At 40.8% G+C, this 72089-nt stretch overlaps 2 pseudogenes; one reads left to right on the top strand and one right to left on the bottom strand.

The window, feature by feature from the left end:
- Positions 1 to 19434: 19434 nt before the first annotated feature.
- On the bottom strand, positions 19435 to 20090 carry LOC142433673 (vesicle transport through interaction with t-SNAREs homolog 1B pseudogene; annotated as a pseudogene).
- Positions 20091 to 20341: 251 nt separating this feature from the next.
- LOC142433672 (mannose-P-dolichol utilization defect 1 protein pseudogene) lies at positions 20342 to 53876 on the top strand (annotated as a pseudogene).
- Positions 53877 to 72089: the final 18213 nt, after the last annotated feature.

Raw genomic sequence — 72089 nt, 5'->3', positions numbered from 1 at the left:
AAGAGGAGCCTTGGTGTTGTATTGGCTATGAGTTAGGTTGCTAACCAAAAGGGCAACAATCAAAAACCACCAGATGCTCCCTTAAGAGTTACAGTCTCAAAAACCCGCAAGGCAGTTAGACCCTGTCCTGTAGGGTGTCTATGAGTCAGCATTGACTCAATGGCAGTGAGTTTGGTTTGGGGTTTGGTCTCTATCATTTGAATGAACTCCTTGAGGCCAGAGAATACATAGAAATTCTTGAAAACTTCAGTCGTTTCCCCATTTATCATGCTGCATCTTAGTCCAGTTTAGAGGAATTTCGTGTTTTTTACATTAGAAAGGAATCCTGGTGATGTGATGCTTATACATTGGGCTGCTAACTGCAAGGTTGGCAGTCTGAAACCATCAGCTGCACCATAGGAGAAAGATGAGGCTTTCTATTACACAATATACAAGGGTAAGCAAAATTATTGCTTCAAAATCAATTCAATTTTTACTTTAAAACAAACAAAAAGGAGTTACAGTCTTGGAAAACCACAGAAGCAGTTCTACCTTGTCCTATAGGGTTGCTATGGGTGGACACTCAATGGCAGTGGGGTTTGTTGGTTTGTATTTTGGTGTTCTGAGATGGAGTAACAAAGCGATAGTCATGGTCCTTGGATTCCACCAGCCGCCAATCGGCAGCATTACTTAAGACAGCAGAAACTAGGATTTATAGTTGCCCTGTTTGTGGTTCCCAGCAGATCAGCCAAGATAAGGATGAACACCTAATTTTTTGTCGGTTAATTCTACCTTCCACCTGAATATGCTTGTCATAGGCATGTGCCATAATCTCTCAGCTAGGATGCAGTGTCTGTGTGTGACGGTGTTCATGTATGTATGTATGTGTGTGTATATGTTGGAGGAAGAGGGTAGGAAGGAATTGGGTCACAAATTAGGACAATAAACATGCCAATAGAAATACTGAGTGGAAGAACAAAGTGATGCATTTGGAAACCCTAGCTTACATTTTCCTTTCAGTTTCTTAGAAAGATTTCCAGGGAGCTTTGAGAAATTCATTCCATACCAGTAGTCTGTCATGAATTCTGGTTCTGCTGTGTCCCTGGCTGGTTGTGTGATTTAGGCAAGTCATTTCTACTCTCTGGGACTCATGGGTGACACAAAGATATCAGATCCTGCCCAAATCCCTGCTTATGTCTCATCGTGAATTCTTCCTTTGCCTTTCCCTCACTGCCATCGAGTCAATTCTGACTTGTTGTGACCCTATAGGATAGGACAGAACTAGCCCTCTGGGTTTCTGACACAGTAACTCTTTATGGGAATAGAAAGCCTCATTTTTCTCCCACAGAGCCCCTGATGGTTTTAAACTGCTGACTCTCTGGTTAGCAGGCCAACTCATAACTACCTTGCACAGGGCTTGGGCAGTTTCATTGGCCACCAGTATCTAAGGGTCACATCTATAATGAATAACAAACCAAACAAAAGGAACATGCAAATGTCCCTTGACCCAGTGAACTGGATAGTCTCCTTATGCCAAACATTTATATTTTTAAAATCATCTCAGTTGAGCATGGTGTCCGTGTTTGTGCAAGAGACTACAGCAGAGTCATTCAGGAATTATCCTTGCTAGTGGAATGGCTAAGCTGGTCTCACCTGTAACAAGAACAAAGAGCTTGGAAAGCTCATCCACAGAAGGAAAGTACCTTGAGACTTAGAAAGATGCCACTGTAAGGATCTCAGCTACTCTACTCTGGCTTGCCCGAGGGTGGTCCTGATATGGGAATGATTACGTGCACATGATTTCTTTTTTATCGTGGGTTTTGAGAGGAACAAAGGGTTGGCTGGCAGCTGTTGGTATCTGCCTTAATTCCTTTTAAAAATTAGCATATTTTTGGAGAGGTCTGGGAGGCTGGCCCCAGCACCAAAAATTAAGTGGACTCCTGCCCCTCCCCCGAAAAGAATTTGTTTCAAAGGACGACATTGATTCTGCAGCTAAGGGGGATGGACATATCTGATCAGAGCACATGGGAGCAGATGAAGGGGCAGGAGGAGAGAGTGGAACACAGCCTGGCCCACCAGGCTGTGAGGATGATGTTCCTGAGTAGAGCAGCCAGTCCACAGAGAGAACAACATGGCTGGCCCCACTATGAGAAATGATGCCCCTCAGTGACTAAGAGCGATACAGGGGACAGCACTGGAGACACAGTGTGGGAATTGCACCTGACCTAATTCCACCACACCGAGGCAAAGCACTGAGGGAGTACAGCGGAACAGCAAGGGAATGGAGAGGCAACGTTCCCAGGGAATGCTGAAAGTGGACTTTGGGGCCAGGGCGTGGTGCCCCAACAGACTGGACTGGAAAACGCTCCTAAGGGCCAACAAACGATCCTTGAACTAACTACAAGCTTTTCTTTTGTGAAGTGTTTTATTTTGTTCTTTGTCAGTGGTTTGTTTTTGTTGTCTGGTTGTATACTGTTGCTTTGTTTTCCTCTGTCTTGTTTTCGTGCATGTTAGTGTCTCCACAAGTCTGTCTGAATAGGACAGGCTGGATGAACTATCTGGAGGAAAAACAACTGGACAGACAGTTCTGGGGGAGTTGGGGTGGGGGGGTGTAGGGGGTAAGGAAGTGGTGTTAACAAACACAGGGACAAGGGAACAACATGGGACCCAAAATGGACCCCAAAAGGGGGGAGTGACAGGCCTGGTGGGGAACGATCAAGGGTAAGGTTGAGTAAAGAAGAGTTATAGCTGTAGCCCAGGTGGGGACGGAGCATGGTAGTGGGGCAGGAGGAAAGTCAAGGGAGATGGAGGAAGGAGCTGGGAGTCAAGGAGCATTTATGGAGGTCTAGACAAAGACATGTACATGCAAATATATATATGAGGATGGGGAAATAGATCTATGTGTCTATATTTATAGGTTTCACATTAAGGTGGCGGAAGGACCTTGGGCCTCTACTCAAGCACTCCCTCAATGCATGAATACTTTCTTTTATTAAATTTGCACTCTATGATGCTCACTCTCCCGACACAACTGCTGAAGACAAAGTGGGTGAACAAGTAAATGTGGTGAAGAAAGCTGATGGTGCCCGGCTATCAAAAGAGATAGTGACTGGGGTCTTAAAAGCTAGAAGATAAACAAGCGGCCATCTAGCTCAGAAGCAACAAAGCCCACATGGAAGAACACACCAACCTGTGTGATCGCGTGGTCCCAAAGGGATCAGTTATCAGGCATCAAAGAACAAAAAATCATATCATTGGCTGCACACCTCCATGATACGATCGCCGAAGACAAACGGGTGCATAAGCAAATGTGGCGAAGAAAGCTGATGGTGCCCGGCTATCGAAAGAGATAGTGTCTGGGGTCTTAAAGGCTTGAAGGTGAACAAGCGGCCATATAGCTCAGAAGCAATAAAGCCCACATGGAAGAAGCAGACCCCCAGTGCGATCACGAGGCGCCAAAGGGACCAGCTATAAGGCATCATGCAAAAAAAAAAGAATATATATATGTGTGTGTGATTGTATTTATATGTGTATATATATATATATATATATATATATATATATATATATATATCATAGTGAATAAAGGGGGAAGTGCAGAGTGAAGACCCGAGGCCCAAGTGTCGACCACTGGAGATCCCCTCATAGAGGGGTTTAGGAGAGGAGATGGGTCAGTCAGGGTACGAGGTAGTACCGATGAAGAACACAGCTTTCCCCCAGATCCTGAATGCTCCCTCCCCACAACAGCTACCATGATCCGAATTCTACCTTGCAGGACTGGATAGGGCAGAGGTTGTACACTGGTGCATATGGGAGCTGGAGGCACAGGGAATCCAGGGTGGACGATACCTTCATGGCCAGGGGTATGAGGGGCGATGCTGGGAGAGTGGAGGGTGAGTGGGTTAGAAAGGGGGAACTGATTACAAGGATCCACATGTGACCTCCTCCCTGGGAGATGGAGAACAGAGAAGGGGGGGAAGGGAGACTCCGGATAGGGAAAGATATGACAAAATAACGATGTATAAATTACCAAGGGCTCATGAGGGAGGGGGGAGCGGGGAGGGAGGGGAAAAAAGAGGACCTGATGCAGAGGGCTTAAGGGGAGAGCAAATGCTTTGAGAGTGATTAGGGGAAAGCATGTATGGATGTGCTTTATACAATTGATGTATCTATATGTGTGGATTGTGATAAGAGTTGTATGAGCCCCTAATAAAATGTTTTTAAAAATTAGCATATTTATTTATAACAGTTTCACCAACATACAATTCACATAGCATGCACTTAACTCGTTCAGTTGCATTCACAAGAGTTGTGTAAAAGCACTCCCACCAACTCCAGGGGATTTCTTCTTCCTTGTACTCTTCAGCTCCCTCTTTCCCACCCACCTCTCCTGCCATTTCCATTTGAAACTTAGTTGAGTCGTTATGTCTGTTCATTTACTTATCCTGAGTTTCATCTACAGAACAACACACAAAACCCAAACAAACCAAAACACAAATGGCCCAATAACAATGATAGAATGAAATGAGAGAAAGACCTCAATAGGAAATTAATGAGAGTATAACAAATATTGGATCAAGTGAGAGAGTTCTAATGACAAGGTGTCACATTTTGGCATCCCTCCCACCATGGTACTCTCCCTGATAACAAGGCCTTTTCTACCCCTGGACTCTCACCACCTGCCCTTCCTTAATTCTTTTTCTAAAATGTTTATTCATGTAATTACTTTTTCTGCCTCAATTCTTCAGAAGAGGAGTAGAGCCTTGGTACTACGAGATCCATGGAACAGCAATCTGGCCATGCCCTGGAGTTGATTTGAAATACATAATCTCAGGCCCCTCCCCGGTATTTCTCAATTAATTGGAATCTGCTTTTTAATTGAGGGAATATTTCTGTCTAGACGCTGCAAACTTTGCTTCATTTCCTTCCTCCTTCCTGCAGCAATGAAGTCATGGCAACTAACAAAATAGGATATTTGAAAGCATATTTGGGAGTAGTATGACATCTTTTAAATATACATTGAATCATTAAGCACTTGAGTACCTCATAGATTGGAGTTTAATATTTCAAGCAGTGAAACAAGATGGCAAAAGTGAAATTGCAATCTAAGCCTCCATATTCCCTGGTTTTAAAAATCTTTCTAGCACTATTTGCTCATAGCTTGCAAGTCAAATAGTTGACAATTTTAGGATGCTTACCATCTGAGTCCACCGCTTGTCTGTCACTTTGTTGTACTGTGGTGGTCTGTATATTGCTCTGCTGCTGAAAGCTGTCCTTGGTATGTCAAACACTAGCAGGGTCACCCATAGTGAACAGGTTTCAGAGGAGCTCCTACACTGAGAACAGACTACAAAAAGGAATAATCTGTCCACTTCAGATGAATTTGCCACTGAGAAACTTATGGGCAGCACTGAAACATTATCAATTACTAAAGGCCTAATGCAAAGTAGAACATTGTCAGAGACTGTGCTTGAAGATAAGCCCTAGGTTGGAAAGTATTTAAAGGAGACTGAGGAAGAGTTGCCTTCTCAAAGCACAGTCAACCATAGAGGCACTGATGGAGTACAGCCTGGGGCACTAAAACACTTTCAGGACCATTATTGCTGATGGAGTATAACTCAATTGAGGAAAAACAACTACAAGCATTAATTAATAAATGGAATGTGGAATATATGAACTATGAATCTAGGAAAATTGGAAGCTTTTAAAAATGAAATGGAACCAATACAAATTGATATTCTGGACGTTAGTGAGCTGAAGTGGTTTACTGTGGTGGGAATGATGAAATCCAAAGGAATAGCGTTTCATTATCAAAAAGGACATTTCAAGATCTATCTTGAAGTACAATGCTGTCTATGATAGGATAATTTCTGTCCTCATTAAAGGAAACCCAGTCAATGCAACTATTATTCAAATTTCTACACCTACCACTAAAAATAGTAATGTGGAAATTGAAGAATTCCATCAAAGTCTTCAGTCCAAAATTCATCAACTATGTAATTAAGATGCATTGATACGTTTTTAGTGATTGGGATGCAACAGTTGAATCGAAGAAGAAGGAACCATAGCTGGAAAGTATAGTCTTGCTGATAGGAACAAAGTTTTGAATCACATGACAGAATTTTGCAAGACTGGTTCATAGCAAATACTTTTTTTCAACAACACAAAAGGCAACTATACATGGGGGCATCTCCAGAAGGAATACTCAGAAATCAAATTTACTACATCTCTGAGGAAAGACGATGGAGAAGCTGAATATCGACAGCTGAAACCAGGCCAGGGGCTGACTGTGGAACAGACCTTCAATTGCTTGTATGTAAGTTCTGTGTGAAGTTGAAGAGAACTAAAACAAGTCCACAAAAGCCAAAACACCACCATGAATCTATCCAACCAAAATCTTGAGAAAACCTCAGAAAGAGATTTGATGCATTAAACACTAATGATAGAAGAAGACCTGTTGATCTGTGAGATGACATCAAGAACAGCATGCATGGAGAAAGCAAAATGTCATAAAAAACACATAAAGTAAACATCAAAGTGGATGTCAGAAGATATTCTGAAACTTGCTCTTACTTGTGGAGTAACTAAGGCAAATGGAAGAAATTATGAAGCAACATAGTTAAACAGAAGTTTCAAAGGGAAGCTCTAGAGGGAAAGGCAAAATATTATAGTGAAATCTGAAGATATGTAGAGTTAGAAAACCAAAAGGGGCTTTGTTGCTTGTGCTAGATGGCTGCATGTTTACCTTCAAGCCTTTAAGAGCCCAGACACTATATCTTTTGATAGCCGGGCACCATCAGCTTTCTTTGCCACATTTGCTTATATACCCATTTGTCTTCAGTGATCATATCAGGGAGGCGAGCAAACAATGACATGATCTTATGTTCTTTGATGCCTGATAACTGATCCCTTCGCAACCTTGTGGTCATGCAGGCTGGTGTGCTTCTTCTATGTGGGCTTTGTTGCTTCTGAGCTAGATGGCCACTTGTCTACCTTCAAGCATTTAAGACCCCAGACACTATATATATCATAGCCGGGCACCATCAGCTTTCTTCACCACATTTGCTTATGTACCCGCTTTATGTTCAGCAATCACATTATGAAGGTGAGCATCATAGAATGCCAGGTTAATATAACAAAATATTCTTGCATTGAGGGAGTACTTGAGTAGAGGCCCAATGTCCATCTGCTACCTTGATCCTAAACCTGTAAATATATGCACATAGATTTATTTCCCCATCTTTATCTATAAATATATTTAAATATGTATATGCCTTTATTTAGACCTTTATAAATGCTCTTTGCCTCCTAGCTCTTTCCCCTATTCCTTTGACTTTCTTCTTGTCCCACTACCATGCTCAGTCTTTATTGGGGTTTCAGTTATTCCTCTTGGTTACATTATCCTTGATCATGCCCTACCAGGCCTCCTACACCCTCCTCACCACCAATTTGGATCACTTGTTGTTCCCTTGTCCCTGGGTTTGTTAACACCACTTCCTTTCCCCCTACCTCTCCCATGTCCCCCCAAACTGTCAGTCCCATTGTTTTCTCCTCCAGATTGTTCATCCAGCCTATCTTATTTAGAAAAACTGCAGAGATAATAACCTGCACAAAAACAAGACAGAGCAAAACCAATCAACAAAAGACACAACAACAACAACAACAACAAAAGCTTGTAGTTAGTTCAAAGACTGTTTGATGGCCTTTAGGAGTGTTTTCCAGTTGAGTCTATTGTGGCACCAAGCCCTGTTCCCAAAGTCTATTTTTGGTATTCCCTGAGGACTTTGTTGCTCTGTCCCCTTGCTGTTCTGTTGCAACCCCTTAGTGTTTTGCCTTGGTGTGGTGGGATCAGATCGCACGGAATTCTCACACTGTGTCTCCAGTTTTGTCCCCTGTAGGGCTATGAGTCAGTGAGGGATGTCATGTCTCATAGTGGGGCCGGCCATGAAGAAGCTCACCTGCTTGTGCGATCATGAGGTGTCAAAAGGATTAGGTATCAGGCATTAAAGAACAAAAAATCATATCATTATGAATGAGGGTGGGGGGTGTACGGAGTGGAGACCCAAAGCCCATTTGCAGGCCACTAGACATCCTCTTACAGAAGGGTCTTGGGGAGGAGACGAGCCAGTCAGGGTGCAGTGTTGCAACGATGAAACATACAACTTTCCTCTAGTTTCTAAATGCTTCCCCCCCCCCCCCACTATCATGATCCCAATTCTACCTTAAAAATCTGGGTAGGCCAGAGGATGTGCGCTGATACAGATAGGAACTGGAAACACAGGGAATCCAGGGCGGATGATCCCTTCAGGACCAGTGGTAAGTCTGGTGGTACCGGGAGGGTGGACGGAGTGTGCGTTGGAAAGGGGGAACCTATTACAGAGATCTATATATAGCCTCCTCCCTTGGGGATGGACAACATAAAAGTGGGTGAAGGGAGACATTGGACATGGCAAGATATGACAAATAATAACTTATAAATTATCAAGGGTTCATGAGGGAGGGGGGAGCAGAGAGGGAAGGGGGAAAAATGAGGAGCTGATGCCAGGGGTTTACATGGAGAGCAAATGTCTTGAGAGTGATGAGGGCAATGAATGTACAAATGTGCTTTACACAATTGATGTCTGTATGGATTGTGATAAGAGTTGTATGAGCTCCTAATAAAATGTTTAAAAAGAAAAAGGACCACAAAAAATGAAGAACACACTCAGCACATTTTAAACTGAAGAACTAAAGGAGAAACTCAAGCCTCAAGTTGCAATATTGAAAGATGCAAGAAGCATTCAAAAAAGATATGAGGTGTACAAAGTCACTGTATCCAAAGAACTAGTTGACATTCAACCCTTCCAAGTGATGGCATATGGTAAAGAGCCTTTGGTACTCCAGAAAGAGGTTCAGGCTGCACTGAAAGCATCAACCAAAAACAAGAGTCTCGAAAGTGATGGAATACCAATCGAAATGTTTCAACAAGCTGATGAAGCACTAGAAACATTTACTTATCTATGCCAGGAAATTTGGAAGATCGCTACTTGGCTGACAGATGGCAAAAGATCCAGATTTGTAGCCATTGCAAAGAAAGGGGACCCAATAGAGTACAAAAAATTATAGAATAATAGCATTGATAATACATGCAACTAAAATTTTGCTGAAGATCATTGCACACGAATTACAGGAATATATTAAGAGGGATCTGCAAGAGGTTGAGGCCTGATGCAGAAGAGTACTATGAACAGAGGCATTTTGAAAGCGGAGATTACCAGAAAGATGCTTACTTGTGTTTCATTGATGATATAAAGGTATTCAACAGCGTGGATCATAACGGACTATATAGATAGCCTTGAAAAGAATGGGAATACCAGAACACTTCATTGTGCTCATTTTGAACTCGGACATGGATCATGAGGCAGGTGTGCAAACAGAACAAATGAATACTGCACGGTTTCAAATCAGGAACTGTGTGTGTCAGAGTTGTGCCCTCTCACCATATTCATTCAATCTGTAGCTGAGTATACCATCAGGGAAGCTGCATTATATGACGAATTAGACATCAGGAATGGAAAAAAATATGAACAACCTGTGATATATAGGTGACACAATTTAGCTTGCTAAATGTTTTGAAGAACTTGGTGATGAAGATCAAAGATTGCAACCTCCCACATGGATTACAATTCAATGTAAATAAAACCAAAATCCTAATAACTGAACCAATAGGTAACATCATAATGTGTGGAGAAAAGACTGAATTAAAAAATTCTATCTTGCTGGAATCCACAATCAATGCTCCTGGAAGCAGCATTCAAGAGATCCAAAGATACATTGCATTAGGACATTCTGTTGCATAGCGCCTCTTTATAGTGTTGAGAAGCAACTGTTACCGTGAGGGCTAAGGTGGCCTGACTCAAGCCATGGCAGTTTCAATTTTCTCATATGCATTTGTAATTTGAACATTGAATAAGAATGATCACAGAAAATTGATGCATTTGACCTATGATATTTTCAAAGAATACTGAAAGTACTATGGACTTCCAAGAGAGCAAACATCTGTCTAGGAAGCATTAAAGACAGAATGCTCCTTAGAGGCAAGGATAGCCAGATTGTCTCAAGTACTTTGGACATGTAACCAGAAGAGACCAGTGCTTGGAGAAGGTCATCATGATTGGTAATGTGGAGAGGAAGCCAAAACTAGGAGGGCCCTAGACTAGATGGATTGATACAGTGGCTACAACAGTGGCCTCAAAATATAACAATTGTGAAGATGGCGCAGGATTGAGAGATATTTCATTCTGTTGTACAGAGGGTCCCTAAGACTCAGAACCAACTCAATGGCACTTAACAACATCAACCATTTGAGTCAATTCTCTGGAGTAAGCTCGTCCCCAGCCAAAGCAGAAGAAAGCAAATATCTGGATGGTTTTCTTTCCCTGTGTTTCAAAACATCTCTAGATTTTCTCCTATCCCTCTCCTCCCCCCCTGCCTTCTCCAAGAGCTGTGGCTGCATTTCATTGTTTCTATTTGGTCATTCTAGAATGAATAGAATCATTGTATTACCGCTATTGCATCTGATTGGGATGGAAGATATAATCTGGTCTAGGTCTCTGATGCCAATGAAACTTTATCAAGGAAACCAGGAGCTACTTTGGTTTTTGATTCCTGCTTTCTCCCTTTCAGAACCGCAGGTTATGACCTTCTGCAACAGCCAGGTACCTCGCCAAGGAAAGAGCAAAGGACTACACTTCAGGCTCCATCCCTGTTGACACTTTCGGTTTTTCTTCCCTAGGCACGGAGCTGCTGGTTCTTCCCTACCTGTCTGCAACCTGGTCTTTGCTATTTATGGAAAAGTGGCATTTTAACCTATCGAAGAAGATTATTCGCTATGGTTGCCTAAAAAAGTAATCGAACGGGTACCTTTTCAGATGCCACTTGAGTAATCCCCTATTCCCCTCGGTCTCCTGGCAGCGAGCATTAAAACAAATTGCCTGACGCAACAGAAACAGTTCCACTTCATGCAGAAGCGGTTTCTCTCATTTACTGAATTGGAAGGAGGTAACTCATTCTGCTTGTATTTTATTAAAATAGTAATGCATAGAAAGTTTAACCTGAGAGGTTCAATGCTTTGACAAATCAAAATTGAACCTCTTTCCCTCCTCTGCTACAGTAGCACAAGGCCCAGATTGTGTGTGTGTGTGTGATTATTGGGGTCCATGAAAATTCTCTGACACACACACACACACACACACACACTCACAGACACACACGGACACACAGTAAAACTTTATGAAAGCAGAATGCGTAAAGGGTCAAAAAGGTAGATTTCAAATAACATTCAGTTAGTTGTTCCTTCTCCCTGGCAAACATAGTGAACAAAGAGGCACCTTTTGACCCTGTTACTAAAACAATCACCCCCCACCCACTCCTAAACCTTCTTTGGGAACATTGTCTTTGCACCTCCCCCAAGCCCCCTTTCCCTTTATCCCAGGCTAAACATTTGCTCTGAAACCAACTGGGTACTATGTGAATGCAATTCCCTGTTGTTGTTTTTTTTTAATTTAGAATCAGCAGATATTGAAAAGTGGATGAACGGTACCATCTGACATCACTTTGAGCTTAGATTTTTTAGAGCCCACAGTAAAGGAGACATAATGTAGATCATCAGTAGAACAACAACAAAAATCACCTGAGAGGCAGAAAATAGGCAATTGTGAATGCTAATCTATATACCTGTCATATTTTCAAATGCTATGAAGCTGAATACATGAATATGGCAATGAATACAGTCATAGGCAAATAGATCCGGGTGCCACAGCAGTGTAGTGATTACTTCTCATTTGAAGCCAGGGCTGACATGCACAATGTCTGAACGGAGCATATTGATTAGCCTCTGTCTTTCCCACTCATATAAACTCAGGTAAAGTTCACAGCTCCTGCCACCAAGATTTTTCCCTGGGGAACCATAACCTTGCTAACCACTTGGCCATCACTAAATATGTGATTATGACCCAAGGAGCCCAGGCTGGCAAAGGGGAACAAGCCCTTCTGTCAGTCTTGTCCTCCGACACCTTGGAGCAAGAAGAGCAGGGTCTGGGAATCTGACTCTGCATGTTAGGGGGGGGGGGGGCTATAATCAGGATGGTTTGTCCAAGGCATTGGGGGGGTGTGCTGTGGAGAGATAAGCAGTGGCAGGGGGACAGTCACTCAGGAGCACAAATCCGATGCTCTCTTACATTTGCCTTTCTTGGTTCCTTCAAGGAACCCAGACAAAGGCAATCAGGCTATTTCTTAAGTTCGAAGGCTCCACCTCAGAAAGAGGATGAATGAAGGTCTAGTTCTGGGGCCCTCATCTGAAGCTTGTTCCATCGAAAAGTGGCCCGTGGTGGCGAAAGAGCCAACATCCTTATTCCCATGCCCATCCCTGAAAACGGATTTTGGGGTGCCCTGGAGGCAGGCTGCCCAGGAAGCTTGATTCCTTCCCAGAGATGGAGTCGATTAAAGTCCTGGAGCAGCAGAACATCCCCCACGACGCGGTTTATTTTGTTGGTGGTCTACAAACCACCTTTTCCTAGGATCTCCTTAGCCCGCCAGCCCTGCACCCCTACCATCTTCTCAGGGTGTTCACAGACCATCTGTTGCTGACCTCCTCCTGGAGCCCCCAACCCCTCAGCCAATCTCTCTCAGCCTTTAGTTAGCCCACAGGGTCACTCGGCAAGAACCTCAGGGAGCCCCTCTGCATGCAGCTCCCCACCTGAAGCAGAGGACACAGGCCGCCTGCTCACTTACCTCTGGCCAAGTGGTCCCTTTGCATCTGCTTCCTCTGGTGTCCCAGGACCAGGGCGCAAGGGGCTGCAGGACTGGTCTTGGGCGAGCGCAACCAGCTGCCGCTTGGGACAGCCAGGGGCCAGGAGGAGGCAGGCCCCCGCCTTTCAGTGGATCAGCCCTGGAAAGGGGCGGGGTGTGGAGAGGGGGAACTACAGCTGGCTGCTACCTGGCTTTCCCCCTTTTGCTCAGTGCTTCCCAAACTTCCCTGACCTCAGCTGGCCCTCTTCACCTTGTGCCTTTGCCAGCTCCCTGGAACACTCCATGCTTGACAAGCACCTCTGCCTCTCTCTTGCTGGATTTGCCTGGCTCCAGGACCCCACCTGGGCCCCTCCAAAAACCTCATGCACTTCCTTCACACAACAACCACACAATGGGAACCAAGCAAGAAATGATCCCTGGTAATTGGCCGGAGTGGCTGACAAGGAAGGGGCGGGGGCTGGGGGTGGAAGGGACCACAATCCTTCTCCCACTTGAGTGAGCGCTCGCGGACACACACACACACACACACACACACACACACACGCATGTACACACTCCAGCCCCAGCTGCCAGGTAGGGGGAGCAGGAACTGGATTACCCAGAGACTCCAGGAGGCTTTTGTCTTTTTCTGATGTCCCTGGTGGCAAAAGCTATACAGCAAAGGGGGGCGGGCAAGGAGGGGTGGGGAAGGGGGAAAAAAATCGAGGAGGCACTCTCCCTTTCTCTTCCCCACCCCTAGCTCAAAACATGTCCAACCCAGAGAGCACTTCCCTTTTTTTTGCTTCTATCTGCTCCGGGCTTCCCTGGGCTCCAGGTCTTGGTAGCTCACTTGCTCCCCTCAAGGTAGCTGCAAGATGCAGAGAACCCTTCACAGTGGTGCTGTGTGTGTGTGTGTGTGTGTGTGTGCACACGCGCGGAGCGCGCACACGGGCGCGCTGTGTGTGTGTGCGCGCGCGCGCGCGCGCGCGAAGGTGGGGTGACAAGAGCCCCCGCCACAGTTGGGGAAGGCACCTCTCTGCTCCCCCAGGCCCCCTGGCCAACACCTCACTCACTCTGGAAGCTCCCGGCTGGGGCGGGCGGGGGAGGCAAGGCAGAGGGGAGGAATAGCTGGAGGACCGGGCAGCCTGTAGGGGCAGCTCCTGCCTTCTCTGCAGCTCCTTGACCAGGGGTGGAAGGAAACCGCCGCTGCAGCCCCAAGCCAGCTCCCCGCTGCCCCATCCCACCGTCTTGGCTCTCCCCCTTCGGTAGGAAAATTTCCTGTTTCATTCTTTTGCTCTCCTGGGCCTCCCCCTCCCCTGGGGGGTGGTGGTGGCAGAAGCCAGGGCTAAAAGAGGGTGCGGGCAGACTCAGCCAAAGTGCCCTGAGCACTTGACTGGTAGCGGTTTAGGGGTTCCTTGACCTGAGTGCCCCCTGCTTTGGGCAGCGACCTCCACTAGCTCCTTGGAGCCCAGGTTCTTGGCGGGCAGTGGTGAGGCTGCTCTAGGGTCTGAATCTGACTCTTCAGGGAAGGGGAGTTGAGCCAGTGGCAAGGGCTTAGGCAGGCAAGGGAACAGAGGGACTCAGAGTCACTGGGAACTGAACTGGGGTGGCCTGGGGAAAAGCTTTTGATCCCTGATTGGCTTAGCATAAGCCACAGCAGGCAGCCCTGGGGCTCACCCCCTGTCTGCCACCCCTGCCTCTCTCACCTTTGTAGGGTCAGCCTCCCAAGACCCAGCCAAGGTTGGGATTGGGTTGGAGCTAGTTGGTGTCTTAGGCTGAAGAGGTGAACTGGTTAATGGTGGTGGTAGTGCCCCTGTGTTTGTGTCTGCGCCTGTGTGTGTGGCGGGCGGGGGTCCTGTGGTCCGCGGACACTTAGGTGGCTCTCTGATATTTGTGCCTGCCCGTTAGGTGAGGCACCCCACCCCAGCTCCATCTCTCCCCTCTTTCTCCAGTGACTAAAACCTCTCTCCTCTTGAACTCCCCTAGAATTGGCAGCTTCACTCCACCATAAACCTGTGACTTCCACCTGCAGGCAGTTAAGTTCAGAGGCAGCAGGCAGCTCTGGCTTTGTCCTTCACCTCCCTCACTAACTCTCTTTGGAGAAGGGGGCTCCGGGCTCTGCCTTTCAGGATGCCTGACCAGTACCTGAAATCCTTTACCTACTCCAGCTCAAAGAACATTCCACTGTATTTCTGGTGGGTTCCTTAACCTCCTCAGCCTACTTCAGGCACCTGAGTAGAACTCCACAAATGGCTGGAGTAGTTTATATAGCCAGGTGTTTTCATCGCCTTGCAAGAGTAGTTAGCATTTGTTAGATTTAGCAGCAAGCTCACAGCACTTCTACCCTGGGGAGTCCTTCCGGGGCGGGGGCCACGCAGAAAACCAACACGGTTACCTGTTCTCCTGAGTTCTGTACCTCCTTTGTCCCAGGTGGCCCAATATTCTGGAAAGTATATTTGTTATGGGAGCAATGTTTTGGAGGAAAAAGTATTGTTTTGAGTGATGAAGAGTTTGTGGGAGAAGGAGCAAGAAGGGAGGAACCCCCCCCCCAACCCCTGCCACAGAGTTAACGTACTTTAAAGACTTGTTTGGAATTGGCCAGAGGGCAGATAGGAAAACATTGACTTGATTCTGGCACCTGCCCCTCCAACTTCCACTCAAAGGCTGTCTCACCACGGCCTAGCAATTTTTTCGAAGAAGTCTTGTAGAGCAAGAGGTCAGTCTTCTGATTAAAGTATGAGGCATGAATAGGTGGGGGGAAGCTCCCTGTTTTTGTCCAATCCATACACCTGCTGAGCCTTCCACTCTCAGCCCAGGATGCGATCAGTGAGAAGAAAATTCCTATTCTTGTGGACAATTTCCTTCAAAGGCCTTGCACACAGTGACAGTTGGATTTAACATATAAGGGTTATGTGTGTTGTTGCAGCTTTGTGTGTGTGTGTATGCACATGCTTTCCTCCAAAAAAGGCAAACGCACTTGCCATTGAGTCATTTGCAACTCATAATGACCCTATATAGGTCAGAGTAGAACTAGTCCTGTGGGATTTCCAGGCTGTAAAGCTTTATGGGAACAGAGAACCTCATCTTTCACCTGTAGAGTGGCTGGTGGATTCGAACTGCTGATATCATGGTTAACACCCAATTGCACTGCACCACGAGGCCGCCTATGGCATTTTCCTACTGGTCTCAACACATCCTTGCTAATCAAGGGTGTACAAATGGAGACCAGTCAAAGCTCCAATCAAATTACCATACAAACTGCAGGACAAATCTACTAGAGGATCTTCTAGTGCAATTAAGAAGCTGACTTGGGCAGGGATCCATTTGGGGTCTGGGTAGCTCATATTCTCCATTGATGGGGGATATTCAGGTTTTCTACTCAGTGGCTGAGAGGGTGTTTATTGGAACGTTCCCAGGGCAGTTTTCAACCGGAGGCCAAATGTACAAAAGTGGCTCAAGGTGAACACTGGAAGCAACAATCTAAATAATTCAAGTCCTGATTTCTAGGCTAGGCTTACGCACTTGGACTGCTCTAGTCAAGCACAATGACTAATAGAATTGTCAAAATAGAATTGAGACTTAGAAATTCACTCATGCTCTCTTTTCTAAAAGCCATGGCCATAATGGTCAGTGGTATATGCAGAATGGACTTTTGTGTAATGCCATTGGCTGACAGGAACCCGATGAATGAAGGCATTATCCTTTGCTCTTTAATAAGAATTTCTCTACCTGGGCTATATTGATTTTAGTGCTGGCTAATTCCTTTCTGTGGGGACTGCCCTATGCATTGTAGGAGGGTTAGCAACATCCTTCCTCTCTGGCCACTAGGTGCCAGTAGTACTCCCCTCCCCTCCCCTCCCCTCCCTCACCTCACCAAGTTGTGATGAGCAAATTGTCTCAAAGTTTGGGGAAATGCCCCAGGGAGGGCGAGGGCGCAAAATCGCCTCCTGATTCACCACCACTTAAGTTGTAGCACATTTTGAAGACCATATTTTCTTTGAATTCTACCTACATGGCAAATCCAGACCTTGTATTGAGCAGAATCTTAGAAAATAGGGAATGTTTTCGGAAGAAGCAGCATGAGTTCTGACAAATGGTTGGTTACAGTGCCATCATTATCCCTCCTCTCCATCACCCTCTGCCTCTTGTCAAGTAAGGATTCCATGACAGGTGTTGATTCGATGGAATCAGATCCTTCTATATATGGAAAAGCAAGTGATTTCATTCCTTCTAGGCAGGGAGGTTACTACTTTTTCATGGATAAGCATTTTCTGCATTGAATCCAACCTGGTGTTCCCCCTCTTTCATTTGCCTTTTCCCCACCAACCGGAGATATGGCAAGGGACTGCCTCAGGGCAGTTGCTCTTCCTCTTGCTACTCCTCATAGCGCTACTTAGAATATTTGTGACTTCTCTAGATAAGGCACTTGTACCATAACACTGTATCAATTTTGAAATGACCATACATAGTATCATTGTGTAAATGGAATGTAGATTTTGGTTTATAATTATCAGTATGTGAGAGAAATTTTCAACAATGGCAAAAGCCATGGAAATGAGATGCGATACAAGAATAGACGATTATTAATATTCTTGGAGTGTTGAAAAAATACCTCTGTCTGATTGTGGGTTTTATTATTCAGCACTGTCTCTGCCCCTGGAAGTCAAACAACACAAATTTGAGTGGTAGGACCTTGATCAGGAATTCAGCAAAGGAAAATGCAGAAGGAAGCATGGAATATCTGTTCAAAGAGGAAACTCCTGCCATAGAGAGTATGGATATGTTTCCAGTGAGCTAGGCCTGTATCTGTCACTTGCTTTGGATAATTCCTAGCCAAATGCCATGCATATGTATGTGGTGTGTGTGTATCGACATGTCCCTTCTATAGACCATCATAGGACTAATGTCCATAGCAGGGCTTAACAATGAGCACATTGAAACATTACACATGCATAAATTATGATTCTATTGTCATGGTTAATTTAATTTTTATATAAAAGTTTTGCCTGAATTGGGTCCATGAGTGGCTGTATGTTATTGGAAAACGTTTCACTTTTCAATGGTATGTTTAGTCTTTTATATCACAACACTGATCACTGTAATCAAGGTAGAAGACCTTAAAATATTAAGTGATTCATCTTAATAAAGCAAGTATGAACAGACCCACACTTCTTGGATTAGCTAAAGACTTTGTTGTCCTTATAATAGGAATGTAAATGGAGCCAAGCCTAGGCATATATGTAAATTGAAATTGCAGAATGAGAGACATTTAGAGAACATTGGGCCAGTGAGAAAGGCCTGGCCAGCGGTTACATGGATATTGAGTGACAGAGACAAGACTCTGCTCAAGTCTTCCTAATCTGCAACTGGCTCTTTGACATCAAGAAGGGCAGTTGCTTATAAAACTCTGTCCTTCTGGGATAAGATGATCTGTGCTAATGATGTGCACCTGTGCATTCCTTCTCTCAGGAGCAGCTTTAGTTCTGTCCCTGTAGTAAGAAAGGCAAATCCTGAGGGGACAGATGTATAATTGGAATCAGGACTTCTGAGGTCCTCCGAAATCACCCAATTGCTGATCAGGCCTTAGAAAACCTGGAGACTGAGAGTAAGCCAGGGGAAGATTATTCTCTGGAACAGGTTATTACTCTGTGTGTGGGTGGGGGATGGGTGGGTGCGCGCACATGCTGCCTGGGAGTAGGGGTGGGTCCAGGAAGGTTTTGTGCAAAAATAAAGTTTTCCTTTCCGATTTTCCCTTTGGAGGGTTCGTTGGTGTGAGAGAGTAGCTGGTGATTGCTTTTTAATTCTTTACACAAAAACACAAATCCTTATGGGCAGGTTCATGAGGAGTATGCTGAGGAGGTTTTGAATGGTGCATTATGATATGGGGCCCAGGTTTTGGGGTGGGACAGATCTGGGTTTAGGTTCTAGCTCCACCTTACAGTTGTGAAAATTAGGTTACATGAAGCTTGGTCTTCTCATCTCCGAAATAGGAATAAGGTCTCAAAGAGTTGTTAGGGAGATTTAATCAGAGAATGTAGAAGTTGAGCACAGACCCTCCTATAAAGCAGTAGCTCCATAATTGTTGAGTTCCATTGTTCTCCTCTGCTTAGGGGCTGCTGGCTGGCATTACAGGAAAGACAGATGTCTATTTTTCTCCACCTTGCTGTTGATGTTAGGTTCTGACTCATAGAGACCCTGTGTCCAACCGAAGGAAATGTCACCCAGTCCTGCACCAGTGTTTCATGATCACTGTAACCACAGAAGTTCTGAAACTCTCTCTCTTCTAAGAAAAAAAATTTCCTCAAATCAGTGAAAAATAATTAGGACTTTTTATTAATTCAGTCCTCCAGAATCAAGATCATTCCTCTCCTTCAGTCTCCCAAATCTGTAAAGTCACTAAAATCTATGGATAACATTTCTCTTTCTCTTTCTCCCCCGCTCCCCATGGAATCATAAACAGCGTTTATTAACTTGGTCTATCTCCAGTCTGTTGCTTATCATTCACATTGATGGGGTTTGGCTAGACAGTGTGTCCTTGAACTGTCAGCCCCCAGCAGCAGCTCCTTATTCCATGTCCCTACTCATCCTTCATAGGGTAAAAGTTCTGCTCCACAAATGCTTCTCTATCAGAAGTTTAATGACCTTGGAAGAATTTATAAGAAATCGGGCCTCATGGGACAGCAGATTCTAGTAAGATGACATTGACCTGGAAATCTTTCTATTTGGGCTCAAGTTCTCACTTCTGTTTACCAGTCTAGTCTTGGTACACCCCAACGGGTCTCATTGCTCTTGCTGCTCCTCCATGCATCATTTCTGAGTGGTTCTGGTTGGTCTCTCGCGATCTGATGAGCACACTCAATACCATGTGTGGCCTGGTTCAGCCTGTCGGTGCCTTGCATTAGCAACACCCTCTGAGATTGTAGCTGAGTCAGGTGTTCATTCTACATAGTGTATGTGCAGTACTTCATGTCTCTTCAGACCCAAGCAGTGGCCGCCTGATGGAGTTTGTGGAGGTTGTTCCTGTAGGTTCGCAGTTTGGACATCAACGGGGGCATAACACAGTTCCTTCTCCTTCAAGGCCAGCGTTTCATTTGTGTCCTGTTGTTTTTCATGAGTCTCAGATAAACGTCTTCTTCTCCTCAGTCCCCGTTGTCTCCAGAAGTCTCTTGGGCATCCCCTTATAGGTCCTCATGGAGGCTACCAAATATCTCATGCTCTGAGATCTGGAAATGCTCCGCAGAGGTGACAGAGGTGGCTCTGGTGCAGGGCGTGATTGAGCAGTGCCTAGCTAGGTTGGGGGTGCGGGCCCTGCTCCTATCCCTAGAGTGAGCCACACAGCCCATTTCCACTTCTTCTCTCCGTTTCCACTTCTACTACTACGAACTTCATTCCACTAGATTGGGAGATTGCTGGGGCCTTCTAAATGTCATCTTTGCTTTGGATCTTGGCACCTGTCCAGCTTGAAAAGCATTCTCAAAATGTCCCTTTTAATAATGCTACTGATCTTTTTACTAGCTCATAATTTCCCACAGCCTATCTGGCTGGCTTCAAGTCACAGAAGCTCTCTACCTTCTCTAATCAGGTTCCAACGTACATGCCGAGTACCTCTCCACTGCTAAGGTATGTTGACTTCTCATAACTATCATTGATCATACTCAATATGGCCTCTGTGCTCATCCTTCGGGAAGTTGACCTTCCTCCTTTCCTTCCTTCTTTCTTTGTTAGACATTTCTTGAGTAACTTATGTGTGCTAGGGAACATACTAGATACTGGGAATGTAACTGTGATTGGTTTCTACTCTTATGTACCTTACAGTTTATTTCAGAAGTAGATCATAAACTACTCATTTCAATAATGTATGATGATTGTTATGACAGAGGAAGTATTTGATAGCAAGACCTATATGAAGGGAACAGGAAGGCATAGTGATATTATAATGAGCCAATGAAATTGAATTTTAGTTAGTTGAAGAGAAATCAGGGATAATATTCCACACAAAGGGAATATTACCTGTGAGGTCACCTGGGGAAAAGCAAGCTATGTTCTAGGAGGAGGAAGAAAATCAGTATAACGTTCATGAAAGAAGACTAGCAAGAATAATCTGGGACCAAATTATGCAATTATGTAAACTAATAAATGTCTTTGTTGACCATACTGGGGACTTATGAGTTTTATCCTAAAATAGAAGCCACTGAAGGAGATCAGACATCCATGTCAAAAGGACTGATCTTTACTATGAATGCATTGGAATGGAATAAGGATAGAGGTAGCAAATAAGATATTGGAATAATATAAGAAGTAACAGTGTTCCAGAATAAGATAATTCCAGTAGATATATAGGGAAGAGTACAGAGTTGTGCTATAGTTAAGAAATATAGACAACAGAACTTAATGTTGCCTTGACTGTATTAAGTGAGGGTGTGAAATATATCAAGGACAACTTCCAAGTGTGTGTCTTCAACAAGTACCTGAATAGTAATACCGTTTTTGCTGAATTGTGGAGATTGAAGATGAAGCTTATTTCAGGGACAGAATGTGAGTTCAGGTTTGGATCTGGAAAATTTAAGGTACTCATGAAACATCTAAGGGGGGATATTAAAACAATTGGTTATATGGTTCTGGAACTCAGAAAAAAAGTCAAGCGTGGTGATGATAATTGGGGAATTGTTGGTATATACAAAAACAAAATACCACAGTCATTGAATCCATTCAGACTCATGGATACCTTGTATCAAGTTTTCAAGACCCTAAGTCTTCATGGCAGCAGATAGCCTAATCATTCTCCTGAAGAGCAGCCGGTGTGTTTGAACCACTGTAGTTAATAGACCAGTGCATATCCCACAGTCTTTTTGCCAGGATTTTAAACTCCTGGGATTGGATGATGTGTTTGGCAGGGTACACTAGAGAAACAAATTAATAAACACTTATATGTCTATAAGAAGAGCTTTCTATACAAGAGCAACTGAATAGTGAAAAAAAAAATGCCAGCCCAGTCCAGATCAAGTTCATAAGTCTGATATTAACCCATATGTCTGATACCAATCTATGAAGTCCACTTCATACTCACGAAACACCTGCAATCATGCCAAATGCAGGACAATAATAGGCCAGTGGGTGGAAAGTCTTGTGGATCTAGCAGCAGTAGAAGCATCTCATCACTGGCAGGGGTCTCCACTTGACTCTTTCAGCTCCAGGGGCCTAGCATAACTCTATGTGTCTGCTCAACAGAAATGTCTCTCAGACAGTGTGTCTGTGTCCCACCTCCAGTGAACTATTTATCTCTTTAGTGCCTCCAAATGAGGTCATCAAGCTGTGACCTGATTGACAAGGTAGACTCCACACTTTCACTTTTATGTCTCAAATTGATAACAGATAATGTACCATCACCAATGATATCATCTAAGGAAAGAGTATAGAGCAGTGGTTCTCAAACTTTCTAATGCTGGGACCCTTTAATACAGTTTCTCATGTTGTGGTGACCTCCCCTAACCATAAAGTTATTTTTGTTGCTACTTCTTAACTGTAAATTTGCTACTATGAATCGGGTGACCCTGTGAAAGGTTCATTCAACCCTCAAAGGGGTTGTGACCAAACCGCTGGTATGTGCCTTGGGGTCCTTCGGTGCTTATAAATCAGACAGAGAAGTCTGGTCCATCAAGGGACATCAAAAAACTAGCTAGTAGGAGAAAAATCAGAATAGTGTGATATTCTAACAATTGAGGTCACTTGACCAAGAGAAGAATGTTTCAACAGCGAGTGATTAATAGTATCTGAGGCTGCTTAGAGGTCTGGTGAAATAAAGATGAAAATTGACTCCTAGGTTTAATGACATAGTACTTCTTGATTCCTTGGTTTTAGTCCGCACTGAACTCAGGAGGGGCCCTGGTGCTGCTGGGGGTTCAGAATTGGGTTGCTAACCACAACAGCAGTGGCTCAAACCCACAAGCTGCTCTGCAGGAGAAAGATGAGGCTGTTTGCTCCCATGAAGATTTACAATCTATATAGGTCACTATGAGTCAGAATTAACTTGACAGCAGTGGGTTTGGTTTGGGGCTTTGAGGAGGATGTGAGCAGTGGAAATAGTAAGTGTACTCAACTTGTGTTAGATCCTTGCAAGAGAAGGGAAAGAGTAGCCAGCAGGGCAGGTGGGCGAAGGGAGGTTGGTCTTCCCTGTTTCCTTTTTAAAACGTGAGAGCCTTTGAATATGTTTAAATGCTGTGCGGAAGGAACTAGTAGACAAAGGGAGGAGGAAGGAGAATATGTCGAGGCGATAAACAATATAATGGTATCCCTAAGAAGAGGGCAGGAATAACCTTAGGAGTACACCTTTCTCATTATCATATGAAGGAAGGATCGAAGTAGCCGTGTAGATTCAGATAAGTTTGTGGGTTCTGCAGCAGTTTCCACCTGACCTTTCCCTATGGTCTGAGGAGCAGTACAATTTGAAGGAACCCTGGTGGCACAGTGGTTAAGCATTTGGCTGCTCCATGATGATTTACCTGGGAAACTCATCCGGAGGACAGAGAAGAAGCACTCTGCTTCTGGAAGGAGTTGCTGCCTCAGACTCCCAGTGGGACAGCTCCACTTTGTCCTAAAGAGTCAGTAGAAGTCCGAATTGATCTCACAGCCATGCATTTTTGGTTGTTTTGGTGGTGTTGCTGTTATTTTTCAGGTTGTTTGCTGAGAGTAAGGTGGAGGGATGCAAGGCATGAGGTTTTGAAGGATTTGTTGGGTGTGGAGAAAGTGATTTGGAGACTAGGAGAACCAGCTGAGGAGGGAGACTTTGGCGTCACCAGGCAGTATGGAGAGCAGATTGGTCAATCTGACATTGTTCAACAGTCTGAGAACAGATGCAAGGCAAGATGATTCACACCATCTAAAGGTTTATTCCAGGTGGTGTTAAGGCCAGTTAGTCTCTCAATGGAACTGGGAATGTGATAGATAATTGTATCCATGCTCAATAGAGGAGACAAGGCAGATGGAAGGTAATAGAGGTACAGTAGAGTGCTCAATGGACAGATGGTACTAATGAGGTTGCAGAACCTCGTCATCTTGGGAATAAGTAATTAAATGAATGTAATGGAAGCACTGGCACTTGTGGCAAGAGAAGGGAGTCTCGATGTGTCATTTTAGAGGAGAAACTGTCCAGGATGCGACCATGGGATTGAATGCCTAAAGTAACGGTGGAGGAGAATACAATTGAAAGATAGCATCAGGATTTATCCTGAATTATTGGTTTTGTAGTCCCTGATGCAGTCTTCAAAATGCCATCAAGTAGCAAAAATAAAGGATGTATGGACTCTGAGAGGTGAAAGAGGTTTAAAAGAGCTAAGTGTCCCTTTGTGGGATAGATTATGTTACAGTCCATGTGAGTAGTGGGAGTGAGGACAATGAAACTGCAAACCCAAAGACAGAGTCATCCATTTCCTCTCCCTTACATATACCGTACGTTGTTCATTGATTGAAGAAACAATCACGGGATGGGGGTACACAAGTGAAGAAAAAAAGATCCATGCCCTTGTGGAATTTATAGTCTAGTGGAGTGGCAGGAATTGAGGGAGTAGGGAATGCACAGTAGTCAGTAAAAACAAACAAACAAACAAATATCCCGTTTACTCATTTTAAAAGTAATAAGCTAGGTGATCTCTGTGAAAATTGTGGAAATAGCAAAGTTCACTCCATATATCTCACTACAGTAATTTTTTTTCCAAATAATGGACTACTTTATTTACTAAGATGACATCACATGATATTGAAAGAGTCTCTAAGTGTAGGGTGTGTTTTCCTCCATTTTTTAAAGAATTGAATAGTACTGACAATGCATTTTTCTATATCTGTCTAGCAAAATGCATTCCCTGGGAAAGATCTGGCAAAACTGTCTGCGAACACTTCTGCCCCTTCCACAGATACATTTTAGCAATGGAGAACATTTGCTAACAACAGAAAGGTGGAAATTTAGGCATTAGTGAGTTGAATGAGTATGTATTTTGAAGATGAATCTTTTCTTCAACTTTGGACCTATTCAGCTCACTTTTTAATCAAGCCCTAGCCATGGATTCCCACCCCCTGCCCACAAATAAAACAATTTTATTAGAGTTAATAGAGGTATCATACCATTCCATAGTTCAATAACATCAACTCTGTGATATCAGTTCCACTTTACCCTCCCTACCTCCCCCACTGTACCTACTCATAAGAACCCTTATTCTAATTGTTGTCTCTATAGGTACATCAATGGTGAGTTTCATATACCAAGAAACAGAAAAACACATAACAAAGATTCAAGAAGTCTATGACAAAGTACATCAGAGACAGACTCCAAAAGGACAAAAAAAAAAACCCACCCACAAACATACATAGAAAATTTTGAAAACCGGATCAGGCACGACTTGTATTAGAAGGAGTACTATGTGACCAGATTTTAACCATTCAAGTCACATTTATCATTTTGATTGCTATAATATATATGGCACCAGACACTGAACTTAATTCTAGATAGGATTTTCTGGGTTTAAGAAGCTGATCTTCTCTAGGAAGAAAAGAAGTCCTTTAAAGATAATCACAGCAGGATTATCCGAACCATCGTAGCAGTGGGGTGGGGAAAATAACGGGCATGTAGAGGAGAGAGAGTGATGCTTCCTAACATTGTCTGTGAGAGTCACAGAAACGGCAGCATTATAAAGGAACTTGAAGGATGAATAGAAGTGTGGCACTGACAGGCTAGAGTGAAGATACCCAGTTCAGAGGGAACAACATGTACAAAAATCGGGACGCACGACTGTCTGTGCTCACAAAAATAATTTGTTGTAGTAATATGAGAAGTCTACTCTGGCTAGAGCACAGCGACTGCATTGGGAAGGTCTGACAAGAGTTCAGAGCAGGTGTGTGCGTGTCCGTTTCTTCAGGAATGTGTACACCAAACTAAAGTTTTGCAGTGGAGAGACAACAGAGGTTTTAGGGCTAAGTGGTTATATTTTCAAATACAGTTTGTTTTATTTTTCAGAGAATGGGCCTAGCTTTCTAGAGGACGAGGGAGAGACCAGAGCCATGGAAATCAGCCTGTTAGAATAGTCCAAACAAGAGACATGGATGGTTTGAACTAAGGCAGTATCTATGAGAAGCAGTGCCAGTTTCTGTGGAGGTGATTCTGATATGGTCAACCCATGTGGACTAGAGTATAACTATGCTATGGAAAACTGTCATTGCCTGTGTTTCCTTAGTAGATTGTGAGACCTTTCTTTTAAAGTTGTTGCTTTGATGAGCATGAATCCCATTTTTAGTTAGCAGCTAAACTCATTCATCATTTGTAAGAAACCAGAAAAGTGTCCAAAATCAATATATTTCCTACAGATCAGGAAAAACTGAAGATATCTGATGAATATCTCCAATTCATATTACTATATGAATAAAATATCTAAAAATGAAATCATAGAAGCCTAAGAAGAAAAAAATATTACAAACCCTGAAAGACATGTAAGGAATTTTGATTGCACATTCAAATACGGAAAATAAAATCATACGGAAAACATCAACAGATATTCAGTCACAGGCTGGGGACCTTTATAAGTGCTTCACAGAAGCTATATCCTCAAAGAAAAATATTAATAGATTTGACTATATACATATTTTAAATTTCTGTATGGCACATAAACATAGGATGTTTAAAAAGGAGGAAAATATTTGCAAGATGTATGTCAGAAAATATGTTAATGTACACTTACAAATTAATATCACCACTTGTCTTTCCGTTTGTCATGCTGTGACAGCTTGTGTGTTGCTGTGACTCTGGAAGCTATGCCACTTTTACTTTTCAAATACTAGCAGGGTCACCCAAAGTGAACAGGTTTCAGCAGAGTTTACAGACTAAGAACAGAGGAGTTAGACATTGAAAACCTCATGATTAGCAGCAGAACATTATCAAAGGTAGTGACAGTAGAGAAGTACGCCAGGTCAGGAGACACTCAGAATATGACTGACGAAGAACTGCCTCCCCTGTGTAGAGTTGACCCATAAGGATGTGGATGGAGTACAGCCAGGGGAGCAAATCTTTCAGGACCTTCAGTGGCTGGAGGACATGGCTCAAAATAAGAAACAACTGAAAACATCTATTCATAATTGGTAATTAGAAAGTATGAATCTAGGAAAATTGGAAATAATAAAAAATGAAATGGAACACATAAAGTTAAATATCAGTGAGCTGTAATGGAATAGTAATGGCCACTTAAAATTATATTTATTTATTTTAAAAAATCATTTTATTGGGAACACTTACAACTCTTATCAGAATCCATCCATCCATCCATCCATCCATTGTGTCAAGCACATTTGTACATTTGTTGCCATCATCATTTTCAAAACATTTGCTTTCTACTTGAGCCCTTGGTATCAGCTCCTCATCCCCGCCCCATGAACCCTTGATAATTTATAAATTATTATTACTTTGTCATGTCTTACACTGTTCGATGTCTCTCTTCATTCACTTTTCTGTTGGATGTCCCCCAGGGAGGAGGTTATATGTAGATACCTGTAATTGGTTCTCCTGTCTCCCCCACCCTCCCTCCACCATCCCGGTCTCACCACTTGCACCACTGGTCCTGAGGGGTTCATCTGTCCTGGATTCCCTGTGTTTTCAGTTCCTATCTGTACCAGTGTGCATCCTCTGGTATAGCCAGATTTGTAAGGTAGAACTGGGATCATGAAATTGGGGGGGAGGAAGCATTTAAGAACTAGAGGAAAGTTGTATGTTTCATCATTGCTATACTGCACCCTGACTGGCTCCTCTCTTCCCCGAGACCTTTCTGTAAGAAGATGTCTAGTTGCCTATAGATGGGCTTTGGGTTCCCAATCTGCACTCCCCCTCATTTACAATGATATGTTTTTTTTTTCTTTGATGCCTGATACCTCATTCCTTCGACACCTCATGATCACACAGGCTGGTGTGCTTCTTCCATGTGGGCTTTGTTGCTTCTTAGCTAGATGGCTGTTTGTTTACCTTCAAGACTTTAAGACCCCAGATGCTATATCTTTTGATAGCCAGGCACCATCAGCTTTCTTCACCACATTTGCTTATGCACCCACTTTGTCTTCTGTGATAGTGTCATGAAGGTGAGCATCAATGAATGCTGGTTTAATAGAACAAAGTGTTCTTGCATCAAAGGAGTACATGAGTGGAGGCCGAATGTCCATCTACTACCTTAATACTAAACCTATAAATATATACACATAGATCTAGTTCCCCTTCATCATATATAGATATATTTACATATATACATGCCTCTATTTAGACCTGTATAAATGCCCTTTGCCTCCTAGTTCTTCCCTCTATTTCCTTTTACTTTCCTCTTCTCCCGCTATCATGTTCAGCCTTCATTTGGGTTTCAGTAATTCTTCTCGATTACATTGCCCTTGATCAAGCCCTTACCAGATCTCCTACACCCTGCTTGACACCAATTTTGGATCACTTGTTATTCCCTTCTCCCTGGGTTTGTTAACACCCAATCCCAATTCCTTTCTCCTGCTTCCCCCTCTCCCATGCCCCCCCTACCCCAAACCATTGGCCGATTGTTTTCTCCTCCAGATTGGCAGCATATACAGATATCATAACATTCCAAAATTTAATCACATCCAGCAGTGTACAATCATGCATTTTCTTTCTTCTTGAACTCCTTGATATCAGCTCCCCTTTATCCACCCCCTTCTCTACCCTAATCCCCATGAACCCTTATTCCATTCCCCCTTCTCTTAAAATAGGTTTGTTTGTTTTTGCCATATCTTTCACAGTCCAACATATCCATTCACATTCAATCTTGTTTGGTCCCATTGAGTGGGGTTATACAGTCATCAATGCTATCAGCTCTCTATCCTCCATCCCCCTCCCTCTCTTTTCCCATACCCTCAGGGTAACATAGGGTAACTCCTATTCCTGTTTCTCATGGTTTATCTAACTTAACTTTCATGTAACAAGCAATCTTAAGTATACAAGGGACCTTATGCAAATCTAACATGATTAATGAGTCAAAACTAATAAAAAACATAATAGTAAGGGAGGAAATATTAAAGAACTAGAGGAAAGTTATGTGGTTTTTCAGTGCCATACCACACTCCAGATTTATCATCACTTCTGTTTGGCTCTTCTGAGAGGGACTGTCCATTATCTTACAGATGGGTGTTTTGGTCTTCGCTAAATCCACAAGAAATGGCCATTTTGATTTTTAAAAATCGTATGTTTTATTGTGGAAGGAATGACACAAGCAAGAGCAATGGAGTTGCATTTGTAGCCAAAAAGGACAAGATCTATTTTGAAGCACAATACGCTCTGTGATAGGATAATATCTATCCTCATACAAGGAAATCCAGTCAATACAACTATTCTATTTTATGCACCAACCACTTAAGCTAGTTATGTCAAATTGAAGACTTTTACCAACATCTACAGTCTAAACATTTTCAAATATACAATGAAGTTCATGGATAGTTATTGGTCATTTTAACGCAAAAGTTAGAAGTAAGGAAGGAGATTGTTGGAAAATATGGCCTTTGTGGTAGAAGCAAAGTTGGAGATCACGTGATAGAATTTTGCAACATCAATGACTTGTTCATAACAAGTACCCTTCTTCTGTAACACAAAAGGCACTCTATACACATGAACTTCACCAGATGGAATACACAGAAATCAAATTGACATCTGTAGAAAGAGCCAATGGGACCCCTTTGACTCTCTGAGCAGCATCATGATGGTGGGCAAGAACAAGCACCTTACAACAGATGGGAAAAAAAGGAGCCAAGAAGAAAGTGCTTGATCCATTTTCTAAGAAAGATTGATATGAAGTGAAAACACCAGCTATGCTCAACCTAAGAAATATTAGAAAAACCCTAGTCACCAGGACTCAAAGATCCACAACTGCATCTGATTGCCTCAGGGGCCAAGTTCTTGAAGTGCACTTGACGATCTGCAGAATAATGAAGTTGTGTTTAGAAAATTCCAGCTAATTACTGAGGATGCTCAGGGCCCCAAACTGCCTGACCAACTTCAAGGACATGGATCTTATGCGGCACAAAATGCATTCCATGGTCAAAAAATGCCAGATCATGATTGAAGCTCATGTTGATGTCAAGACTACCGATGGCTATCTCCTTCCTCTGCTCTGTGTTGTTTTTACTAAAAAAAAAAAAAGCAACAATCAGATTCAGAAGACCTCATGCTCAGCATAAACAGGTCTGCCAAATCTAAAAGACAATGATAGAAATCATGGCCTGAGAGGTGCAGACATATGACTTGAGAAAAGTGGTCAATAAACTGATTCCAGACTGCATTGGGAAAGGCGTAGAAAAGGCTTTCCAATCAATCCCTTCTGTGATGAGTCTACCTTTGATGAGGTTAACAACCTTAAAAGGGTTGTAAAGGCTTAAAATAATTGTTTGGAATGTAAAAGAGTTTCAACCAGAAAAATGATGTTGTAGAATCCTTGAAGGATCTATTGAGACTGCTCTCCTAGGTTGTCTTTAAACCTGAAGAGTGTTACTAATTCTTAATTAAGATGTAGTAATGTTCATTTGTTGATCATTAAAATATTTACTGATTATTATGTTATTGCTCAGCCTCTAGGGTGGCTTTATATCTCTTTAAAAATGGTGAGGAGTTCATGTAACCTATTTCCCCAGCATTTTTTTCATACTGCATGAGTGATGTTTAAAAAGAAACTATGAAGTAGCTAACTCCATTGCAAGATGGCAGTTCCGAGTATCCATTTGTCCCTGAACCAAAAAAACACAATCAAAATAGTGTTTTGCAAAATATTTTATGTAGGTGACATGATTTATTGTTAGAAAAGATTTCATTACATAGGTCAAGGATTTGCAAATAGGTACCTTTTGAGATATTATATTTTTTAGCACTTTGAAGCTTAGTAACATATCAAACAAGCCCTGAGGCCTTACACTTTCCTTCTTCTAGAGCAGTGCTTCTCAACCTGTGGGTCAGGGGTCAAGCAACACTTTCATAAGGATTACCCGAGTCATAACAGTAGCAAAATTACAGTTAATAAGTAGGGAAAAATAATGTTAGGGTTGGGGGGTCATCACAATATGAAGAACTGTATTAAAGGACTGCAGCATTAGAAGGGTTGAGAATCACTGTTCTAGAGAAAACACAAAAAACTATTATCCCTGTATTTGAGAGAAAACAAAAACAGTGTATATCTGACCATAACAGCAGAAACTCAAATTAAAAATACTTTTCCAGAATTTTTTAAGATAACTCTTTTTCTTCTCAATACAGGCAGACAATTTGACGTCATAATTTGTGCAGTGGCATTCCAGTTCCTCTCTTAGGCCAGGGCACAGTGAATGTTTGGAGCTAGTAGGCTCCTCTTTATTAGGCCAAAATACATGCTGTCACCAGTTGAGAGAATTATGAATCCAGATGTGTTTATTTCCAACCGAATCTTGGATGCATGAACTTATTGATATAGCTTTATAATTCTCTTTTGCATGTGACACCAATAGAACATGCCATAAGAATAAAATTGACTCTATAATGCCTATACAGAACAAAATAAATTTATATATGAGGATGGGGAAATAGATCTATGTGCCTATATTTATAGGTTCAGTATTAAGGTAGCAGAAGGACAATTGGGCCTCCACTCAAGTACTCCCTCAATGCAAGAATACTTTCTTCTATTAAGTTGGCATTCTATGACGCTCATCTTCCCGACACAACCGCTGAAGACAAAGCGGGCAAATAAGAAAATGTGGTGAAGAAAACTGATGGTACCTGGCTATCAAAAGTGATAGTCTGCGGTCTTAAAGGCTTGAAGGTAGACAAGCGGCCATCTAGCTCAGAAGCAACAAAGCCCACATGGAAGAAGCACACCAACCTTTGTGATCACGAGGAACTGAAGGATCAGTTAGCAGGCATCAAAGAACAAAAAAAAATCATATCACTGTGAGCTCACCTCCATGATATGATCGCTGAAGACAAATGGGTACATAAGCAAATGTGGAAAAGAAAGCTGATGGTGCCCGGCTATCAAAAGACATAGGGTCTGGAGTCTTAAAGGCTTGAAGGTACACAAGCAGCCATCTACCTCAGAAGCAACAAAGCCCACATGGAAGAAGCACACCAGCCTGTGAGATCACGGGGTGCTGAAGGGATCAGGTATCAGGCATCATCAGAACAAAAAATCTTATCATAGCGAATGAGGTGGGGATTGTGGAGTTGAGACCCAAAACCCATTTGTAGGCCACTGGATATCCCCTTAGCGAAGGGTCTCCTGGAGGAGACAAGCCAGTCAGATGAGCCAGTCAGAGTGAGATGTAGTAACGATGAAACATACAATTTTCCTCTAGTTCCTAAATGCTTCCTCCTCCCCCACTATCATGATCCAAATTCTACCTTACAAATGTGGCTAGACCAGAGAATGTACACTGGTACAGATAGGAACGGGAAACGCAGGGAATCCAGGGCAGAAGATTACTTCAGGACAGATGGTGTGAATGCTGATACTGAGAGGGTAGAGGGAGGGTGGGTTGGAAAGGGGGACCAATTACAAGAATCTAAATGTGAACTCCTCCCTGGGGGGCAGACAACAGAAAAGTGGGTGAAGGGAGACGTTGGTCAGGGCAAGATATGACAAAATAATAAATTTTAAATTATCAAGGGTTTATGAGGGAGTGGCGAGCAGGGAGGGAGGGGAAAATGAGCTGAAGCCAGGGGTTTAGGTGGAGAGCAATTGTTTTGAGAATGATGAAGGCAATGAATATACAAAAGTGCTTCACACAATTGATGTACATATGGATTGTGATAAGAGTTGTATGAGCCCCTAAAAAAACTATTTAAAAAATAAATAAATGAAAAAAATTGTTATAAAACAAAACAAAATAAGAATAAAAATGACTTAAATTGTGGTAAGCAGATATTAATAAGAGAATATCAAAAGGCATTTTATTCCAATGAATTAGAAATTTGTTCAGGAGATGAAATAAATAAGTCTCCGAAAGAGATGTACATTATCACAGGTGACTTCTAAGGATGAGATTCACCAGCTTACAATCACCCTTTAAGGAAGATCCAGACGAGACAGTTTTAAAATCCTATGCAAAGTATTTGTTAATGTTGATCTTTTTTTGTGATCATTTTATTGGGGGCTCTTACAACTCTTGTTACAATCCATACATCAACTATATCTGACATATTACTACATTTACTCTATCGTTCTTTTCTAGACATTTACTTTCCATTGAGCCCTTGAGATCAGCTCCTCTTGTTTTAATTCCTCTACCCCACCAACCCTCTTGGGCCCTTGATAGCTTTTAGATTGTTAATTATTTTCAACTCTCACACTGACCACTGTTTCCCTTCCCCTGTGGTTTCTGTTGTTCTTCCCCTTGGATGAGGGTGTGTGGTTATGTGCCATTCATTGCGATCTGTGGCCCCCTCCCTCCCAACCTCTCCCCACCTTTTAGTATCTCTATTCCCATTCCTGTTCCTGGGTTCCATGTGTTGTGAGTTTTATCTCTTGCCTATACCTATGTACATGCTCCAGTCTAGTTCAGAGTGGGAAGCGGCACTGGGGTTATGATAGCGGGGGGTGAGGAGGCCTCAATGGATCAAAGGTATATTGTGTGATCCATTAGTGTTCTATAGCACCCTGAATTGTTCATACCCTCCCTGTGAATTCTCTGTTGAGGGATGTTCCATTGCCCATAGATGGGCTTTGGGTCTACGCTCTACCCCCCTCCATTCTCACCAAAGTATTTTTTTGTTTACTGTTTATTATGAATCTTCTGATGTCCATTGCCCAGTCTTGATGCCACCTCATGATCATACCGGCTGGTGTGCTTCTTCCATGTGGACTTGTTGCTTCACTTTTGGATGGCTGCTTGTTTAACTTCAAGCCTTAAGACCCCAGACACTATATCTTTTAATAACCAGACACTTTCCTGTCTTCACCACATCGGCTTATGTATCCATTTTGTCTTCAGTGATTATGTGTGTGTGTGTGGGGTGGGGAGTGAGCATCATAGAATGCCAATTTGTTAGAACAAAGTGTTTTGTATTGAGGGAAGGTATGAGTCAAGGCCCAAGGCCTATCTGCAACCTCAGTGTATTGCCTTATAAATAATATATGTACATAGGCTAATACCTCTATTGTTATAGATTAATGTATTTACATAAGTGAAGACCTCTGTTAATCTCCCTATCCGTGCCTTTGCTTCCTAGAGCTTGCCTCTGTTTCCTTTTACTTCCTCCTGCCTCGCCATCACTTTCCTCCTTCTTCCACCTCTTAGTTATACCTCTTCACTAGCTTGGCGTTGCTTTAATACTCACAGGATCTCTAACCTCTCCTAGATGTTGGTTTTGATTCCCTAGTTGTTCCCCTGTCCATGGCACTATTCACTCACCCCACTCTTCTCCCCACCTCCTTCTTCCCCCTCTACCTTCCAGTGCCAATTTCCCCATTGCCTTCTCCCTGAGCTTCCCTCCCATGTCCAACCCATATAATTAGGCAAACCAGCCATGTCCTAGTCTGAACATTAGGAAAACATACAATTGAAAAAGGAAAAGGGGAGAGAAAAAGACGAGAAAAAAAAGAAAACCCTACATAGGTCCAGGTCTGTTTGCTGGTCTCCATGATTCCTTAGCTCTTTGTCCTCGGGGAGATCCGGAGGCTTCCCCTCCTAGCCCGAAGTCAATTCTTGAGACTCCTCAGGGGCTCTGTGGATCAGCTATATTCCAATTGCTGATCTGCTATGTTTCATTCCCCCACGGTCTCCCTGGCTGTGTCCCCATTATTGTCCCCTGTCTCTGTATGCTCCAGCAGCTCCATGCAGGGACCTCATCCTCTGGGCTTGTTGTGCCCATATGGAGTCTAGGCCGACTGCCCTTTCTCTGTTTCCTTCGTGGTTTGCTTCCGTCTGGGTCTGGTAGAGCGTTTCCTTTCCCTCACCTGGAGGTCTAGTGTTTTTCTCTGTGGCACACATTTCCAGGGTGGGGGTCCGGCTGGTTCTGGCTGGGGCCGGCCCAGTAGTCCAGTCTTTTCATGCATACCTCCATGTGTTACGTTGCCCTTCTCATTTGGGGTGGTGTCTCCATGGTGGGGTCTGTATGTATGCTACAATTCTATGGACACACAACTACTACTCTCCCCATGGGCGGGTTAGTGCCCTTTTCCCCCCATGACATCACCTCAGTTTCTTCCCATACCCATTCTCACTCCTCCTTCCCCCTTTCCCCTTCTTTATATTGGATTCACATATAGGCCCCTGGTCTTGGTCTGACCTCCCCCAACTGCCTATGCTTCCCCCCATGTATTGTGAGATAAGTGTCTTTTCTTCTATTCCTGCTGTGCTGAGTGTACGTAGCTCAGGGGACTCATGTTATACTTGTCCTTTTGAGATTGGCTTATCTCGCTTTTCACGTTTTCTTCCAACACTTCCCATGAAACGACATGTTTCATGTGCTCATCTGTGCTTTTCAGTGCTATATAGTACTCCAGTGTGTGTATGTGTCACAGTTTACTAATCTACTCATTTACCAATGGAAATTTAGGTTGTTTCTAACTCTTCACGATTGTTAATTGTGACACAATAGACATTGGAGCTCAGATGACTGCGTGTGTTTTATTTTTTACCTCCTCTGGGTATATGTCATAAGGTAGATAAATTTCCATTTTCTTTAATTATTGTCAGATCAGTTTCCACAGTGGCTGTACCGATCTACATGACCACCAGCAGTGGAAGAGAGTTCCTATCTCCCCACATCCCCTCTAACATTTGTTGCTCTCTGCTTTTCTGATTTGGGCTAACCTCAGGAGTGTTAGATGGTATCTCATGGTTGTTTTAATTTTACATTTTTCTTATGGCTAATGAACAGGAACACTTTCTCATGTGTTTGTTTGCCATACGGGTCTCCTACCTAGTGAAATTTCTTTTCAGTATTTTGCCTACTTCCTCGGGGAGTTAACTGTTTTCCTTGGTTTTTTTTTTGCAGGCCATGAGAATGTTGTCGATTTTAGGAGTAAGCCCTTTGTCTGAGGTGTGATTACTAAAACTCCTCACCCAGTCTGTGGGTTGTCCTGTCACCCTTTTGGTGAAGTCTTTCAAGGCGCACAGGGGTTTTATTCTTATTAATCCAATTTGTTGATTTCCAGTTCACCTGTGTGTGTACCCTGCCCTATTGCGTCAAGACTATGAATTCCCTGGGCCAATGATTTTAGGCTAGTCCCATTTCCTTCCTAGAAAGTCCTGATGGTTTGGGGTTTTTCTTCTAGGTCTGTGATCTACCTTCAATTTGTTCTTGTGCATGGGGTGAGGTAAACATCCTGTTTCATTTTTCTACGTGTGGATGTTCATCAATGTTGATCTTGTTCAGACTGATATTGACCCTTTGTACAGCAGAACAAAACGCTACCAAGTCCCGTACCATCCTCATCATCTTTCTTATGTTTGAGTCCATTGCTGCAGCCACTGTGCCAGCCCAATACCTTGAGGGGCTTTCTTCTTTTCATTTCCATCTACTACACCAAACATGATGTCCTATTTCCGGGACTGATATCTCTAGGCAATATGCCCAAAGCCCTAGAGATAGTCTCCCCATTCTCACTTCTAAGGAGCATTCTGATTGTACTTTTCTGAAGACAGACTCATTGTGATGGAAATCCATGCTACTATCAATGTTCGCAAGCAGCAGCATAATTAAAATATAGAGATTCTTCTGTGGTGGTCTTCTTTATTCATTTTCCAGCTTTCATATGCCTATGAGGTGATTGAATAGACCATTGGCTTGGGTCAGAGGACTTTAATCCTGAAAATTATATCTTTTCTATTTTAGCACTTTAAAAATGTCTTGTCCAGCATATTTGGCCAATCATTTGATTTCTTCACTGTTGCTTCCATGAGCATTGATTATAGATTCAAGTAAAATGAAATCCTTAACAATTACAGTTTTCTGAGGATTTTTTTATTTACATTGAATTGAAATTTGATCTTCATCAGCAACTACTTCAAGACTTCTTAAATTTCATGAAGCAAGGTCGAATCATCTGCATACTGCAGCTTCCTAATAAGTATTGCTCCAATCCTGATGTTTTATTCTTCATGTACTCCAGCTCCTCCAGTTATTTGCTCAACATACCGTTTGAGTAGGCATCGTGAAAGGATACAACCATGATGCACACATTTCTTGATTTGAAACCATGCAATATCCCCTTGTTCTTTCTGCACGGCCGCCACTTGGTCTATGTGCAGGTTCTGCGTGAGCACATCAAAGTGTTCTGGAATTCCTAGTCTCTGCAAGGATATCCAGTTTGTTATGATCCACTGTCTTCGAAGAGTTAATAAAGCACAAGCAGGCATCTTTATGGTATTCTCTGTTTTCAGCCAAAATTCATTTGATGCCAGAAAAGTAGGGTACATCTCCAAATTATTTTATAAGCTGCCTACATAACTATGAAACCAAATCAGAGAAGGAGAGTTAGAGGCCAAACTCACTCATGAATTTAGATAAGGGATTCTAATTTAAAATGTTACTAAATTCTTTAAATTGAGTCTAGCAATATTTGAAAAGGTAATATTTTGAGTTTCAGATGGGCTTATTTCAGACATGCTAGGAAAATTAATTTTGGTTACCTATGTGAGCATTATTGAAACAAATTATTAGATTAGAATATATATTAATATTAGTTACCACAGTAAAATATAATCTCAATAAATATAGCTAAAGCATGTGATGCAGTTTAACATGTGTTCATAATTTAAAATAGTGAACAAACTTCTAACAAACTATGTATGGAAGAGACTGTCATAAACTAGAATGCGTAAAATCTACAAAGCACCTAATACCATCATCACAATGTTGCCATTTCCAAAGCATACCTTTTAAATCAAGGAAAAGATTGGGCTATCATCTACTGATACCACTTTTATTCAATAGTCCATAGAATATCCATGTCAGAAGAGTAATACCAAATAAGAAAATGAAAGAGATTTAAAAAGGAATAAACAAAGCTATCTATTTTTTTCTGATTGTGCCTATGACATTTCAATTTTGTGGGAAATAAATGATTAGTTTATTTGAACTAATTTTCTATTCAACTAACTAACACTTGTAAATAGAATATTGTTTAATGTCTTCTTAAAGGCCATCAAAAGATAACTAGAGAATAACCAATTACAAGGCCAAAAGCTAAGATGCTATTGGGAACAGGGAGATATAAGCTGAGCTCTGAAACCATTTTTGTACCTAAGGAATTTTTCCAACTAGACAACAAGAACTTTGGTATTTGATTATCTCAAGGTAATGGGTAGGACAAAGTTATTACCAAGGTCTGCCCAATGTAAGCAATCTAGAAGAATCTTATACAAAACTGTTAACCCTAAAGGTTTATTCCCTTGAGTAAAGGTAAAATAGAACTACATTTATCATAACAATTCCATATTGCACCTGTCCCCTAGGAGACAGCATGAAGAGTTATCTTGGCATTGCATGAAATATGAGAGAAAGTGGTAAAAATCCCTCTGAAGTGGTTAATACAAACTTCCTGACATATATTGGTAGCCTAGATTCATTGGCTGGGTGTGCAGAAAACATCAAGACATATTGTAACTTAAAGTGGTACCTAGCTGCTTGACAGAAACAAACACAAATGCTGTCTGGAGGAAAATACCTTCATTATAGCCTTCAAAGAAGGCCTAGAAATAATTTTCCAAGAAATGGTAGAAATCCCCTGTCAAAATAATTACACACAAAGCGTAAATGTGTCGCCCATGAGAACTACCAGAAACAAAAACCTGGAGAGGATTACCACAAAAGAGCTTCCAGGTTAGCTTCTCAGACCCTGATTATTTTTTAAGCTATATTTGTAAAAATATGTTTGTTATATATAAAAAATAAGTGATAAAAATATCCATAGGAAGAGGAGTGCATACAAATAAACTAGCAAATTTGAGAATGGAATGGAATAGAATGTCTCAAAATAAATACAATTACTGAACTTTAGGATTCAATGGATGAAAACTGACTAAGGTATATAAAAAATAGAAAGTTTAAATAGCCTAATACCTATTAATGAAGCTGGATGCATATTAATGATAACAACAGTTAACTTTTACATGAAGAATGCATCAGACCCAAGTGGCTTATCTGGTGAATTCCACCAAAATTATAATAAATAATATAAAATGTATAAAAATATATGCAGAAAGTAGAGGAGCGGAGAGATTTTGATGAGACCAGCATTGCTGTTATATCAAACCCAGAAAACTTCATTACAAGGATGAAACACTATAGACCAATATCCCTAATGAAAAAAGATCATTAAGAAAATATTAGCAAGTAGAATACAGCAGAGAATATTAACAAGCAGAATACAGACATTACATAAAATATTTTATAGTGCATCATGATTGAATTTTATCTTAGCGATGCAAGCCTGATTTTCACTTTAAAAAGCGAGCACTGTATACACAGAATAAAATATTATGCATTCCAAAGATGAAATGAAGTTCTAATGTATGCCACTCCATGAATGAACCCTGAATAGATTATGCTAAATAAAATTAATCATCTGCACCAAGAAAAACGTATAATCCAACTTTTATGAAATAAGCAAATGTATAAAACCCAAAGATGATTGATTAGTGGCTACTAGGGATGGGAAGGGGAGCCCTGGTGGAGCTCACCGTGGAGCTTTGAGGCCAACATGCCAAAAGGAGGAGCCCTCCCTAGGAGGAAGAAGAGACTGCTCTTCAACAGACTTTCTTTTTTTAAAGAAATCATTGTATTGGGGGCTCATACAACTCTTATCGCAATCCATCCATCCATCCATTGTGTCAAGCACATCTGCACATTCAGTGCCCGAATCATTCTCACAACATTTGCTCTCCACCTACATAGGCTCAAAAACCCTGTGTAGAATTGCTGTGAGTCAGAATTGGATCCAACTTAATGGTAGTGGGTTTGGGTTTGGCTGTAGGGATGGGGAGGAGAGGTAAAGGAGGAGATGGGTTTGGGGTCATTAGATTTATGTTAGTGGTGATGGAAAGATTTGGAAAAGAACAAAGATAATGGATTTGAAGCTTGACGAATGTAGGCAACATCACAGCAGTGTACATGAAGTAGTTGTGGAGATGGTATATGTATGGCTTATATTGTCATCATCACAATAAAAACATAAACACTATGACAAGAAAATCAAATTATGTAAATCACAACATTAGCAGAGTTAAGGAGAAACACCAGAGAAGCCTTTTAATACATGCTGAAAATCTTCTGACAAAATTCAATACCTGAAGATTTCTGTTTGTGGCTAGGATGGACTAACTGAGAATGTCTTTATCTCCCTTCTGAAACAAAACAAAACAAAAAACCACCTGGATAAAATATGTGAAGCAATAAATTTTGAGTCAAGGAAGGATGATGGTACCTAAGAGACGGGCAAAATCTGAGCTGAGCTCTCTGCTTGCTCCTAATTAAGGCCTGCAGAGAGTGTCCAGATCATGGAGCAGGGAGGGCGGCTCGGTTCGAGCCCAGCAGTCTCTAGAAGTTTCAGAGAAGGAACTGAGAGTCTGGGGTGGCACAGGCAGGCAGAGTTCACAAGGCTGAGTGCCAGAGAGGGCAGCTGCACACGAAAAAGAACTCTGCAGAATGGCAGGACATCCTTGAGTATTCAGGGGAGTACTGATGAACACATGCATGGCGGCGGCAACTCAAGGCCAGAGAAAGGACCATCCAAACAGATTAGCCAGAATCATCTCCCCAAATCACCAGTCAGAATGGAGAACCGCATCTTTAATGGCAGTCTGCATTGAGGACTCAAAGGTGGTTATCCTAATAGGGAGGCACAAAGAGCCCTGGGTAAAACACTGATCTGGTCTTGCTTGTAAGTAATGGAAGTATCTTCATACTAGCCTTTTAAGATGGTCTAGGAATAATTTTCTAGGACTAACCACAGCCCACAGTCAAAAGGACTATATACAACATGTAACAAGTGAAAACTATCAGATAAAGAAGATAGCAGATAGCAGAGAAGTACCACAAAAAAAGCTTTTCAGGAGGCACTTATGAGACACCCATTGTTTTAAAAAATTAATCATCACTCGAAAGAATTAAAAGGATAAAACTTTTTCCAATTAAATATGTCCACCAAAAACCGGGAATATTTATAGAGATGCAAACATGTGCAACACACATCCAGGTAAGATTCACAGTGGCTAGCACCTAACTTGATGTTAATAGACCTGCAAAGAAGGAGTCATTATATGACTCATAAATTCATAAGGAGAAAAATCAGTCGAATGACCCAGAAGTAACACAGATGAGAGAATTTGTAGAAGAAAACATCACAGCAGTTATTATAAGTATATATATATATTTGAAGCTAGAAGAAATATAGAATCGGCTAAGAAGATATATGGAAGATATGAAAATATCCTAACTGGAATTCTATAGAAGAAAGACACAATGTTTAAAATAAATAATAGGCTTAATGGGATTCATACAAAGTTAGGCATTACAGAAGAAAATATTAGTGAACTTGAAGATATACCTAATAATAATAAAAACTGATCTACAGTGAACCGCCCAAGACTTGGAAAAAAAAAAAAGAACCGTTGAGAACAAGAAGAATCCCCCAAAAGGATGAAGAAGAACAGAAGAAGTATTTGAATAAATAATGGTCAAATATTTTCTAAATCTGTACAAAACTATACAAAAAACTCAACAAAACTGAAGCACTAAAAATATGAAGAAAGTATTACACTAAGTATAGTAGGAAGAGTGCTGAGATGTACTCGTTACCCCAACTTCCTTGTACCCATGCCCTCGTGTAATCTCATTCTTTTGAGTATAGTTGGGACCTAAAGAATAAAATAAAGCAAAACTGATGGCATGTTATTTTTGTGATTAGGTTAAGCTGACTTCAATGTTGTGAACTGCCTTATGGAAAATGTCACGTGGTAGCTAATAGCCACAGAAGAAAGAAAGCCCTGAGGTCAACAACCTGAGAGAATCTGTCATACCAAGAACCACTAAGTAAGGTTCAAAGTAGATCCTGGTCAATTTGAATCGAGATAACTGCATGCAAGGCCCACAATTTAATTACAGCTTCATGAGAGATCTCAAATCAGATGTAGATAAAATACACCCGGAATCCTCATGCACAGAGATTTTAAATATTAAGTAAAAGATAATGAATCTTGCTTGATTAAACTACTCGACTTTGGAAGGAGCCATAGGTGGTCTAAGTGGTTAAACACTTGAACACGAATTGAAAGGTTGGAAGTTTGAATCCACCCCAAGGTCCCTCAGAAGATAGGACTGTCAATCTCCTTTTGAAAAGAGCAGCATCAACTCTGCAAATATGGAACCATCATAAGTCAGAATGAATTCAATGGTCACAAGAAAGTCGGAAGAGAGTTTGGATGTAGAAATTGTTAACTTATTTATATATTACAAGGATATATCATAATTAGTTTTTTGAACCAGGATTAAGGAGTAAACCTTAAAAACAGTCAAACACATGCAAAAGGACACATTACAAAAAATAATAAAATAAGACATTCCTTACAGAGTAACAGAGAAAGGATGACAAGTTTCTTATCACAAATAATTCAAACTGGATGAGAGCAGATGAATGTCCTTAAATTAGTAAAAGGGGGAATAAATAATGAACTTGTAATCCTATAATGTGAAAATATCACAATAAATTTAAACGGTCTAAACATCCAATTAAAAGGCAGAGAGTTTTGCAGATTTGGTTAAAAAACAAGCAACTATGCTCTGTTTTCACGAAACCCACCTAAATAAAAAAAAATGCAACTATTGTTATGTGAAAAGGATGCTAAAAATATATTGAATGAGCATTATTCAAAAGGAAGTTGTTTATAGGTGCCATTGATCAGTTCCAATTCATAGTAAACCTATGAAAAGTGTGAACATTGCCTAGATCTGTGCCATCTGTACAACATCATTGTGTTTGAACTCATTAATCTACACATTTTAACAATCCATCTTATTCAAGATCTTGCTCTTTTTCAAGGAGACTCTACATCACCCAGTATAATTTTCTCTACAAGGGATTGCTCCTTTCTGAAATATGTCCAAAATACACGAGACATAGTCTTACCATCTTTCCTTCTCCACTGGCCTATCAGTTTGTTGTAGTGTGGTGACTTGTGTTTTGCTGGACCCTATTCCACCACTGTTTCAAACACCAGCAGATTCATTCATGGTAGAAAGGCTGCAGTGCAATTTCTAACTTAATACAAGCTATACAGAAGAACCTGACCATCTATTTCTAAAAATCCTGGGCCAATGAAAACCATATGGGTAGACGCAGAACAATATCTCATATAGTGCTCAGATATGAGTCTTTTAAGTTGGAAGGCACTCAAAATATGACTGAGAAATAAGTGCCTCCTCACAGTACAGTGAACCTTAATAATGGGAATGGAGCAAAGCTCGCAGGACCTTCATTTGTGAATATGAGAAGAAACTACTATAAACACCCATATATTAGAAGGACATGGAATATGCAAATGATGTATTTAAGAAAATGGAAATCTTCAAAAATTAAATGGAACACAGATGGGGTGATATGCTAGCTATTAGTGAGCTGAAATTGACTATCAATAGTCATTATTATTCAAATGATCATAGGGTCTATTGTGCTGCAAATAACAAATTGAAGAGGAATGCCATCACAAAATCGAAAACTGTGTCAAGCACAGACTTCAAACATTCAATATTTGTTTCCCCATCAGAGCAAAGAAGGGTGACAAAATTAAAATAAAACCAACACCTGAAAACAATTAGTCTAATGGACTAATAGATCACAAGATCACACAACCATCATTCCTAACAACTCTGAGAACAGAACTAGATGCTGCCTTCAGAGTATGACCAAATTCTCTGAAAAGAATCATGAGGGGGGTACCCCCCAAACCAGAAATGCGCTGGGTGGAATGGAACATTCAAGTAGTACACATTTTTCCTGTTAGAAGAGAATCAAGCAACTTGCTCTGAGTTAGTGCACTCAGTGGCATTGCCTGGGAAGGTTCTCTCTGGTCACAGTGAAATTTTTCCTAAAAGCAGTTTTGCTTGAACCTCGTATTTTGAGATGCCTAATTTAAGAGCAGGCATCTGTGAATTTTTTTTTCCTGGGTAAAATGCTGCAGAAACTGTTGTGATGTTGGATATAGCTCATAAGGACAGCACTATGGGGAAAAAAACCTCAAGTTCATGAGTGGTTTCTTCATTTCAAAAAATGTGAAATGTTGATTGATGACAAACCTCATTCTGGAAGTCTGTCAACTTCTTGAATGGATGAAAATGTCAACTCCTACTGCAGTTGGAGTTTGTTCCACCAAGTCAGACTATTAATCAAGTGTTTCTATCCATAGATTCTGAAAAGATTGTATAACAGTATGTGACAAAAAAGGCCCAATTTGTTGCAAATAGGGGACTGGTTTTGCCACAAAGACAATCCACCTGTTCATGTAGCCATTTACTACATGGTTTTTTGGCCAAAAAAAAAAACAGCAATGCTTCTCTTATGCCGTGCACCTGATTCACCTAACATCACTCTGTGCGACTTCTTTTTGTTTCTGCAAATGAAGAGAGACACGAGAGGAGAGCGATTTGATAACTTAGATGTGGTGAAGGAAAAATAGAGGGAGGTGCGATCAGCCATTCAAACAGATAAATTTGAAAAATGTTTCCAAGGATGGAATTGCAGATTTGACGATTGTATTAAGTGTAATGGAGTGTACTTTGAAGGTGATAAGGTTATTTTGTAAAAACCTTTAAATATATAGCTTTGAAAAACAATCTGGTTTTCTTTTGGGGTAACCCCTCATGCATTAGAAGGGCCTGGGTATAGTGGGAGAAAACTGTGGAACTGAACTCAAAATCATAAAAGAGACCAGGCTTACTGTTCAGATCGAAATTGTTGGAAACCCATAAGACTATGTTCCTGACCCTTGAGTCTGATACTGAATCTCCTCCATGTTAGAATAATCAACTATGAAATATAAAACTGACAACTTTGGAGGATAGGAAAGAAGGTGGAATGGAAACAGGAAAGACAGGGAAGAAATGACATTAAAAAGTTTTGAGGGGCTTATAGTGGATGAATTGAATTAGAATGTGTATGAATTATGGAATGTAAAATTATGATATGCTCTGTAAACCTTCACCTAATCCAGAATCAAGTTTTCTTAAAAGAACATGTGAAGATCTATTCTGAAGAATAATGCTGTCAGTGATAGGATTATGTCCTTATTAGGAAAGCCAGTTAATAATGTTTTTAATATATTTTTACACCAAAACCAAAAATGAAAAATATACAAGATTTTTACCAACTTTGGCAGTCTGAAATTTGTCAACTGTATAATCAAGATGCATTGATAGTTACTGCTGATTAGAACGTGAAAGTTGGAAACAAAGAAGTTCGAGTGCCAGTTGGAAAAATGGTTTTGGTGATTCACATGATGCCAGAGATTGCATGATAGAATTTTGCAAGAGCACGGATTTTTCTACTGCAAATACTCTGTTTAATAACACAAATGGGTAGGTTCAATAACATAAATGGTATACATGTGGACCTTGCTGGGTGGAAATACTGGGATGAAGGCAGACAAATAGATAAGTGTATGCGAGAATCCATGGAACTATGACAGGGTAACACGTCAGCTTCAAGTAGGGTAAGCTCTTAGACCATTCACAGTTATTGAAAATAATCTTCAGAGTTATTTACTATATTCTGTTTTTTAACTAGGTTTTGAGCACACAGGTGATTCTTTTATGATTCTTGTAGAATTTATAATTTATAAACAAATCAAAAAGACAAGCTCACTGCCATCCTGTCCATGCTGACTCACAGCAACCCTGTAGGACAGGGTAGAACTGCTCCTGTGGTTTCCAGAGCCTGTAACTCTTTCTCACATGGAATGACTGGTGGGTTCAGACTGCAGACCTTAGAGTTGGTGGCCCAAGTGTAACCACTATGCCACTAGTCTATATATGATATATTTAATAAAACAGTAAATCCATGTCATTAAAACATAGGTGACAATACAAGTAGAGGTATTCCAAGTATAAATAATTGAGAACAAGATCAGAAAATATAAGGTTCTTTATTCACTATGCTTTACAAAGTATATAACCTTATATTCCCTGTTAAAGAAACTGAAACTAGGAAACATTCATTGATGACACTTATGGGCAAGTTTTCTACAGAAATAATGTTGTAGACATTGGCTCCACATCAAAATATTAGAAGATTAATAATATGTTTTTATGTGAAAGCAAAATATTATGGTCTATGAAGATAAGTAAAAAACATTGCTAGTAGGGTTGTAGCTCACACATGTATGTATTTGTTCAAAATAAAATGCGCTTAAACATAGCTGTGACCAGTAGATGAGCACAGAGAAGCTCTCTCAGGAACACACATGTCAAAGAGTGGTTCCTATAGGTGTCTACAGGATGAGTTAAATTCTAATTAGAAAGCAGTTCAGAGGGTCAGGGTGACATCTTTGAGAGATACTGTGATAGTTAATGATTTATTTCCATTTTTCTGAGCCCAGATTGTCAGCAGTTTGGCAAATAACCCCTAGAAATCCCCAATACCTGACCTAAAATGATGTAATTATAGCAAATCAGTTTTAAACCATCATGAGATAAAATAAGCGTGGAATGTACTACCCTTATTCTGGTCACAGTCCTGAGGCAATTAGTTGCCCCCAGAGTGTGGCCTGCTTTCTATATTACATTTAAGGTGTGGGAAAGCTTTGTTGCTCTTGTCTGAGTCTGGATCCTGCATTTTACTTATCAGGCTTTGGTTCTTTGAACTTGAGGCCTGCCATATTACCTACCAATGCTGGGAGTCACTGACAACCTGTCATCTGATCTGCCGACCTTGGATCCATTACTTCTGCAGCCACAGTTTGACCAGCTGTCATCCTCTTCAGTACCCATCAGTCTATAGTCTTCATAGTAATCACTAGCCCCCAAAATTCTGTGAGTCAAGAGAAGCATCCAGTCTCATATCTGCCTCCTAGACTTGGAACTTGCCTGGACTGGGATTTGTTTGCTTCTACAAGCATGTGGGCCATTTTGTTTTAGAGATTTCTCCCTAGATATACATATATGGGCCTCACAGGTTATGCTTCTCTAGAGAACCCAGCCTAAGACAGATACCAAAGGCTAACAGTAATAGACTTTCTTGAAAGACACATGATCCAGTTTTCAGAAAGTTAAAAATTGCATTAATGAGAAAATAGTCAGGAAAGTCGTGCCAATTTTTTTTTTAATTTTAGCATGGCAGTTCACTTGTTCAGTTTTTGGGAGTAGTAAGGGCTATCCTATGAGAATTTTGTTGGGAAACCTGTTCCTATCCACCTGCCAGTTCTGATCTTGCCTCCCCAGACTTTTTTTGTGTTCTCCAAACTCAAAGAACATTAAAATGTTGAGTCGTCCAAAGATGCTCAAACTGTTGTTTTGATGGTGTAAATTGAGAAGCGCAGAATTCATTCAGGAAGTTTTAAAGTAGTAGGGTCACTTTCAGAAGGGTATAGACCTAGATGGAGGATATGCAGAGAAAAAAAATAACTCCACCTTTCATCTTTTTGTTTAATAAAGGCTTCCAAAATTTAATAACAATACTTTTTGATTATTATCACATATGTATTCTTTTCTATTTTTCTCTGCTTTATAAATATGTTCACAATTCTCAACCAAATATCTGTCTGGTCTCATTGGTAAGAAGGAATGCCATATTTTAATCAATGTAAGAAAATCCTTGGGTAAATATTGTTAGACTACCAGGCTTTTCATTTAAGTAAAAGCTCAAGAGCTTGGGGAGAACTTCAAATCTCCATAGCATCCAGGGACTCATTTCCAGCTTTGAGTACAACAGAAAAATTACCATTGATTTGGGCTTAAGATGAGCTTTTCAGGGGAACATGACAACTTTAGAGGTGATTGGATATTTGAATCTGATACTCAGGTGATGAAAAAGAACCTCAGGAATGATATCCAGTTTGCTCGGAAGTTGACTTAAAAATGTCGTTCGTTTCCTCTTGACTATTCTTGCTTTATAAGCTCTCAAGTTGCATCATATTTCCCTCCTTTCAAGTCAATGGCTAGCAGGGGAGATAGAAATGAGGGAAGGGAGAAATGAAGCAACGGAGGTAGAGAAAAGTTGAAAACGAAAGGGAGAGAGGCAAAGAAGGTGTTGAGCAGGACAGCACAGAAGTGAAAACCAGTGTGAGAAGATTGATTCAATGGCGATAAGAGTAAATGCGATTAAGAATACTATTTGTCTAGGGGAGGAGATGAGTCAGTCAGGGTGTGATGTAGCACCGATGAAGTATAAAACTTTCCCCAAGATCCTAAATGCTTCCTCCTCCCCAACTACCATGATCCGAATTCTACCGTGCAAGTCTGGATAGAGCAGAGATTGTACACTGGTACAGATAGGACCTGGAGGCACAGGGAATCCAGGGTGGGCTGGATAGAGAAGAGGTTGTACAGTGGTACAGATAGGACCTGGAGGCACAGGGAATCCAGGGTGGGTGATACCTTCAGGATCAGGGCTGTGAGGGGCGATACTGGGAGGGTAGAGGGTGAGTGGGTTGGAAAGGAGGAACCGATTACAAGGATCTTCATGTGACCTCCTCCCTGGGGGACGGACAACAGAAAAGGGGGTGAAGGGAGATGTCGGATAGGGCAAGATATGACAAAATAATAATCTATAAATTATCAAGGGCTCATGAGGGAGGGGGGAGCAGGGAGGGAGGGGATAAAAAAAGAGGACCTGATGCAAAGGGTTTAAGTGGAGAGCAAATGCTTTGAAAATGATGAGGGCGATGAATGTACAGATGTGCTTTGTACAATTGATGTATGTATATGTATGGATTGTGATAAGAGTTGTATGAGCCCCTAATAAAATGTTTTTTAAAAAGGTGTAAGAACCCCCAATAAAATTTATTTACTAAAATAAAAAAGAATACTATTTATTGAAGCATTGTATCTGGGTCACTTCTGGTAAAACTTCCCCAGGTGTTTAAACACCTGGGACACAGGAGTGCTGAAGGGCTGAGTCTTCCGTTGGTCATGATGGCGCCAATGGCTTTGACTGGGACCATGGTCTACAGTATTACCAACAAGCTTCCCTTCAGGTATGCCTTTCTCCCACCTCTTGACCCTGCATTCCCCAGACACTCGCCTTATGTTTCCTGGCCCTGCACTACAGAGACTAAGAAAGGTGTCGCTCTCCCAGCCTGCTACACCCTGCATCTGCTGCTGCTGCTCTCACAGGACACCTGTTGGCTATGGTCACTTTGCTTCAGGCTTCTAAAGTGTCTGCTGTCCTCGGAGGGAGGCTGTTCCAGGCAACCCCAAACTATCACCACAGGCACGAGGGTCAACTCTCAGCCATCAAGTTCTTTGTCTTGTTTGGGGTTCTCTCTGGCCCAGTTCTTCACCTCCATTCAAGCTGGAATCTTTGTCCTCCCTCTTCAATGGCCTTGTGGAAACTCAGCTCTATTATTGGAATATAAAAGAACGTTCCACAAGCAGAAAAAGGAGCTGTGGGTTACTGGGCCACCCAATCCCAGGCCGCCCCCTATATCTGATCCAGATCTCCTGGTGCAGCCCCCAACATTCCCACCCACTACCACCCCTCCCCCACCCCCTGTCACAATGGAAGCAAAGTTTTATGGTTGTTCTTCCTATCCTTGGTTTTTTGATCTTACATTTTGACCATTATTGAGTATTATTCATGTGCCCATCAATTATGAGTCTTTTATAAACTAGGAAACAAGAACTGGAAGCACTTAAACTTACCTTGGTCTTGGGTGATAGAGACTGGATTGGAATCCAGATTTAGTCTTTGAATGCCATACTGTGTCCACTGCACTAAACTACCTCTGCAAGATACTCGAGTCTGGGTTGTGGAAATAGTTCCGTGCTCCCCTACTCACTGAAAGGTTTGTAATTCTAACTTACGCAAAGGCACCCCAGAAGAAACGTCTGGTAATCCACTGCTGAATGTTCACAGCCTTGAATTTCTAAAGTCTTCAGTTCTATGCTACACACATAGGACCACTGTGAGACCAAATTGACTCAAAAGGAATGCATTTGGTATATTGTACTAAAACAAGAAGCTAAAAGCCAAAATCTTAAGTTACACAGATTATTTGGCATCATATAAACAGAAAAACACAAATTACCAAATAACCTACCATTATCTTCCACGTTGTTTTCCCCCATTACTTCCTCTCCTCATGCTCCCTGTCACTTTCACAGATTCAATTCTGTTGAAGTGTTATGAAAGTAAAATAAGTTGACAGGAAGAAAATAAAGTCCTAGCCGCATTTTTCAAGTTGACTGCAATTTTTCTGTCAAGGTTTAGGTTCCTCTGGTCGTTTCACCCCTGAAGCTTACTTCAGAGCAGAGTTTTCACTTCGGGGCGCTTATGGACTGCTTTGCATAGTTGAAGATCTTCTCTCAAGAAGTAGTTGCACACAAATGTATTGATATTGGCATTATTTGCAATTTCAGGAGCTTCATACACTTCCTGAGATTTATGGTTGGGATGAAATTCAAGGAGTGTATAAGGATACTGGGACTATTCGGTTAGGAACTATAAAGACGTTGTCACTACAGAGATATTGAACTGGAAAGACATTGAAATTTGAACAGTGGATCCAGGCCTAACACCCAAATATGGGGGGATGTGATCGTCTTCCTTTCCATTTGAAGGTATATTTCTTTGAAAAATTTCATGCAAGATTTTAGGCTTGAATTTTGCCTAGACTGAAATCTAGCAATTGATCTGCACAAAGAAAGATGACCAGTTTTATAATAGTATTAAATTCTTTATATTCGCCAGTACCTATTGTTGGCCAACCTTGTCAAAGATAGCTATTATTTCTAGGAAGAGAATAGATCACTCTGCATTTTGAGACATGTTTGGGGGATGCTGACAGCAAGGTCAGCAGTTCGAAATCACCAGATGCTCCATGGAAGAAAGATGAAGCTTTCCACTCCCATAGAATTACAGGCTCAGAAACCCCTAATGGCAGTTCTACCCTGTCCTAGAATGTCACTATGCATCAGAATCTCCTTTATGTCCGTGAATTTGTTTTTGTTTTGTTTTGGTCTATCTAGACATTACTTGCATAAGCTTTGGATTTTGAAAAACCTCATCTGAGGCCTAGTTGGGGCTCGTGGGGAAATAGTGGAATGTGGGAGAGAAAGCTGCGCAGTCAAGAAGATACCACAACCTTGCTGTGTTATGATTACTGAGAGTAAGCACTTTCCCTTGTGCCCTCAGTATTTTGATCTGTAACTTGAGGGTACTGGGCTATTCTCAGTGATGTTCACATTTCCTTTAAAAATGTTTATGAGTGAAACAACTTGTTTTTCCCCAGGAATCTTGTGATCTGAATAGAGCGGCTCAGATGGAATAAGCAATGCCTCCCAAATGCTCCCCATCCTCCCCAACCATTCCCACATGCATGAAGAATACCATTAGGGAATAATTGAAAACAGGTTGACTACAGACAACAACATGCGTTTGGAGTGAAATAGCAATGGGTTTGAGAGTACTTTTTTCACCACTTAATACCTCTGAGACCTTTGTTAGGTCCGGTTGTGTCCGTTCTGACTCCTAGTGACACCACAGAACAAACACGACCTAGTCCTGTACCTTCCTCACAATGGTTCTGTTTGCTGCCATTCTTACAGCCACTGTATCAATCCATCTTGTTGGAGGTTTCCTTTTTTCTCCGACTCGCCACTTAGTGCGAGGTCGGTTTTTTTTTTCAGGAACTGGTCTCTTCTGATAGCACACCCAAGGAAATGAGAGGAATTCTTGTCGCCCTTGTTTTTAAGGAGCTTTCTAGACAGAATGCATCCGTTCTCCTCGGATTTTTCTTATTCACTGTTCTGCATATGAGGTGATTGAGAATACCACTGTTGGGAGAGCTGCGCCATAGCCCTTGAAGTGACATATTAGCCCCTTTCCAGTGTAAAGATGTTTTGTGCAATAGATTTGCCCAAGGAAACAAGTCTTTTGATTTCTTGAGTGCAATTTCCATGCATGTTGATTGTGGATCTAGATCAAATGGAATCCTTGCCAAATTCCATCTGTTCTCTAGTTAAAGTTATTGCTCCAGTCGTAAGGACTTTTATGTTCTTTACTCTGAGTTGTAGTCCAGACTGAAGGCTAAATCTTCCACCTTCATCAGTCAGTACTGGGGTCCTCTTCACTTTCAGCAAGCTAGGTTATCAACCTCTGTCTATTGCAGCTGGTCATCAAGTCTTCCTTCCATCCCGGTGCAACATCCTTCATATAGTCCCACTCTGGGGCTTATTTCCTCATCACACAGATTGAATCTATGTAGTGAAAGGATGAAACACTAATACATGCCTTTTCTAATGCTGCACCATAAAGTATCCCATGCTCTGGTTGTACAGTTGCTTCTTGGTCTATGTACAGATTCTGCAAGGCACAATGAAGTGTTCTGTAACTCTCATTCTTTGCAATGTTATTCAGAGTTCATGATGGTGCACGTCTCCTTTGCAGAGTCAATAAAATTTAAGAAAACATTTTCTTGGTTTTCTCTGCTTTGAGCCAAGATTAATCAGATGCCAGTGATGATATTCCTCAATCTGCATCCTTGAATTTCTGGCGGGTCCCTGTTTGTATACTGCTGAAGCTTTTTTTGAATGATCTTCATCAACAATTTATTTTATGTGATATTAATGATAGTTTTCAATAATTTTTGCATTCTGTTTGGTCACCTTTCATTGGAATGTGGATTCTCTTCCAGCTATTTCCTAGTCTTAGCCTAGACTAGTGAATTCTTCCAATCATCAATATTTTTCAGTGCAACTTGGTTGCATGTTTGATCAATTTAGACTGAAGTGATTGATGGAGTTTAATTTCTTCATCAATAGCTATAGGAGTTGATTAAATTTGAATAAGAGTTTTATTAACTGGCCTTACTTGTAGCCATATAAATATTGTCCTATCACAGATAACAATGTATTTTATGAGAGATCTTGAAATATTATTCTTTCTGATGAAGAACATGATGTCTTTCCTCTCAAATTTGTCATAGTCTGATGTGATGGTCTTATCAATAGGGCTCATACCAGTCCATTTCCTCTCACAAATGTTTAGAATATCAATCCTTATCATGTTCTTTTTCATTTTTTGATGATTTCCAGTTTTTCTAGATTCATACCTTATACATTCCATGTTCTAAGTATTAATGAATGTTCGCAGTGGTTTCTTTTCATTTTGTATTATGCTTCTTCAGCAAATTAAAGTCCCCCAAACTTTGCTCCATCCACGCCATTAAGGTTGACTCTATTCCTGGAAGCTGTGCTTCTCGGTCCCACTGTGAGTGCCTTCCAACCTGGGGGCTCATTTTCTGGGCTATATCAGAAACTGCTTTACTAGTAATAAGGTGGCCCATCCCTTAGATGTATTCTTAGTCTGAAAATGCCACTGAAACCTGTTCCACATGGGGGACTCTGCTGGCATTTGAAATACCAGTGTGATAGCTTCCAGCGACACAGAGATACAGACCACCACAGTATGACAAACTGACACTCGAATGGGGTCTGAAACCTAATAGCTACTTAGCGGTTCTATGCCTCAGTTTCCCCATATGGCAGGCTTTAATAATAAACAGCTTCTATTCCTTGAGGTAACCGTGAAGATTTAATGTAAAATTATCCCAGTGTCTTGTGTATGGTAAGGACACAATAAATGCTTGCTATTATTATTATTGATCTCCATAGTTTCAGACAAAGGCTTGGTTCAGGGTACGTTAGGTCTTCAAGCTTTTCCATTCTGTTCTCATGCTCAATAACTTCTTCCTCCCTATCCCATACCAGCACAGTGTAACCAGACTACAAAGCAGTAACTCCCAATCTCACGAATGTTCTTTTAGCAACACCACAATAAATGGAAATAGTGAAAATTAGTTGTATAACAACTGTGGGAATTACACTTGTAATTTTCCCATTTTCCTTTTTAGTTGTGCAGTGCATTGATTTCTATGAGCCCCTCCCTTCACAAAAATTGGACCCCAAAGCGCAGCAATGAAAAGAATTCAGAATAGAGCTGTTCTGATTGAAACAGGATAAGGATAAGAGCCTCATCTATTCTGCTTACACACCCCCTGCCCTCCTCTCCAACCACCCCTCCCACACTGGTTAGCTCAGAGTTAGCTCAGGGTTTTTTGGACCAGTGTTTGAAAACCACTGGACTGCTAGACTGTGATTTTCCTCTCTTCTATCTTTTCAGGGAAAACACCTATCCTAGAAAAGGATAGCTTATTGGTACAGATCATTGATGGGGGGGTGGGGGGTGGTTATGGCATCAGGCTCTGCTACTTGGATTCATTGAGTCTACCACCTAGGATGTCTAGTAACTTTTGGAAAATCAGTTTTATAGAGTTGGGGTTGAAATATAATAACTGTACATATTTAAAAGGGTAAAATACAACTGTTGAGATATGAAACCATTACTACTATAATGATAGAGAACATGCCCATCATTCTCCAAAGTTTCAAAAAGACAACTTTGTAGAGTCCCCTCCCACCCTTATGAAACAACTAAATTGCCGTTGGTTAATACACTTTAGCTTCCTAGGCTTTTACACATATAAATGAATCATGTACTGTGTTCTCTTTCTGGCCTGCTTCCGCTACCTTCATGTCATATTTTGAGATTGTGCTGTTGCACTGCAATGGCTGTACAGAACTCAAAGATATAGTTTTATGATAAAAGGGTTTATTAAGGCTGGATTCTATAACTGTTAAACCGAAGGTGGTTGGAAATCTGGATATTTGAAGGTGTCAGGAAGAAAGCCAAGCACATCACTCCTCTTCTGGGGAGGGATGGCCCCATGCCAATGGCAATGCTAATGAAGAATTCCATCATCACTACCCACAAACAGCTGTGGCCTGAAGAGCAGGAAGTGACGTTGAAAGAGCATGGAGTTGCATCCAATGTTCAGTTGTAATTTTTCTGGCACCAATAGAATTCCAACCCAGTTTAAGAGGCCAAACAGACAAACAGAAAATGCAATATTCTTTATTTATTGCACTGAGATGGTGTGAAATGATGCTTTGTGTTTATTGAGAGCTTCAGGGGGTAGATGTTTACACAGATAACTGCAGTACCTTAATAGGGAGCACTCCAGTGTCATGCTGTGTCTTAGGATCTAGCCAAGAGCAGCCATTAACCAAGTGATTAACAGGAGACCAGCGTGGTGGGGGTGGCATTGCTTTATTGAGAATGGGTGGTTAACTTTGCCAAGCCATTTCAGTAGTTAACATTGGCTTTTCTAGGATAGAGTTTTCCAAGTTCTATTCCTATCAGAGCTGATACTTTAACTTTCCAACCTGTGGACCTCAACTGATCAAACTAAAGGGAAAATGTTGTTGATATAGAAAATTGGGAAAAGAATAAAAAAGGAGAAATTATAGTCATTTGGGTATTTATAAAAATACCTTGATTTATACACATATTAATTAATAACCAGGTTTATCTGAATAAAATGGAATTGGTTGGAAAAGAAGGAAAGCTATCTGCCAAGAGTATTACAAACTGTGATTTAATGGCTAGTCACTTGGAAAATATTTAGGGTTGTTCTCTGTTTCAGCTCTTGTTTTATGTATGGTATTATGCACAGAGATCTCCCATTTTAGGTTTCCAGAACTTGAAAATTTTATTCTTTTAAAAATTATTCATGTATGTTGGCATATTTGACTTTTGCTATATATTTAAAACCCATTGTAAATTTTTTGTGCTACTAGAGGGAATCTATAATGATTCCTTGGTCTATCTTGAAACCTACTGTTGAAACACAAAACTGATACAGACTTGTGATTCAGAATCATTAGGGGGCTTGGATCCTAAATTTGCAATTTACCTTTCCACCAAAGAATTGTCAGTAGCTGTCTGCTTTTCTCCAATATAGCTGTTGGCTTATCTGAAATGTTTTTGAGAGCTTGAGTTATTAATTGAGTTTAACCAGACTATGATGAAAGTGTTTTTAATTTTATAATTAAAAAAAATAATCATAAAAGGGGGGGAGAAGGAGGGAGGGGGAAAATGAGGAGCTGATGCCAGGGGCTTAAGTGGAGAGCAAATATTTTGAGAATGATGAGGGCAATGAATGTACAAATGAATTTTACACAATTGATGTATATATGGATTGTGATAAGAGTTGTATGAGTCCCCAATAAAATAAAAAATAGATAAAACGACTTCTGTTTGGTAAAAAAAAGGTTTATTAAGGAACTTTAGTGAGAAATGCTGAGGGTTGGATTATTTAGCAGGACATATTACAATATTCATTCAGGTTTGCTAATAAATGCCATAGGGCATGCTACTTTGACTGGAAACCTCAACCTGAAAGCCTTCATGGGTTAGCAAACCTAATGTCCCCAATTAAGTGCACAGAGGCACCTCACTCCATAAGTCAGCCTCCTGCACAAATGAACTCCACTTTACTCACTCCATGGTTCAGGTAGTTCCATGCTTTGGCTTTTGGTTCTGTTACTGCTCCACTGATCTAACAGCTGTCTCTGGATCCAGGAGGTTCCCTGTGCAGGGATCTCCAGCAGAAGGTGCTTTCCATTCTTGGTACTGGCTGGTAATGCCATCCCTGCTCCTCCCTCTCAGAGGGCTCTTTTTATACATGGCAGGTTGCCGTCCTAGGGAGTCCTGTTCACCATTACTCACAGGTGAATCCGATCAGTGGATTCTCACCAGACTCATGTAGGAAAAGATAGTTTGGTGGGAATTAGAGACTTTGGCAAAGGGGCCACATTAAATGATTCACTGCCCTTGCAGAGGGACATATATGTTGTGTGTATCTTTACATTGATTTTTGTTAGGAGTCGTATTATGGATTGATTTGTATTCCCCAAAATATATGTTGAAATTCTACTCACTGCACCTGGAAATATGACCATGTCATGAACACAGAAGTTGGCCTTTGTCATGTTAATGAAGACATAGTTATGTAGGTTGAGGCCTCAACCTAATGACTTCAGAGTTATAAAAAGACCAGACACTGAGACATAGAGGGGCAAAGAGGAAGAGAGAGAGTGAAGATAGCTTCATCCGTAAACCTGGGAATACCTAGGATTGCTGGTAGTTTTTAGAAGCTGTAATACACAAGGAATAACCTCTAGATCTAGAGCCCTTGCCCTGATTTCAAGCTTCTAGTCTCTTATGAGAAAATACATTTCTGTTCTTTAAAGCCATCCACTTTGGGGTCTTTATCTTACCACAGCACTAGGAAACAAAGACAGCATTCTAATTTCTGGATATACCAAAATTTATCCCTTTACCCATTTTGTTTATCCATTTTCTTTGTTGATGAACTCGTGAGTCTTTTCCATTTTTTTAACTTAAAAATAAAGTTATTATAAACATTCACATTGAGGTATTTGAACATAAGTTCTTATTTCCTTGGGATAAATGCTTAGGAGCATAATGGGTAAATCTTGTGGTCAGTGCATGTTTAACTTAAAATATTTTAAGAACTTTCCAAGGTTGTTCTATCAGTTGACAATCCTACCACACCGTACAAGAGATGCGTTCTTCTGTCTCTTCCCCAACACTTAGTAAGGGCAATCATTTTAATTGTAGGCATTCTAATAGGTGTGAAGTAGTATCTCATTATGCGTTTTATTTGATTATTGATCATCTTTGCCTTTGCTTATTGTCAATTTGCATGTTTTATTTGTTGTAGAGTCTGTTCAAGCTTTTTATTTATTTTAAAAATTAGTCGATGCTTTCTTATTATTGGATTCAGAGGGTCTTGTAACAGATATATGGTTTGCAATGATTTTTCCCCACTCTGCGTCTTGCCTTTTCATTCTTTAAATGGTATGTTTCAAATAACAGAAGAGTTACCCCCCACCCCCACCCCAGATCCAACTCCTTGTTTTGCATACGGGGAAACCAGAGCACAGTGGGTTACACAGCTAGTCAAGTTCAGAGGCAGATGTCCAGAGGGCCCTTCTTCTCATGGTTTGAATGAAATTTAAGGAGTATTTTAGTTTTCTACCCAACAATTTATACACATTTTTGTTTCATTAAAGTAGTTGCAAGTCCCTGAACATAATGGGATTATTCCAATTTCCTCCCTGCATGCCCCCATCCTTCTTTTGAAGCCCAGAATTTCGATGAAGTCTAATTCATCGATTTTTGGGATGGTGGTGGTATAAAGATTGTCCTTTTGATACTGTATCCAAGAAATATTTTCTAATTCATGGTCACAAACATATTTTCCTAGTATTTTTAATTCTATTTAATTATTTTTAATTCTATTTAATTCATTTAATTATATTACCCATTTTGAGTTAATTTTAGAATGTAGTACGATATATGGATTAAAGTTCATTTGTTGTAAAAAGATATTCAGTTTTTTCTCACTTTAATTTTCCATTGAATCGATTTTAAGTCTGCCAACAATATATATGTATGTATATTTCCCCCCTGAATCTCTATTCTGCTTCATTATTCTTAAGGGAATATCATATGGTTTTGATTACTGTGGCTGTATAAATTGCTATGAAATCATGTGGTGTTTGTTCTCAAACCTTGTAATTCATTTCCATAGTTGTTTTGTTATTGTAGACACTTTTAATTTCCATATGAATTCCCAAATCAGCTTGTCAAATTCTACAATAAAATGTGCAGTGGTTTTTCAGCTATTTTAAAAAATAATTTTAGACTTAGAGAACCCGTGAAGAGAGTAACAGAATATTTTTCTATGCGCTTTACTATGGTTACCTTAATGTTAATCTCTTAGATAAGCATGACACAATTATCTAAGTTAAGTAATTAACATTGGTATAATACTATTAACTTATTTATAAACTAAACTAAGACTTCCTATTTTCTACTGATAATTTTTTTTGGTTCCAGGAACAAAACCATGATATCACATTGCATTTAATAATCCTTCCAATCAGTGGTGGTTCCCTAGTCTTTCCTGACTTTCATGACCTTGACACTTTTGAGATAATTGTCAAGTATTTTGTAGAATGCCCCTCAACTTGAGTTGTCTGATGTTTCCTCCTGACTGGACTGAGGATTATGGAATTGGGAGAAGAGTACGACAGAGGTTAAGAAATTTTCTCAATGGATCACATGGGGAATTTCATGAAATCAACATGACTTTATCATTGGCGATGTGAAACTTTATTCTTGGTTAAGCTATTGTCTGTCATATTTATCGAATGCAAAATTACTCTTTTGTCTTTCCATAATGTATTCATTGGAAGCAAGTCTCTAAGTTCAAATAACACTCAAGGGGAGGAGAATGAAATTCCTTCTCCAGGAGTGAGGAATACCAAAAGGTTTGTGAGCATTTGTTAAAAACACTGCAGTAATGAATAAATATTTTGAGAAAGATACTTGTAGGTTATGCAAGCATCCTATTTCTCTTTAAAGTTTCACTAAGTTTAGCGTTCATTGGTGGATTTTGCCTGCAGCAATTGTTACTGTGGTATTCTAAGCTATTTCTCTTTATCTCATTCCTTCTAGATGTATTAATTGAAATTATTCAGTGAGAAAGAGTTGTTACTTCTCAATTACATATGCAATCATTTATTTCTTTCAATATGGACTCACACATAGTTTTTAATTTTAATATAATACTATGATAATGTCAGTGAGTTTGAGTTTTTAATCATAATTTTGCATCTTCAGATTCTTCACTTTAGGATATTGGAAGCACTTTCATTTGTGACTCTTTGATATGTGTTTATTTTGTAAGGCTTTGTTTCCCTTTTTTACATTGTGAGATGCACAAGCCCCACCCTGTATTTGCCTGCCCCTGACTTAAAATCAGATCATCCTTCAGGGAACCCTAGTTCTTTTGATCAGACAATGACTTTAGAAACAGGATATGAGCCCTCAGTGGGCTCATTGCTACCTACATGTCATTGCTTAGTGGTTTGCTAAGTGGACAGAGCTAGATAATGTTGTTAGCTGTCATAAAATCAGCTCCGATGATTCCTGTTGTTGGGAAGTGGCCTGGTCCTGGACCATCTTCACAAGTGTCCACATGCTCTTGGTCACGGTGTATTTTGAATGTTTTCTAACCTAAAGGGGCTCATCTTCTGACACTGTATCAAAAATATTCTGAAGTTCCTATAGAGCAACCTATAGGTTGGCAAGAGGACATCTACTATAGAATCATATAAAATTCTTATTAAAATATAAATGTGTAGGCCTTCATACACAGCCTTCTGAATCAGAATCTCTGAGTATGAGCTAGGATCCTTCATTTTTAACAAGCTGCTTAGAAGATTGATACATTTAAATTTCTTTTAAGGAAATAGTCCTCTGCGGGGGAGCGGGATTAGACCAGCTATCCCGCATCAAGCTGGGTTCGAACTGAGGCGTGCAGATGAAAGGAAAAGAAAGAGCTATGTACAAAGCATGGGATCGGGAGGACTCCAATCTCATGGACTGAAGTCTCTTGTATATTTGAAGCTTGGTTTTTATACTCTTCTTACACAAGGGAATTGGTTACAAAACAAACATCAAAGAACTTAAACATTCCTAAACTCTTATCTATGCAAATGTTACTTAAATAGTCACAGTTTCTTAATCTTAGAATAATAAAAGCACTAGGTTCAAAGACAATCACAGGGATATGCAGGATTCAAGAGAGCCTCAAAGAGATCATAAATAACTGAGTTATTCCTCAATGCTTTTAGCCACAAAGTCACAAACAACAGTCATTTTGCAATGCTTTTGTCTGCAGAGACACAGAGGAGCAGGGGACTAAATAGTCACCCATTAGTAAACACCTTGATCAGCAGGATGCTTCCTACAGTCCTCTAAATAAAAATCAGTACCTTTCTTCTTAATTCTTAAATATTTCCAAATAAATCATCTTCTAACCTCAGCTCCCTTTAAGATTTGCAGCCCCCAAAACCACATATAGGATGGTGACAAGTCAAAATCAACTCAATGGCAAGGTTTCATTTTGTTTTGGGTAACCTCAGGATTTAACATTATGCTTAGATTCACAGTTACATAAACTTATATGTTAGCTGAACAATCATTAACTCACTAATATTTTCTCTTGGGATCAGATGTCTATGACGGGAACTCCAGCGCTCATAATTCAGTTGAGTGTGGAGCCAGGTTCCTTTCATTCCAGCTCCAGCTATTTCACTCTCTTACACTCAGTCAAGGTCATGTATTCCCTTTGCTTTCATCTGTCACTGCTGAGTAAAGTAGTGGTGCTCCCACGTGAAGGTATATTCGAATCACTGAATTGCTCATTCAAAGACAACTTGCTGGAACCCAACCCCAGAGCTTCTGCTCAATGGATCTGGGGTTATTGTTGTTGCTGGGTGCCAGGGAGTCCCTTTAGATTCAATGCAAGCCTGGGAGTTGAAACGGTGCTCAATCCTGCAACCTTCTATTATTGCAGCCCCTCTGTAATTCCATCTTGTCTAGATGTTCCCCTTTTTAATTGACCTTAGACTATAGCAAGGATGCATGATGTCCTTTGCCAGGGATTAGTCTCTCCAGATAACATTTCTGAAGTACTCTCCTCTAAGGAGCATTCTGGTTGTACTTCATTCAAGAGAGAGTTTTTATTCTCCTGGTAGTCCATGATACTTTCAATATTCTTTACCAACAACATAGTTCAAATGACTTGATTATTCTGCAGTTTTCCTTTTTGTTTTTGTTCAGCTTTCGCATGCATATGCAGCGAGTGAGAATACCAGGCTTAAGTCAGGTATACTATGGTTCTGCAAGTGACATCCTTGCTTTTCAACACTGTAAAATGGTCTTGTGCAGATTTGCCCAATCAATGTGTCGCTTGATCTCTGAACTACTACTTTCATTATTGTTGATTGTGGACTGCAGTAAAATGAAATATTGGACAATGTCAAGCTTTTAGCTCTTTGTGTTGCTCATTGGCCCAGCTGTGAGGATCTTGGTCTACTTTACATTGAGTTGTCATCCATACGGAAGCCTGCAGTTCTTGATCTTTGTCAGCAAGTGCTTCAGATCCTTACTCACAGCAAGTTAGGGTGCATACCTGAGGTTGTTAACAAACCTTCTTCCAACTTGATGCCCTGTTCTTTTTCCTATGGCCTAGCTTCTCTGATTATTTTCTCATAATTCGGTTAGAGTAAATATGGCAAAAGGATCCAACCTAATGCACACCTTTTCTGGTTGTAGTCCACACAGTGTTCCCTTGTTCTATTGCAATGACTGCCCTTGGTCCATGTACAGTTTCTGCATAAGCAGAATGAAGTGTCTGGAATCCCCCTTCTTTGAAATCTTCTCCATAGCTTGTCATGATCCGCACAATTGAATGCCTTTGCATAGTCAATATAAGTTAACATCTTTCTGATATTGTCTGCTTTCAGCCTAGATCCATCTGACATCTTCAATGATATACTGCATGCCAAAACCTCTTCTGATCTTGTGAGTTTCCAAGATGATAACTCTTAATACCAATAGAAAGCTCTTTTTCAAGTGAAGAAGCTTATTGTTTTGAACTGCTGACCTTGTGGATAGCAGTCCAATATGTAACCAGTATGCAACAAGGACTCCTATTGATATCACATGCAAGTAAAATTTATGAAGAACATAAAAAAAAACAGTTTCGACAGTAAGTACATAAACAGGGTGTTCCTAACTGTAATCTTAATGAAAGCATACTGCCAGACGTTTCCTTACACTGCTGTGTTGGAAGATTGAACTACCAACCTCTAAGTTAACCTTCCATTGGTGTGTGACCCTTTGCATACCAGGTTGTTGTTGAGTAAAATGTGATCCATGGTGATCCATGCGTGCAGAGTAGAACCGATCCACATGGTTTTTCAAGGTGGTGATCTTTTGGGAGTACATCATCATGATTCTTTTGCAAGGCAACTCTGGGTAGTGTTGAGCCACCAGCCTCTTGGCTAGTAGTAGAATACATAATCTTTTCTTCCACGTAAGAACCTCTATTTGTGCCATCTTAAAGAAAAACAAAACACGACACAACAAAAAAACAAGTCCATTGCCATCGAGTATATTTTGACTCACAGTGACTTAACTAAACTAAAAAAAAACCCCAAAATTAAAAGCTTACTGCCACTAAGTCAGTTCTGATCAACACGACACTGTAGGACAGAGTAGAACTGCCCCCACAGTGCTCCCAAGGTTAAAAGTTGCAGTTGTCAAGGATTTCATTTTACTTGGATCCACAATCAGTGCTCATGAAAGCAGCAGGCAAGAAATGAAATGGATAAAAATCAAATGACATATTTGATTTGGGCGTATCTCATTAGATATATATGCTTATAAGACCTCTTTAAAGTGGTAAAGAGGAAATATAACACGTTGATGACTAAGGGGGTTTTGACCAAAACCATGGCATTTTCAATTGCATCATATACGTGTGAAATCTGGACAAGAATAAGGAAGACTGAAGAAGATTTGATGCATTTGAATCATGGTGTTGGTAAAGATTATTGAACGTACCATAAATTTCCAGAAGAACAAGCTACTCTGTCCTTAAAGAAATACAGCAAGAAGGTTCTTTAAGAAACAAGAATGGCGAGATTTTGGTCTCATGTATTTGAGGTGTGAGTGTTTAAAGTAGAGGTCCCGGGGGGAAAAAAAGGAAGATTCTCAGCAAGTTGGAATGCCACAGTGGCAGCAACAATGGACTCAAACTTATCAACAAATGTGAGGAAATTGAAGGCCTGGGAAGAGTTGTGCTGTGTTTCACATAGGCTTGCTTTGAGTTCCAGCTAACCTGATGGCGCCTCATCACAATAACTGGCCTCAAGCATAGAACCAATTGTGGGGATAGCACAGAACTGGGCAGTGTGTCATTGTGCTGTGCATACGGAAGCTGTGGGTCTGAACTAAGGTGATGGCACCTAACAACAATAAATCTTTAAAACAAATGAGTCCAGACTGCCTCATAGTTTCTCTTGGTGGGTTTGAATGGCTGCTCTTTTGTTGATTGGCCCAATATTTAACCAGTTTATTGACTCGCTCATAGCACCTTCAGGACCTTAAATGCCCCCTTTGTTTCTTTTTTGTGTGTCACCTGTAACTGAATAATGAACGGAGATCACGAAAAGGTCCTACACCAAGTCCATACTTCTGCCATTGAACACATTTTTTGCCACTGGACAAATCTCACTTTACGTTAAAAAAATTACTTTAATGGTCACGTTGGTCTACTTTGAAGGACTCCTCTTGCTAGCTAGTAGTGACTCTGCAGGTCAGCATGCTCTTTTCCCCTTCTCTATGTTTATGGTTATGCAAGTCAATATTTTTTCTGTAACAATAAGCTTTTCATCATCAGACTGATTAGCACACAGGGCTCTGTGCAAGAGCTCTTGTCCTGTAGAAACTGTGCAACAGGGGATGGTCTTCTCCTCTTTATTTATAGCATCCTCCTGAATTGGAGTGTGCCAAGCAAGTGACATTCATTTAGAATAGCTTAATTATTGTGCATTCATCATGACCACACTTAGGAACAGTACTTTGGTTCATGCTGGATTCTTTTTTATCACCATCCTTTGTAGATGAGAGAACTTCCAGCTTTGTCATAAAAAGAGTGTTTTCAGAAAGCTGTGCTGATGCCTAATTCACCTAGCTCCCATGGGGGTGGGATAAGATGGGGAGTAAGTGATGCTCAGTCTCTCAAAGAGTACTTAGAATGTGGATTTCGTTTAGGCTGTGGAATTCATAGTGAAAGACAGGTGATGTTGGGGCCAAGTCAGGCTGAATCTTGTCCAAATTTCCATTGTCCTTCATGTATTTAATAAACATTTACTGTGAACCGACTATATCAAGCACTGTTTAGGTGTTGGTTACGGTGTGGGTGGAGACATTAAAAAATGTCAATAAATATCCCTACTCCTGTTACTGTTTCTGAGGGGGGCGGGGAAGGGGATAAAGGTGGAACTGATGGATGTATAACCCCCACCAAGGGGGGACTAATAACAGAAATGATGTGTGTGAAGGGATACTGCAGACAATGTAAGATATGGAACAAATATATAATATATAATTTATTAAGGGTTCAAGAGGGTGAGAGAGTGGGGGAAGAAGGGGAAAAAGCAGCTGATATCAAAGGGCTCAAGTAGGAAGACAATGTTTTGAAAATGATTATAGCAACATATGTACATGTTTGCTTGATATAATTGATTTATGGGTTGTTACAGTATCTGTAAGAGTCCCCAATGAAATGATTTTTTAAGTCCAAAAAATGTAATTAAGTAAAAATATTATGAAGGGGCTTTGAAAAAATAATGGAAAGTGGAATTAAAGATAATGGTCTTTTCCCACAAACGTTTCCCCCCGCCCTCGAACTTTTAAAATTTCCCTTGTGTATATATGTATTTTATGTGTGTGTGCACATGCATGTGTGTATATACATACACACGGTAAATGCTAAAAGGAAAAAAACAGATGGTGGGGAACTAACTATACCACTAGTATCACCACCTTCTTCTTCTTCTTCTTCTTCTTCTTCTTCTTCTTCTTCTTCTTCTTCTTCTTCTCCTTTTCCTTCTCCTCTTCCTCCTCCTTCTCCTCCTCCTCCTTCTCCTCCTCTTCTTCCTCCTCTTCTTCCTCCTCCTCCTTCTTCTTCTTCATCGTAGTATTAGTCATAATGTGGGGTTTTGCATATAATGTGCCACATAAATAACATGGGTGAGTATATTACTCCTAAAATTTTTCAGTAACAGGAGAATTCATCTTTACCAAAAATAAATGCAGAAATTTGAAATCAGAACTGCGCTATTTCAAGCCTTTACTTGCATCTCCTCATTGTGCCCCCTCCCCTCCCACCTCACCCCTCTGTCCCTCAGATGACTAAAATCCATGAATTCTGTGTTCTTTTAGTTGTTGAAATTTCAGAAATCTGGTTCTCAGATGTCTAACCCCACTAAATCCCACCGTGTGGCCAGGAGCTGACGGTTCAGATCACAGAGCTCCCACCAGTAAATGTGACCTGGCTTCGTGGCCACTGCACTTCTGTAAACTAATCATAATGTACAAGATTCACTCCCTTCCCTATTGGGAAGTCAATATGGAGAAGAAAAAAGCCCAACATGATTTAAAAAAGCAACAACTCCAAACTCTGATATCTAGATGACTCTGACTCATAGTAACTGTAGAATGGAGTAGAAGTGCCACCTTGGGTTTCTGAGACTACACATATTTACAGGAAAAGACAGCACCAGCAAGGCTGGGGTTTGATCCATGGACCTTGAGGTGAGCAGGTCAATGTAACCCCATACACTACAAAGGCTCCAGACTTTGAAAATGCACAGATTTACTTCCATTAAAAGTAAAATAAAAAAGGATTGAGTTGCCCTTTTTCATCTCTCTAGGAAGATGTTCTCTACTTTCTCCAGTCTAAATTTCTTATACTCTCTTTCTATACCCACTTGTAATCTTTTTGCCAAATGGAGCACTTGTGTATCATCTGGCTTCATGTCTGTCTCTCCACTGGATGGAATCAAACTTGCCTTCCTGTCACAGCACATAGGCTCCTGACCTGAAAACTGAATTCCACGAACTTTTGTGGAATGAATAATAGACTTTCCTATTTGGGAGAAGCTGCCTGCAAAACATTGGAGAAACACTGGGCAGACCACAAGGGAGCTTAGTGCTTCAATTCACTTGCTGTTCAGCGGAAAGTTTTCTCTCTGGGAACTTTCTCTGTACAGTGATATATGCTTGGGATTCCTAAGACTCTATGTGCATGCCATGCAAAAGGAAATGCCCACGTGTTCTACCCTTCCCAGTGTGATTGGACTGCTATTTGGTACTGAAAGGGCAAAAATTCTGCATTTGAACTTCCAGCTCGAACCATGCTAATGGATATGAAATATGGTCTGGCAAATACATTCCACCACCTCTAAGAAGGCAGACTGACATTTGTTGTAATGTGCTGTAGGGGGGCAGGACAGGGCCACAATTTAATTCCAGCTAGGGCAGAGGCCTTTTGTAGGCAGAACTGAAAATTCTCATGGTCAATACCAAGTCATGTGAGCCCTGAGATCTGCTGCCGATGAGGGTTTTGATCTACAGGCCAAATGAAAACTTGGAGTCTCCCTTCAAGAGAGCAGAAAGAACAATTTCAGTCTGTTGCTGAGCTGGGTCTCAAACCCACTTCTGGATATTTCTCCCTCTGGAACTTTCAGCAAGTGTCCTAATTTCACTCTTTGTTTTCTTTTCTATAGCCAGTGTGAGGATTTTATGTGGTAATATTAAGGGCCTGGTACTTAGCAAATACTCAATATGAGTATATGATTGCTTCAAGCAAAACACCCTAACTGGTATGGCCTGTGCCAGAAATAGTCCCTTTCTCGCTTCCTATTGAACCACTCAGGTGGGTGATGATGGTGCCTCTCGGCGAAGGTCAAGAAAGCAGCATCTCTTACATCGGTCTGTAGAATGAAGGCATGTACATCTTCTCTGGTTAATCCAGGAAAAAATTATTTCCTCCTGAAAAGGAAAAAAACCTGTTAGTTGATAATAAATTTAGCATAGTCTTTTGTATAAAGGTAATGTCATTAATTCATTCATCCATTCATTCCTGTGAGAGTTATTTAACATGTGCCGACTGTGTGCTTGATCCTTGTATAGCTCCTCCCAGGTTTCCACTCTTATTGAGTGTCCATTTTTTGGGAAGGAGAAGGACAAAAAAATTAATAGATAACATATATGCCCTGTTAGGTGATGATAAGTGCAAAGGAGAAAAATAAAGTCAGAAAGTATGATAGGAAATATTAGAAACATTGTAAGTAAGAGACATTATGAAGAGAGAGGAAGATACAGGACAAGCACACAGTCCCACAAGCAGAGGCGTCAAACACACACACACACTCACACACACTCACACACACACTCACACTCACACACTCACACACACTCACACTCACACACACACTCACACACACTCACACACACACACTAGCAAGGGGACATGAATGATGAATGAGAGCAACAGTAGCAGGAAGAAAGGAAACCAGGAGCCAGAGAGGAAACCGAGGAGTCAGAGGGCAGATTGTGAAGACCTTGTGGATCATAGTGTGTGAAGCTGGGAGCTAGGGAGACTTTCTCTGGCTGCTACATGGGAAGGTAAGATGAATGTGGGTAAGCGTAAGGACATGATTCCACTTTACGTATTGTCACAGGCAAAGATATTGGGAGAAGAAGAGGTCTCTTGAGAGGAAGACTATCCAATCCAAGAAAATCACCAGTTGAGGGTGTCACTGAGAAGCATGAGAAGAGGGATAGAGGCACGTCACAGCATGCACTATTTGACTACTTGGCTATTAGCAGGTTGTTCTTGGCAGTGTATGGAGAGTGTCTTTGACTTTAAAGCATTGTCTCATCTCAGATGTCATGGACACTGTGACACTAAGCCTCTTCTTAGATCTTACCCTGTTTCTGGAAGATGGGGCTTCAAATGTGTTCATTCTAGTTTGATCCTCTTGATGAGAATTTATTTGTCCACCCAACACGTACTGAATCAAAATCTACATTTTAACATATAGTTCCATATATCTTGTTAGGTGGCATCAAACTGGTTGCTATGCATAGCAACCTTACGTACAGCAGAGTGAAACATTGCCTTGGTCCTGTGCCATCCTCACAATTGTTCTTATTTGAGGCCGATTCAACTGCTGTGTCAATGTCCTGGAGGTCCATCTCCTTTTGAACTGCCCCGCTACCTTACCAAACATCGGTGTCATTCTCCAGGGACTGGACTCTCCTGATAACAAGTCCTAAGTATGTGAGATGAAGTCTTGCTATGCTAATTTCTAAGAAACATTCTGGCTGTACTTCTAAGATATGTATTTTCTCTCTTGGCAGCCCTTGGTTCACTCAATTTTCTTCATTAGCTCCATAATTCACATGCATCACTTCTTCTTAGGTCTTCCTTATTCCGTGTTCAACTTTCAAATGCATATGAGTCAATTGAAAATACCTTGACTTGGGCCAGGTGCACCTCAGTCTTCAAAGTAATGTCCTTGCTTTTCAACAACTCCCAGAGGTCGTATGCAGCAGATGTATTCAGTGCAACACATTGTTTGATCTCTTGACTGTTGCTTCCATGAGCATAGCTTGTAATCCAAGCAAGATGAACTCCTTGACCATTTCAATCTTTGGTCTGTTTATCATGATATTACCCAAACTCCAGTTATGATGACTGTGGTCATCCATCCTGAATTAGTGAGTGGTTAAAAAACTTGGTTCATATCTGCCATTTTTGTATTCAGCCGTTTTGAGAGGCAAGCAAGGATCACGAAGGCAGTGGAAATGCACAGATTAGTTGTGCCATAGTCAAATCATTCAATTTACACAGCATAGCTTGAGCCTTGTGCTCATTATGGCCACGTGATAGCTAAGAATATTACACTCTTTCATCCTTCTTAGAACCCTTTCCTGCAGGTACTAAATGTGTGCCCTGCCCCTGGGTGCAATTACCAACAGGCAGGATGTAGACTTCTTCTCAGATAATGGCAAACTTAGAAATAACCCATCCTCATATTTCCACATATTCGACAGCAGTGTAATTTAAGAAAATTGACAATGCTAAAGTCTTGAACCTTGGGGGATTTGCATCCCACAATTTCCTCATCCAAAGAGGAAATAATATCTTAATCAAACTCCCCAGGCCTCTTACACACCCAGTTGTTTTTACTGAGAAATCTTGTAATGGTTTCCCGGCAAATACCTTAGATGAAATCTTACTGGTTGGGGGCAGGGGTCAGGGTGCAGGTTGAAGTGATATGATGAAAAAGAGACTTTACAAAAGAAAGGCATTTGCAATTTGGAATTTCCCTGTGAATTTTGGCCTTTCTCCAGTAGGACTTAGAATCCTATCCCAACTTCATTCTGGGTTAGCCTCCTGCTAAGAATTTGTATCTCCACCCCAGAGATACTGAATTAATACCCACAGTTTAACAAGATACCAAGTAATTCTTATAGCTCCCTAGGTGACTCTCAAATGTGTGTGTGTGTGTGTGTGTATCAAATGCATGCATGTGAAAGTTGGATATTACATAAGGAAGGCAGAAGAAGAATCAATGCAGCCTGTCACAGAATTTCCGGTCTTTATTAAGGGACTGACTTACATAGAATGCTGTACTAGGAACAAAATAAAAAGTGCATAGACTAATAAGATTCCTTGAAATCTTTATTGTCTATAGTCATGTGACACACGAAAAATAGGAGCACAGGAGTAAAACAAGTATAAGATTTGATGACGTTGTATTTTGGTTGAAGTATGGGTACTTTGGGAGTGACAAATTGGCTATAAATGTGACCTGAGCGACAACTGGAGTGACTGACTCACCTCTATTTTCATTAAACTAAAGAGAGTCCCAAGACACAGGATTGTAGTGCTAAACCCAGCAAAGATCTGGGCAAAACAGGACAAGCTAGTCATCCTAGACAACTCAATTTACATAATGGCAAAAATGGTGAAAGGATCTATCATTGAAGGTGCACAGGATGCGGACTTAAAAATATGGGGTAAAATCCTGGCTCTGTGACCGATCAGTTATGTAACTTAGGTCCTGTCACTGCTCCTTTCTAAGACATAGCTTCTTCATCTGTAAAATGGTGATGCCAATAGTAAACATAATATGAAATAATTAAAAACTTGCATGGTAAACATTATATGAAATAATTCATATAGGTTGAAATGCTAAACTATGAAGAACTATACAATGTGACATTTCATTTTATGTGATGATGACCCTGAAAGAGATCAAGTAACACTAAGAGCAAATATAAATGTGGCAATAAGCCACATTTCAATGAGGTGTGTGTGTGTGTGTGTGTGTGTGTGTATGCATCATTTGAAGAACTAAATCCATCAACAAAATACCCAAATCTCAAACATTTCCGGATTTCAAGCTAGCGTGCATGCTGGTTATGTTCCTCAGTCTAGAGAACTAGAGCATTTGGGAGTATGGTAGTTGCTTTTGTCCTCTCCGCCGACTAAACAAGGATGCAAAAGCAACCTTCTCCTGATTTCTTCTGTTGACCAGTTTTTTTGAAAAGTTCTGTCTAGACCTTACGTGAACAGTGACTACATGAGATTGAAAATGGAATCAAAATTAACCATGTCAATTGAGAATTTAATTTCCTAAACATCCCCCCACTCCCATTCCAAATCTTGTTTTGAGAAAGAAAAAAAATTAAACTGCTTCCCCTTCTATTGTGTTGAAACAGTGTAATGAAAATGAAAGAATGAACAACAGAATTTAACTTCGATATAGCTCTGCTCCTTTGCTCATTCAATCTTTCAACTCCTATTTACTGAGAATCCAGAGAGCCTCATTAGCGCATTTGAAGTTGGCAGTACAAGCCGTAAACAAGGTTGACCAGGTTCCTGCCCTCAGGACTTGATATTTTGAGGGAGACAGGAAGCAGGTGTTAAACATTTTTAAACAAGTACTACATAAGAAAATAGCAGAGTTTTTTTTTAAACAAAACATAATGGGAGTATACAATTCAGACTAGAGTGCTGGGCAGTGGATATCATACTCCAAGGATTCATTTAACTTTGAAATAGAATGAAGTGTGTGCCCCCTAAGTTTCAAATGAGAAACTCAAATGACAAAGTTGGACACCTCTTTGCTCACATTCCCTGCTCATTGTTCAGTCCGCAAACAGTGAATCCTTACTATGTGCCTCACTAGTGTAATAGGCTGTGCACTGTGCTTCTAACCACAACGTTAGCAGTTTAAAACTGCCAGGCATTCCATGAGACAAAGATGAGGCTGTCTACTCCCCTAAATATTTAAAGTCTCAGAAGCAAAAGTGACAGTTCTACACTGTCTTATAGGGCCACCATGCGACAGAATAGACTTGATAGCAGTAAGTAAGTAACCATGTGCCGGGCATTGGGTTAAGTATTGGTGATCCAGCAGCAAACAAGGCAGATGGAGTCCTTGACTTCATAGAACTTATATTCTAGTAGAGAGTGGTGAAGGAAAAATAATCTACACTATGTCTGATAGTGAGACATGCAGATCAAAGTAAAGGTTAAGGGAAAGGGTTATCAGAGGTGGGGGGTGGTACTATGATTCAAATAAGGTGGTCTGGAACATCTTCTTTTGACAAGGGAATATTTGGGAAGAGACTTACAGGAAACGTGGCTGCCCTTTATGGGTGATTTCTGTTGGAAGAGTGTTCCTAGTTGGAGGGAGAGTAAGTACAAAGACTCTGAAGCTAGAGTGTCTTTGTTTGCTTAAACACCGTAAGGGAAGGGGA

This window comes from Tenrec ecaudatus, chromosome X, assembly GCF_050624435.1.
Source record: "Tenrec ecaudatus isolate mTenEca1 chromosome X, mTenEca1.hap1, whole genome shotgun sequence".
Lineage (NCBI taxonomy): Eukaryota > Metazoa > Chordata > Mammalia > Afrosoricida > Tenrecidae > Tenrec > Tenrec ecaudatus.
Note: the sequence above shows the minus strand (reverse complement) of the source record. Positions and strands in the feature narration are given on the sequence as shown.